Raw genomic sequence first — 72,089 nt, 5'->3', positions numbered from 1 at the left:
TTTCATTGTTTAATCTGAGAAGGATAATTAGTGGCTTGGAGCCTTTGAGGTTCCAAAGGAGAACACTGAAGTGTTGAATTGGATTCTTCAACGATGCCCTCAAATTCTAGAAGTTATCAAACAACAGATGAATGGGGAGGAGCTTGAAGTGGATGGTGTGGGCTCCTTTCGTGTGGATTGGCATCTAGGTGGTGATTTGAAGACCATAAAAATGCATGTGTAATTGTGACAATAGTGCACAATGCCTCCATCCGTGTCTATTTTGCATGAAGAGGTCAAGTCTCGATCAAGTCTCAAGCCAAAGAGCGAGGATGAGCTCCGATGGGGGCGGATGGAATCTTGTCCTCCAATTTAGATGCAACACCCAATAGGGACACAAAGGATCCAAATTGGGCACCAATTATTCCTTTCCCAATGAAAAGTATACACTTTTGTACATTGCATGCCATGATGAGGATTTTTGATAGGTTACTTAAGCTTCACATTGATTATGCATTCACTATACAGCCAACCTCACGCTTAGCCCAAGCAATAAAGCAAGTGGAGTAGCTCCTCAACTCTTTGGGAGTGCATGGCGAGAATGTAAAGATTGTGAAAGATCTTAAGAAGTCTGGGGCACATCATATTGTTGCTCAACAAGTGTCAATGAGTGGCGAGGTGATTCTTGCATCCTATGAATGATTGAGGGAGGGGCCTGCAATGGGAGCATTGGAAAGATCTTCGCAAGTGCACCACAGATCTCGACAAGGATCCAACTCTAAAAACAAGCAAAAGAAGGTGTGGGCTTACTTTGACAAGGTTGTGACAACTATGTTAAAGAGCACAACAACTCAAGAAGAACAAAGTGTGTTCAAAATAGATGTGACAGAATTCATCAAGCTTGTTAGTGAGATTTGGGGAGATGCCTCCATTACATATTACATGGTAAGATATTCTCATTTGAATTATCGCCGTTCATTAATTACCATTGCAATTGCTTATTGAAATTCCATAAGCATTCGTCTTCATAATTTCTTACTTGGACATTTTTTGATAGCACATTGTATATACACATGGACCGTATTTTCTACAAAAATACGGGTCTTTGGATATGTCAGCACCCAAGGCATGGAAAAATCACATTACGCAACCAAAGGAGTGCACTTCAAGAATACTCAACATGGTGGAGGGAAGACACATAGCAATTATCGTGTGGAGATGTTTAATTGGTTCTATAGCAACAATCTTGCAAGAAATGTTACTAGGGAAAAGGCTCGAATGTCACTAATTGCTAAAGCTGCATGACTCAAAAGGAAGGAGGAAAACATAGAGAAGTGGAATGGAAGTTCAAGAGTAGGCCATGTCGCATGGCATGCCACAATGGCAAGACATGGCAAATGTTGGGTTAAACGTGTCTAATTTGGTGGTTTTGTAATTTTTGGCCAGTTTCAGACTATCTGAACACATTATAAATGACTTTATATAAAGGTGTAATAGTCTCATTCATTCTCATTTCTATATTTTGACTTCACTTTGAGCTAAGATTTGTCTACGACTATTATATTGGGAGACAAAACCTTGGTCACTTTGTCATAGACCCATAAATTCTGTAGCATATGAGTTCCATTGACGGTTACATGGGTATCATTTTGAGGAGTGCCAAAGAACTAAAGCAAATGAACCAATCGCAATATCTCAATATAACCGATTTTCATTAAGTCAATGGAAAGTTTTCCAACCAAATTTGCCCGAATGATGAAATAGGATGATTCATGGCTCTAGTATTTGTCCCTATTCCATCCCCTCTCAATGCAAGTGTTACTAGTGAGAAAGGGTTAGCTTGTCTATGATGTGCATCATGGCATCGCAGAACTCAAAGTTCAGGGAGTGACAAGTAGCCATGAACATGTACTAGAACACCGAGAATCAAGAATAGGAATCCATCCCATCCTACATCCAACCATAGCTAGATTAGTCTAACAAAAAATCCTAGAAATAAAAAAACACAACATACAATTTCCTAAACCTAAACCAGGCTCTGATACCACGCGTAAGGTCCCCACCCTAATTAGGGGCCAAGGGATCCTTTTGATAGGTGGCTAAGTCCCATGTCTCCGATTGTTGATACCTTGATCTCTCAAAAAATGAGGATACAAGATAACGGAGGGACCTAACTCTATCTCACAGGGGAAATATAGTCATTCTAATAGGAATCTATTCCTCCAATCGAACAGCAAATCAATATGCATGATCAAGGATGGAACAAGTCCACACTTTGTTCATAGAAGACAACACCTTTTCCCTCTTTTCTTTACGAGGCACGGACACTGGCTCGTTCCCCTACTAAAATGGAACTTGTTTGGGCCCTATTCGTACTTTGGATGGTAATAAATAAATCTATTGGAAAGTTACTTGACTCATCAAGTCCACCCATCCATAGGATAACGTCATCGAGTCATCTGTCCACCCACTCATCCATTCATTTTTGTTATCTAATTAGCTCCTACTACATTGTAAAAAATATAAAAATAGGTTCTTTAATTAAAGAAGTTCCACAATGTTCCTTAAAATAGCCGTTCAAAACAACAATATTTACATCAAACATCTCTTGTAGACCTTAAAACTGGGTCAGTAGACCACATGGGCATACCTCACGGACCATACTCCCTCCTTGTTGGCTAGGTGGCGAGGGCCAAGCCGGCCTATCACCCCCTCAAGTCCTGCCACTTGTACCAAACCCTCCTGCTCCTCTCAGAGGGGAAATCTATGAGCTAAGCTAATTCATTGCACTAGCCTAGACCCGCAGGACTAGGCAACATCCATAATCACATGTCCACCCTCGTGGGGTAGAAATCTAATTCCAAGTGGCATAGGAGGGGATTACCTCAGTCGACCCTCGGGCTTGCAACTACCTCTGTCTCTGCTGTGCCAGACTATGCAAGAAAGAGCAGAGTTACCTAAGTAGGGGAGAAGATGTACTAGTAGGTTAGCAATGAAACCAGCAAACATATCAATTGAAACTAGGAAACCATTCTTTTCTTTTCAATAATTCATTGAGCAATAAGAAAACAACATCGGACACAATGATAATATTCTTAGCTACAATCCTTACCAACAAGAAAAAAGAACCATAAATTATTCTAGATTAAGATTACTCACTCATAATTTTGCTTACTAGTCTTACTTAAGGGCATACACAAGGATGAAAGTGAAGCCTTAATCCTTTTGACTACTTAACTTAAAGAGAGGTGTGTTGCTTCTACAATGCTAGTCATAATAGTTTTATAGGTTTAACCAATAGAAATGTAATCTTACTAAGCCTAATAATCTTAAACTTTATGCCCAAAAGGAAGAAATTGCTTTAAACGAATTAAAATATGGACAACTTATCTGTCATTTTAAAATATGGACAACTTATTTGTTGTTTGCATGAGGGCTTGTTATGGAAGGGGTGAAGGCGTTTGCATGGATGCATGCTTCCTCATTTCCACCTTGAATGTTGCACGGTTCTTCGATTTGGCAGTGCTTCAGTGCCATAGTAAGGGCCTTATAAGCAGAGAATAGAAAGAGAGGGGTGGATGTGAAATGCTAGAGATCACTAGGAGAGAGAGAGAGTAATCTAACAGATCACACGGATTTGGAAGTAGACATCATTTGGGCTTCCAAAATCTTGTCTAAAGTCCTAAAGAGACAAGTCTTAAGCTCACCTTTAAGTCTATTCACATGGGGGGGATTTCGGAGAGGGTATCCTTATCCAGAGGGCTCATAAGAGAGAGTGGGGCTTGAGTACATCTAGGCTTGGCTGGGAGAGGCTAAGGATGACTTCAAGTCTATTCACATGGGGGAAGAAGCGTGTAGGACATGCCCCTAGAGCTAGAGCCTAGCCTCTTCATGAGTGCCTACCTCTTCCCTCCCAGAAGGGGGAGGGAAGGGAGTTTGTATAGGTGCAGGGAGGGGGTGCATGCACATGGAGGGATTGCCAGTAGGGGGGGCAAGTGTGTCCAGGTGGGGACACCATCTAGCCTAGCTGCATGGATGGTAGGAGTGTCAAGGAGAGAGCACCACCTGTCTAGGAGGTGTCTGGAAGGTGTGTATGTAGGTGGGAGAGGTGGCAAGGGGAGGGGGTACATGCACCACCTGTCCAAGAAGGGTCTAGAAGGGGGATGGAGGTGGCAAGGGGGGGGAGGATGGTGGGCATTGCCCTTTCAATTCCAAGTGTTGGGCGAAATGTCCTATATTTAACCTTGATGATGTTCTCAATCATGCCATAATGATCAATTGGCATCCAATATGAAGATATTAACTATCTCATATCCACACTGATGATGTTCTTAATCATGCCACAATAATCAAGCTTTATCCCATCCACTTGCTCAAAACTTTCCATAATACCACACCACATCCTTGAGCCATTTAACATCCAATATGAAGATATCAAATGTCGATTGGACTGTAACACACCACATCCTTGAACCATTTGACATCCAATATGAAGATATCAAATTTCCTATATGCTACCTTGCAGATGATGTTCTCAGTCATGCCATAATAATAACATCTAATATGAAGATATCAAATGTGGATTGGACTATAACACACCACATCCTTGAACCATTTGACATCCAATAAGAAGATATCAAATTTCCTATATGCAACCATTGCAGATGATGTTCTCAATCATTCCATAATAATCAAGCTTTATCTTATCCTCGTCTACAACAAGCCATGAGCATGTAAAAGCAATGAAAGGTCACTAAAGGATGTACACACATGAAAGCATTGCCTAAAATATTCTTGTCCACCCTCACTTATGTGTTGTGTGCCCAAGCGAGAATCAATAACTAATCCTAATCATTGTATTTTCAGCGTAATTTCACTTAATAATGTCCTTAAGGGATGATTGGGCCAAGTAAAAGAGTTGACATCCACCCAATGTGTGATTAGACTAGCCTAGATATGGAAGTAGGCACCCAATTAGTTATTATAGGTGTGGATGCCCGAGCTTATAACTCCCTTCTTGTTACGAGGACCAAGGTACATGGAGAATTGATTAATCCACAAATTAATAAATCACAAAAATATATCAAAGATACCATAACATAATGCAATAGCATAACATTAAAGAACACAAGATTGGGTGCAATCTCTCCCCTCATGCCATGTAGCTCCACTTCCACGCCGATGATTATTTAGCGAATTGACCATATCAAAGCTCCTAAGGTTTGTACATATAAAAACTTTTGTCAAAATATAAATGTTAATGGGCCTTTACACATGAAATAACCTTGTGCACATTTGCACATATAATAATCTTGTGCACATTCGCACATTCTATTAAGTTTATTTCTACACACATTAAATAAGATCATTATGTAACAAAAAATATGATAAAATATATACATGGCAGTCCTCTTGTTTAAGGAAGAAACTATCCTTAGTTGTGTATAAGAAAATGCTACAACAACAAAACTCGTGCGACACCTAAATTGGTGATCCTTGCACTCATCATCAAATCACAAATAATAATACAAAATAATATGATATAGACAAGATCCCTTATGTGTGACACATGCATTGCTCTCATCACCTATTTATGTAAACATATCCCAATTAATTGCCCTTCTCTACAATTAATCCCAATATGAAACATTGAAAGGCACAAACACAACATATATTAACCACTTGTTTCACTATGATAAGAGTATCATTATGTACACATCATCTAGCATGGTGTGAGTTACCACTTGTTACACTCCAATGAGCATGGCACATCAGTTGCATAAACCATTTGTTATGCTTCGACTGTGTGCAGTTGTCAAGCATAGTCCACTTGTTTCACTTTGACCACAATACAATTGTCAAGCATGGAACTATTTGTTACACTTTAACAACTTACACCCGTCAAGCATGTTCTCAAGCTATGCTAATACCACTAGGTAATCAGTATTTAATCTAGAGTCCCCCACGATACCAATTCACTAGGATGGCACACTAGTTTTCGAGCCTCCCCCCGTACAACTAAAGGGTGGATATTATTTAACAACCCTCCTGCTTAGATAAGCAACTGACCTTAGATGCATGTTTTCTTATTGCGAGATGAAAGGAGATCAATTGTTGTATACTATATAAATTTGAGTATCTTCTCTAATTATAACAAAAGACATAGTATCAAAGGACTTCTATGTGTAATAAATGATAGTGTCCCATACCACTAGAAATTATCCCACACAGATCTAGAGATAAGTATGTATCGGAATCCTTCACATAGGATTAATCTTGTCCCATAATACCACAAGATGGAAGGGCCAGTTACTTCAAGAACTTTTACTTTTGATGCATAAAAACTCTCTTTAAAATTTACCAAGAAGTGTTAAGGAATCAATTGAAATAAATATGTTGCCTCAAGAGTCAGAGTCATCGTGGTAATCTTGTTCTTTATCATCATCGATCATATTGAGTCCTAGTAAAATAAACTTTGACTTTCGTGGTGCGATATGTCCAATCTCATTACACATGTAACACTTCTTTGAATCATGTTTATTAGCTTTTTGTGACTTATCTATCTTAGTGTCAATGCCTATGTTAAGAGATGTATCAATTGTTTTGGTAGAGGGTTTAGGCTTTTAAAATGTTGATGTCGAGGTTTGGTGTGACATTGGTTTCTTAGAAAAAACATTTTTCTTTTCACAATTTAAGGCCAATGAAATAGCTAAGCTAAGAGAATACGGTCGAAACATATTTACCTCTGATCAAATTGTAGGTTTCAAACATGTTATGAACTTTCCTCTTTGATCCTTGGTGCGAACCTTCTTGATTACTTGTAGTTGTAACAAGGTTTGCCAAAACTTGTCCACATAGGCTTATATATTCTCTCCATTAAGCTGTCTGAATGTAGATCATCGTTGTCAAGCCTTAGCTTTGTATTGTGAGGGTAGGAAATGTGGCTAATCTTCTTTTCTTTTATAGACTCTTGAGCTCTAGGAGTAGTTTGTACAGTTCTCTGAATTTGATCACTATTAGAATCTAAAGATGTAGCACTGACATGTCTATGCCTCTTTTTGCAGAAGAACCTGCCTTCTAAATCCATCCTCAACTTCTTCTCTCTCAATAAAAATCTGATTTTGAAGTGACTGAAGCTGTTCTTGAATGGTTGGAGGTAGAGGATGGGTTTCCATTGTAGAAGAATGGAGCAAAATAACATGAAAGTATAAAAATACAATAGAAAAGTAACAAACTTATCTGAGTCCTGTATATTTGAAAGAAAGCCTTGTTGAAGCACTCAAAGTCGATAGCATTCGACCAACAATAAGAATAATAATCCAATAACACTTGATGTGGATAATAAATCCAAATAATAACTCATTGAAGAAGTCTTCAAAAGAGTGAAGAATGTCGAAGAAGATAACCAAGATAATAATTTCTTGATGCCGAAATAAGGCCAATAATAACTTGTTTTTGAAAAGAGATGTTATATTTTGTAGAAGAACCTCTATTAAAGTTTTTACCCACTTGCTGAGAAATAATACCGAAAATATTTATTGCAAGAGGCTTCCAAATAATATAAAGAAATCTGTGTAATTTTTTGCAATTCCATAAAAGCCTATAATATAATCTTTCTTTATAAAGCTTTGAGATTTAAAAAGAAAATGGCACTTTTCCTATCGTATGACAGCAAGTCGTCGGGTTGCGTGAGAAGAAGAGAGGCAATGATCGGTGCCGCCAATTGAAGAAGAAGAAAAATTCACTGCCGCGTGTAGAAGCATGTAGAAGAGAAGGATAATTTTAAAGCTCTCTCTTTTTTTTATTTGTAAAGATTTATTATTAATATGTAAAGCTTATAAAGCTTTTGAAATAAAACTACATTTTTCTCTCCTTTGTAATAAGCAGTCGGTCACGCACTTTCTCTCTCCTTTGTAAGCAGTCGCTCGGCCGCGCACTATGCAAATTGAAGAGAAGTGAAGAGAAAAATGAAAATCCACCTGTACCTGCACTAATCTCGCCGCCATCAAAGCAATTGAATAGTTTTTTTTAAATTACCTTCTTAATAAAAGAAATTACAAACTTAGTATAGCTTGAATTTGGAAACGTGGATAACGAAAGGAAAATTTAATGTAAAGACATTACGGTAAAGCAAGTTCTCTTAGAGATCATCATTGCAACATGGAGATACAGAAATGCCTTGTTAAAATTTGGCATGACAAAATTTTGTACATGTGGAGAGCAGTTAAGACAAAGAATTTACACATTGTCAATATTAATTTACACATTGCATCAAAGGTAAATGGGCTGACGTAGAATATTATCGTTGGGTAGGGGAAGTTTGCTCTTGTTGTGATATCATCCACCTAACGATGCGAGACACAAGGTAACAAAGGAAAGGCAGACAATGACGGAGGGTTGGTAGAAGAGCAATCGTGCTAAGGCGATAGCAACTAGGTGTGAGGCCAGTTGAGCAAGTTACATGATTGGCGAGGTCGCCTCACATGCTCCCACGATGGGAATTGAGTAATTCCTAACCCCACATCTCCTCAGAGACGCTTGCTTCAACCTCGATAGTTAATCATGAGTGCTAATGTCAATATCAACGCAGCATCAAAAGAGTGATGGATTCTTCGTTGGCCGTGTAGTCTTCAAAAGAATCGAATCAACATCATAGCTATGGCACGGCCTATAAAGGAATCAACATCATAGCCATGGCACGGCCTATAAAGGAATCGACATCATAGCGACTATAAAAGGAATCAAAGAAGAATACGTGAAAAACGGAAAGAGGTAAAGAGCATGGATCTGTGTTAGCAACTTAGCATCGAGTCCCGTCCAGCTTTTGTCTCGAAGGCATCTTCTAGACAGTCGAGACGGAGACGTTTCATGTGGGGGAGATCAGGCCGCGTGCGTGCTTGGGAATCTGTGGCACTCGATCACCCACACCATCAAGGTGGTGGCGGACGCCTGTCATCCCCACCACCACGCTGTGGTGCACCACACCTTCCAATTCCAGAGGATCGGAGAGCACCAGCTCCACCAGGCTTACAAAGAGTCCGCCATCCGCACCACCCGCTCCGTGGAAGCCAACCTCACCGCCGACCCCACCTTCGGTTGCGTCGCCAACTAAAACAATCCTAGCAACCATGGCAAAGCAATTAAGGTCACGCGTACTCAATAGTGTGAACCTTATACCTGAATAAACAATTTCTCGATCACGTTGTAATCATGTGTTTCCATTTCTCGTAGCAAGATGGGACCCTTTGCCATCTCCTAGAGAGAGAGAGAACATGTAGATCTCCAAGTCTATCTCTATGTTTCCCAATGTCAAATAGGTTTGGTTGATGACGCTAAGATAATATCTTGAGAAGATACACTTGCAAGCCTTATTTATGAAGTTCTTGGGATGCCCACTAAAGTGAATCCTAACGTACTAGGGACAATATCCTTTATTATTTCATGTGATAAGTCCACAATTATGAACAGTATATCTCTAAGTCTATCTCTATGTCTCCTTATATAAAATAGGTTTAGTTGATGAGGCGAAGATAATGACAACATATACTTACAAGCCTTATTTATGAAGTTCATGGGACGCCCACTAAAGTAATATATATAAGAAAATAGTAGTAGTGTTCGAGTTGTGCGAACGTGTGACATGGCGAGCGAACGTTTTCATCACCCTTAGTGGTGTAGTGGGGAGTTAACTCAGCATGTGTGAGGATGAATGTCCTCGTACATCGAGAGGGCTTGTGACTACTTGTGCGTGCATGCATGCCTAGGATGGATTCCTAGATGCATGGGGTTGAAGAGCATAGTAATGGCTAGGGGTAGAGATAGGTAGGTAGTTGGAAGAAGAGATTGTGCATGATAGAGTGGTATTAAATGTGTTTTATCTAGGGAAAGGTTTTTTCCATATACTGTTCATCATTAAGGTAGTCAATTGTCTTGAGAGAGACTTGGATATTGATGAGTGTTGGGTGGCACTTTTGAAATAGAGAAGGGAGAAGGTCCCTTGCTTGGAGGGCTGACTGTTGAGTTTTTTATAGCATTCTAGCCTTCCCTAAAGGAGATTCTATGGGAAGCTTACAACAAGGCTTTCAAGACTGGAGACTTGGATAAAGACCTAAAGGAAGAATTAGTGAAACTGATACCTAAGCATGTTGCTTACAACAGGTTTCGTCATTGGAGACCAATCACTTTGTTAACAAAGATATACAAAAGCTTAGCTAAGGTCATTGTGCTATCAAATTAACCCAGTGTTACAAAAGGTGATATCTAAGAGACAATATGGGTTCATTAAGGGGAGGTCAATCTATGATAATATTTTTTCTACTATGATAGGAAAAGATATTGCTCAGAAGACTCAACAAAAATGTGTTATGCTTTAGCTAATACATTGGTCTTTTGTGGCTAAAGTGATATAGAAGTTAGGGTTTAGACCCAGAGTGGCATCATGCATCTATACTCTCACTGGGGGGAAGCTTCTCTAAGGTTCTACTGAATGGTAGAATTGTTGGAGGATTTACCATTAATAGATCTGTTAGGCAGAGTTGTCCTTTGGCCCCTCTTTTGTTTGCTATTGCTTCACACCCATTAATTGTTTCCTTGGAAGATTGTTAAAACCCTAAGATCTCTCTAGATAATCAACATGCATAAACATGCATAACTCAAGCATAAACTCTACCACCCAACCACCCCCGAGCCCAAGGGTTGCACACATGAATTATAATGAAGTACCACATACCTTAACCTTGGCGTCCCATACCACCAAGAGGTATGACTCCAATCCAATAGCACTCAGCTCTATTGTGAAATGGCAAGAATGTAGATACAATCCTCTACACAAGAGAACATCCCTTGAGTGTGTCCCATGCCCCTATTATATAGGAGGGCCCTCAAGTGACCCTTGACTCTCCATTTCCCATGTGTGACCCTTGGATGCCTGACCCTAACCTTAACCCTTAAAGTTAGTCCTAACCCATGCTCCACTAGAGCTTGTTCCCATGCTCACAAGCCTAATGTGGGTTAGCCTCCTAGTATATGCACATATAATGTGCACATAACATACTTCCCCTCTCTCAAAACATTGCACTCTTGCAATGAAAAGAAGGAAATCTGCGCTGAACATTCTCAACCGACTCCCAAGTCGAATCCTCTATTTCCCTATCTTTTCACATAATTTTAACCTCACGGATTAGTCGACTACGAAGTTTCCTTTCCCTGAATTCAAGTACCTTTTCACGTTCGTGTGGAACATAAGATAAATCTTTGACTTCAACGAGTTCTTGAGGAGTAACTGTGTTATCCTCACCTCCCAGCTTCTCTTTCAATCTACTGACATGAAAGACTGGATGAACTCTAACATGTGGAGGTAGTTTTAGTTCATACGCAACCATGCCAATTCGACGTATAACTCGAAATGGACCACAATATCTAGGAGATAATTTTGAGCATTTTTTCGTTGATAAAGTCTGAGAGTCTTTAGGAACTTTTAAATAAACCAACGCTCTTGGTTCAAAAGACCAAGATGAGCATCCTCTATCAGCATAAAACCATGCTCTATCCTGAGCACTCCTGATAGAATCCTGAGCTTCGATCAGCATTTTTTGCATATCACGCAAGAAATCCCTCGATGCATCAAGCTCAATGTCCTTAAGACCGACATCAATAGGTGCCCTGGGTTGATACCCATACATAAGCATGAACGGACTAAAACCTGTAGCCGTATGTTTAGAACTGTTATAGGCAAATTCCATTAGTGGAAGATATTTTTCGCAATTTGATGGTTTTCCAGAGACATATGCACGAAGCATATTCTCTACAACCTGATTCACGCGCTCTGTTTGCCCATCCAACTTTGCGGATGATCAGAGAAACTCATACTTAAAGTTGTTTCCATTTCTTGAAAACTTCATGCCAAAAATTAACCTTGAATTTAGAGTCCCGATCGCTCACAATATCAAAAGGTAGAGCATATAGTCTAAACAGTTGCTCGATAAATTGGTAAGCCAATTTCGAAGCTTTAACTGTTGTTTTTGTGGGTAAAAACCTAGCCATCTTTGTCAATCTATCCACGACTACCCAAATGGCATCGTGACCCTTGCTGGTATGTGGAAGTCCCATAATGAAATCCATGGAAATACTTTCCCACTTTCTAGACAGAATATCCAAAGGATGTAATAACCCAACAGATTTAAGGCGTTCAGCCTTGTTTATCTGACATTGATGACATTGGACCACATAACTCTGAATAAAATCTTTCATTTTTGGCCAATAAAATGTCATTCTTACTAAAGCCAAGGTATGCTGTATACCAGGATGTCCTGCTACTACCGATGGTGCGTCATGGCACTCAAATAGGATCCTTAACTTAATTTCTGGCACATCCGGCATCATGCAAACCTTATCATTTCAGAATAAAAGACCGTGCCAAAGAAAAAATTGGTTGGATTTTCCTTTCACTGGGTTTTGATCTACTTCAGAGTTGAACCCTGATTTTGCCAAATTCCAGTATTTTCCAAAGAAAATATCTGTGCATTTTTCCCTGAGTGAATCGTACAAGTTAGAAGTAATCTCAGTGAAGCAAAGTTCATTTACTTCACCAATTCGACTCAACGCATCAGGAATACAATTTAAGCTACCTTTCTTGTATTTAATCATAAAATCGAAATCCTGCATCAACTCAGCCCATCTGGCTTTTCTACCTTTTAAGTCCGGTTGATCACAAATATACTGTAAAGATTGATGATCTGTCAAGACCATAAACTGAGACCCGTAAAGATACCGTCTCCATGCCTTTAAAGCATAAATGATTGCATACAACTCTTTCTCCTCCTGAACTAGGTACCTAGTCTGTGCATCATTGAGTTTCTTACTCTCGAAGGCCACAGGCTTCCCATCCTGGAATAAAGCTGCGTCTTCCGCAAAATCACTAGCATCAGTCTCAACAATGTAAGGTCTACTAGGATTTGTTAAAGCTAACACAGGAGCAACTCAAACTTTATTTTTTAAAATTTTGAAAGCCTCCTGTAGCTTATCATTCCAACCAATCGGAGAATCGGACTTTTTATTTTTACATTTAAGAAGATTGGTAAAAGGTACAGTCAACTTTGAATAATCCTTAACAGATTTTCGAAGAAATACCACAAAACCTAAGAAAGATCTTAGCTATTTGATTGTACACGAAACTGGCCATTCCAAAACCTTTTGGATTCGATCCAAATCTATACTCAAGCCATCCCGAGAGATCTTATGACCTAAGTATAACAATTCCTTTTAAAGAAATCACACTTAGATAATTTACAATACAGTTTTTTCTTCCTGAGTCTTCCTAGAACCTCTTTAAGAAGACTCTCATGCTCATCCAAAGTTTTGCTGTATATTAAAATATCATCTAAGAAAACTACCACACATTTTCCTAACAGATCTTGAAATATATCATTCATCATCTGTTGGAAAGTTACTGGTGCATTAGTGAGACCAAAGGGTAACACTAAAAATTCATAATGGTCGTATCTTGTCCTAAAAGCAGTTTTAGGAACATCTTCCTTTGCTATATGGATCTAATGATAATCGGTTCGCAAGTCAAGCTTTGTAAAATACTTAGCTCCATGCAACCTATCAACAATAAGATCATCTGATCATCTGATCTAGGTAATGGGTATCTATTTTTAATTGTAACCTTGTTAAGACATGTATAATCAATACACATCCTCCAGGTACCTTGATCCTTTTTCTTAACCAGGATAAGTGGTGCACCCCAAGGAGACTTACTTGGCCTAATTTGACCCATCCTCAAATATTCAGCTAGTTGTTTGGCTACCTCATCCTCCTCAGATTGGCTAAGCCGATACGGAGGAATACTAACAGGTTGTTCTGCCCCTGGCACTAGCTCTATTTTATGGTCCACCTCTCATTTAGGAAGTAATCCATGAGGCAATTCATAAGGAAATACATCCTGAAATTTGCTTTTAATGGAACTTAACACTTTACTTTCCCAAACATCTAAAAAAATAGTGTTTGCATCAAAATGAATACATGAAGACACTGGATCCATAACTAGAAAAGTTCATATAAAAATATCTTCCATTAATTTCAGCTCATTGTTGATAAAAGTTTCCTTGGGTACAACAATGTTTCCTTTAAGAATTACAAGATTTTCATTGTGATGGAAAGACATCAAATGTTTAACCCAATCAATTGAAAAATTCTTATTTTTGCTATGAAACCATTCCATTCCCAAAATTATATCCACATGACCCAAGCTCATGACATGGAAATCAAGCCTATCTGAGTACAATTGGATGTCTAATGGTAGTTTTGGCAGCTTCTTGTCTCGAAATTGGACTTGTCCTCCAGCCATCTTGACCTTGTACATGTGATGGTTTCCAGCTTCATCTTCTGTACCACAATATTGTCAATAAAACTGTGAGTACTACCAGGATCAAACAAAATATGAACCTGATGTCCTTTCACTAATCCATAAACAGGAAATAATTCGTTTGGACCATAAACGTCTTTACTGTACAATCTAAACATTGGGTTCCTTCAAGATGCGAAATATTAACTTCAGAGAATTTACCTTGAAGTTCTGTAATGTGTACAGATTTCTTTGGAATATACTTTTTCGGTGCTGCCTTTTCACCAGGCACCGAAGTTGTTGTAACTCCATTCAAAGGACAAAATTTCTTTGTATGCCCTTTCTCTTTGCACTTAAAGCATGTGAGTTTTTCCATACTCACAAACTTTGGTTTTTTGCTAGCATTGTCACCATTTTTTGGTTTTGGTATGAAAACCAATTTCCTTTTCTGTCCACTATTTGAATAAGTGAACGTGGGTTTCTTTTCACTTGACGCTGGTTTTGATGAATTGGCGCCAACCATTGTCTTATGAAAAAGCTAAGCAGCCTAAATAGCATCCTCAGTCGTTTCAACTTTGCACTTCTTCACCTTGTATTGATAATCACGAGATAAACCATTGATGAAAATGTCACACAAAGTATGATCATCAGACTTGGCTTTAGCAGCCAACTGTCTAAACTTTTGCACATAGTTATCAAAAGACTGATTAGCCATTCTATTTTTAACTAGCTTGGCAATAACTTCAAATTCATTCTCTGGTTGGAAAAAATCCTTCTTGAATGCAACTTCAAATCCTAGCCAAGCAGTGGGAATAATAGAATCTTCTTTTAGATCCTTCCACCAAGTCAAAGCTTTCCCCTTTAATAATCTCTGTGCCATTTTCAATTTCTGCGCATCAGTGAAAGGGTGAAAAGCAAAGTGTATTCCACCTGTTAAGCCAGGCATCCACACATTCTTGTGTCTTTTCCTTCTTCTCCCCGCCATACACCTTTGGTGCAAAAGACGGAGCAGCTGCTTTAGTAAGTGTAGATAAGGTGGCTAGAAGAGCTTTCTGCAGAGTTAAAATCTACACCTTAAGTGATTCCATCTCATCATGGCACTTTGTTATCATAGCCTCGAGATGTTGTGTCACCTCTAAAAAATCGCTCTTTGCTACCGCCTCCTCTTCTTCTTCATGGAACTTAAGATCTTCCCTTCTATAGTTGGGATGATCACTCATGTCATCGACATTGTCAATGACCGAAAAGTCAATATGAGCCATGGTGAATGAGTTCTCTATGAATCTGGATTAAACTTTTCTTCACCCTTCTCTTGACCCCTCTCTTGACCAAAAGTTCTAGCAAATTAATTCACTAGAAAACAACTGCACATAAGAAAAATGCTTCAATTAGCATTTGGTGGCTAGATATTGGCTAAAAAATCATGAAAACATCGTTTAGAATTAATTCAAACAAATAAAGTAATAATACAAGGCATGCTCGCATTAATAATATGCAAATAACTCGCATTTGTTTAGTGTGAGTACATAAAAAGTATACTATAACACCAAATATCCCTCGAAAATAAGAATTCTCGAGAAAAAAGAATTACCATGATTTTTTTTTAAATTTTTCCTAATTTTCTAGGGCCTCAAAATATGGTAATTTTGAAATCCACCAAAACCCATCTTATGGCACTCCAAACCTATAATTTTCCACAAAATATTTAGCAAAACATTTTACCAAAATACCATTGATATTTTAAAAATACCAATTTCTCAGATTTTTAAAAATAATTTCTAGAATATTCCTTATTTCTCATGAGAATCCCATCATCCATGAAATTTCCAATTTCGTCTGACAATTCTCAAATCTAATGAAAATTTAAAAATTTTAATGGATTTCTTAAATTTTTGGACCAAAAAATAGATTTTTTTTAAAGAATTTGAATGGTCACGGGTGCCCGAATGGACACACCACATGCCAAGCACCAATCCCAAATATTCCAAAAAATTTAAAATAACCTTTGTCTATTTTTCCACTAATTTTTCAAGAATTTTTTGAAAATTTTAATTTACTCCGAACGCATTTAGAATACGAATGGACCAAAAATTTTCGTAATCCCAACAGTCTTCTCGGAATATGGAAAGCCAATAGTTTTGAAAAAATGAAAAGACAAAAAAAATCAGAATATGAAAGGTCAAAAGTTTCCGGAATCCGAAAGGTCAAAAGATCCCTGAAATTCGGAAGGTCAATAGATTTCTCGGGAATGCGAAAAGCCAAAAGGTTCAAGGAAAAAAAATCCATAGGGAAAAATAAAATTTTCAAAGAAGTAAATTTTTTTTCTGGATTTCTTCTCCCTTTTCCAAGCTTTTTTTTCTTATCTTGAAAAAAAACGAAATCTCTTTTAAATATATATATTTTTTAAAGCTTTAAAAAAACATTTAAGCTTTGTTATAAAGCTTATAAAAAAATTAAGGAGGGGGCGAATTTTGCCTGACGGGCTACAGCGTAGCCCCCCCCCCCCCCCCCCTCCCCCCATGCGATTATACCACCAAAGAGGAGGAGGTCCCTCCTCTCTCATTTCTTCTCCCCTTCTACTCTCCACTCCTCAGCAAGCTTACCCCTCATAATTCCTCCTCTCTTCTCTATTATTCATAATTAGAGAATTAATCTTTGATTAAAAACTTAATCATAATTAAATTTTAATTATGATTAAATTTTAAGCAAATAGTGCCATCCAAGAGATATTCACACAGGAGAAGAGTGAAATAGGAAGAATATCTAGAATTTAAGGGAAGAAATAAAATTCACGCACATGGGAGAGAACCCAATGCATTAATTGATTGCCCCATTCTGCATTTCAACAGAATTTTGACAGAAATTTGATTGCATATCCGCGGCGGGAAACCCGTAAAAATGTATAAAAAATACATTTTTAACTATAAAAATGCTCTAAAATTTTCTAAATAATTAGGAAAAAATCCCTAAGAACTGTAAAAATTTAGGAAACTCATTCCACCAAAAATATCCGCAATAAAATATGCGGTATTTTGGTAAAACTTTCCATTAATGCTTATTTTAAACCACAAAAAACTGCATTAAACTCACGGAATTCCCGCGCAATGTCAATTCGTCCATTGTAAAGAAGAAACGCACGTTCCAACCGCCATATTGATGATCCACGTGCGAAATCACCAAAACAAACCAACAAAATAATATTTTTTATTTAGTAAATATTAAAATTTACTTCAAAAAATGCTAAAATTTAGAATAAGAAAGAAAAAACAACAACAATTAACTAGAGATTGCTCTGATACCACTGTTAAAACCCTAAGATCTCTCTAGATAATCAACATGCATAAATCAGGCATAAACTCTACCAGACCCAACCACCCCTGAGCCCAAGGGTTGCACACATGAATTATAATGAAATACCACATACCTTAACCTTGGTGTCGCAATACCACCAAGAGGTATGACTCCAATCCAACAGCACTCAGCTCTATTGTGAGATGGCAAGAATGTATATACAATCCTCTACACAAGAGAACATCCCTTGAGTGTGCCCCATGCCCCTATTATATAGGAGGGCCCTCAAGTGACTCTTGACTCTCCATTTCCCATGTGTGACCCTTGGATGCCTGACCCTAACCTTAACCCTTAAGGTTAATCCTAACCCATGCTTCACTAGAGCTTCCTCCCATGCTCACAAGCCTAATGTGGGTTAGCCTCCTAGTATATGCACATATAATGTGCACATAGCAAAGATGCCTGCTCAAGAGGCATTATTACTAGTTTAAGATTGAGGTACAATGAGCAGCTAATAATCCAATGTTTTGTTGATGATTCTTTGTTGTTTTTGAAAGCTAACAATGAGAATATGAGACAGGCTTTCAGCATAATGCAAGAGTTTGCAGAGGCTTCTGGTTCCAGATGTGATTTACAAAAATCTAGGATCATTAGCTTGACTGAAGATAATGATTTTGACTTGCAAAGATGGAGATGTGAGGTTGTTAAAAGAGGACATATTGTAAGGCACCTGGGAGTTCCACTTGGGGTTGATGTCACAAATAAATAGCTAGTTGATTGGGCCTTGGATAGATTCTAAATAAGATGAAGAAATGGGAAGGAGTCAGAATTTCTTCCCATGACAAAGTGGTGATTTACAATACATTGTTGAATGCCTATATAATGTTTTTATGCTTAGTGTTCGAATTTGGCAAAAGTAAATGGAAGAGGATCTAAAGTCCTATAAGGTACTTTCTATGGAGGAATGGAATAGGTAATGGGAAAGATTTAGCCTGGTTGGCTTGGGATAAATTAGCCATGCCAAGGAGTGAAGGGGGGATTGGCATTATACACTTACCTACTCAGACTCTAGCAAGGGTGGCTCAACTTCTTCCAAAATGTCTGGCTCAAGTTGAAGCATGGACTGTCATGGTAAGAGAACTGGTAGAGGCTTCCTTGGTTTTATATAAAGGTAGTTGACTGGATCTGATCTGGAAAGATAAATTGTTCTCTTATGCCCCTTTAAAGGTGACAACTTCATCCTTGTGTAAGAATATGTGAAGCAACTGGAAAAAGGCTTTGAGATTAATGAATTGGGATGGGAACTATAGGGTCTCAGGAAATTCGCTCCTTAGTCTGAGCCTATGGTGGTCTCATAGGTTTTACCCACCAGTGGGGCTTTTGGATACTCATTCTACAGCAAAGAGGTTGAATAACAGGGGTTTGAAAAAGCTAGCTGATTGTTGGGATGTGACTGAGGTGGGTTGGAAAGAATTAGATCAATTACATCAAGAGTATGGCTTATCTACAAGGGAAAGGGACTTAATGGGGCAGGTATTGACTCTAATTCAAGAGGGTTGGTTTGCAAAGATAAGGAGAGGAGACTAGAATGTGGAATATTGCAATAGAATCTAGAAGGTAAGTTGGAGCCCAGGTTGCTGGAAAAAGAGGTGGAAAGAGTTGTGGGAGGGTCAGATTCCTATTAAATTCCAGGTGTTTTTATGGAGAGTTTGCATGTGGTCTCTACTTGTTGGAGCAAAGCTGACACAAAAGATCATAACTAGTGGCTATTGTCCTAGATGCAAATCTGCTTTAGAGTATGGTAAACATGTTTTCTGGAGTTGCCCAGCCATCAAAGGTGCATGGGGGAAATTAATGAAATGGATACAACATGGGTTGAGATTTCAGACACACAGTGGGGGGATTTGTTACACTGGGTAAATGGTATGTTGATGAGGGAATAGAAGTTGTATTCAACATTATTAGGGCTTGTTGCCTATGGGAAATCTAGACTTCTAGGAGTTTTGTGGTGTTTCAGAAAATACTGGATGTTGAACTAGATGTGACAAGACTAATGCATAAATGTGTATATATGTGTAGATATGCAATTTGTGTAAACAACATAGAAATTGATGGTCTGGAATTGTTGTTATACAAAGAATTTACAATGGCATCAATTGACTACTGCTTTGGCTGGGAACCCCTCTGGCATACTAGGGAAACCTAACTTGGAGGTATTATGATTGCAGGTGTCATTGGATGTGAAGACCAAACGGTCCCAAGAGTAGAAGATGGTACTTGGCTCGCACCAAGCAAACTCCTAGGAGAGTTTGGCCCCCCAAGGTGGGACATGGAGTACCCCCCGCCCAACCACCACAGCAGCAACATCGCAAGCGTAGGTGGAAGCCTAGCACTGTGGCTCTCCGTGAGATTTAGAAAATACCAAAAGATGGTGAACGTGCTCATACTGAAGCTCTCCTTCCAACGTGTGGTGCGAGAGATCATGCAAGATCTGCAATGCCATCTCGTGATAGGAGGTTTTGGTCTCACGTAGCATCAAGCCCAATACCTACGCAGTGGATAACCCAAGCATTGGAGGAAATCCAGGAGGCTGTAGAGGCATACATAGTGGACATTTTTGGTGACATGATGTTTGCAGCTGTCCATGCGAAGAGGGTCACCATCACTGAAAAGGACATGCAGTTTGGTGCAACACATGCGACGCTGGAGAGATCCTCCGGGCCAGGATCTTTAGTTTTATTTTTATATATCTCGTATGATTGTAATTCTCAAAAGCTATGTAAAGCTCGATGTATATTTTTTTTTAAAATATCTCTTATCTTGTGTTGCAAATAAGTCTCTTTTAATTTAAGTTTATATAATTTGTTGATTTATATGCATCTTCGAATGGATACAATTTTTATTTGAGTTACGTGTGTAATTTTAATTCATTTGCTTGAGTCAACTAATAAAATACATTACAAGACACGTATCAAACAAAAAACTCTGTAACCCAAATTTCCATTCATAGCATAAAAAATTACATGGTCCATCAAAGTTACATAATCATCATAGCTATATCCTAGGCTTCTTACTACTAGGTTCTCGAGACTTTGAAGCCACCTTGATCACTAGAATCAAAACATGGAACCCTTCAAGCTCTGCCTTGATGACGATGGGATCCTATACCCCTGTAAACAATGCCACGGGCCACCATAGAAAAAAAAAGCCCTGACCTTTAAGTCGAGAATAAGTAAAGTAACTTTGAGCGTCGAAGTAGAATAACTTTTTCCAAACTTGATTTAGTCGGACTAACTTTGAATGCAGCACCCTTTGTAAGTGCTTTAATCTTCAAAAAGTTCTTTGCATACCCTAGAGAGCAAGTCTTGTGGAAGACTATCACATCATTGGCAAGTTTGCCAATGTACTCCTTGAGTGCAGAGTCCTGAACCTTCCTTGGCCCCCCAGATCTTCCACTCTGCCTTGATGAAAATTCATCAAGATACATAATTTTTTGTAAAATAAAATTGATGTCACCATATCGACCATGCAATGCATGGGAGAGGATGAGTTTTTTAAGAATAGCACAAAATTTGATATTTAGGGCCTCTAGGGCATGGAGATCCCACATGTATGATCCCATGCCCATCAGAGGCTAGGAAGTGCACTGTCAAAAGGCTAGCATGGGAAGTCCTGATTTTTGCAGATTCAGGGCTTCCCATGCGAGCCTTTGGACAGTACACTTCCTAGCCTCTGATGGGCATGGGATCATACACGTGGGGTCTACATGCCCTAGAGGCCCTAAATATCAAATCTGGGGAACAACTAGTAAAAGGAGATACCTTTTCTGCTTTGTCCAGCTCCTTCTGCAAGGGTGCCTCCAGATCTACTGGAATGGGTCTGCCATTGTCTAGCTAGACCACAGGCGTCGCATGCTGTGGTCGAGGTCCAAAGCATTCATTCTGCAAGCGCTCAAACTCTTCATCTATGATCTCATATTGAGGAGCTGTATCCTCAATCTACTTTTGGATGGAAATGATAGCAGAGATATCATCTACACTACTTTCATCATATCGCCCTATCTCATCAACCTGTGGTAGGGCTTCTTGGTAATCAAACTCAAGGAAATCATCACTGGCATCTCGCACAAGTATACTATATAGTTCCTCCTCCCTCAAGTCCAAGAGCTCCAACACATCTTGCATGAGGAGGTACTCCACCCCTTCGAAGCTAGTGGTGGGTCGTGACTTTGGGTTTCAACAGGCTGGATGGATGCAAGTGCCATGCAAGAGCTCTCTACGGCCTCAACGACAAGGTCTAAAGTGGTCTCCTCTCGCTCTGTGTCTATGTATTCCACTAGAGGGAGATCCTAGATATCATCCTCTAGCTCTTGAACATCAGATTTCAAGATGTAAATAGCAACAACAATACCCCGCTCAATGAGATCGAGTGGGATGTGCTCTTCATAGGAGGTTGGGACAACGGTAGTGCGAAAATCTTGTCCGACATGAGCTAGAGCTCTATTCATTACCTTCTTGTGGTTGGATCGACTCTTCATGTGTTGAAGAGGAAATCCAAAGGAATCCAACTCAAGGTGGAATTTGGGATAGAATAGGTGAAGTCATCCATTGCATTGCAAAATGCACCTAGCAAGGTGGAGTTTGGGTCTAAGGTGGAGATGACAGCCTCGAGGTCTAAAATCTTACAAAACGTAGGGTAGATCTGGTCCCCAAGGTGAGCATAGCGAGTGCTGCTAATCCACGCTGTGAAAGCAAGGGAGGCAGCCACATGATGGGTAGTGGGGAGAGCTAGCACACAAAGAGAGAGCTAGAGAATAGACAGTATAAAATAGAGAGCTAGAGAATAGATAGTATAAATGAGTTTGATCTATAACTTACACTCATATTTATACTTACACTTAAATTTATAATAAATTTATACTTGTGTTTATTTTATACTTACAAATATCTATAAACTTACAAATATTTATTTTATACTTACAAATATCTATAAACTTATATTTATTTTTATACCTTATGTTTATACTCTAGTAAATAAAGGACACTTAATTAAAATATAATAAATAATAAATCATACTTATATTTCTTATTAAATTAAATTATTATTATTATTATATTATATTATTTACATAGTTACTTATAATATTATTTACACTTAAAGTTATATTTATTTTTAAACTTATATCTATAGACTTAAAAATTAATGACACTTCATTAAAATATAACAAATCATAAAAATATATTTATATTTCTAGCATAATTAATTATATTATTATTTATACTTAAATATATACTTATATTTATATTTACGTTTATACTTACTTATACTTATCATTATTTTCTTACATATTAAAGGGTTTGAAACACAGTATACTTAAAAAACCACAACACTTTATGAAAATAAAGAAAATTAAATTTACAGCACTTTTAGAGAAACAAATTCTTACATTCACTTGGAAGAATAAGATTTACATTGACTCCACAATCTCAATGTAAGATTCCTCCCCAGCCTCTCAGGATGTCCAGTATCTTCCCCTGTAATCAAATCCGTCTTCAGAAATATAAAAGATCTTGTTTCTACCAGAGAGAAAATCTTCTAGAGAGTGGTAATTCAGTTTTTAAATATTTTTGGATGAAAAAATATCTCTTCTTATTAAAAAAAGTTCCCCCGAAACAGAAGTTCAAAAAGATTTTCAGAAAAGTATAATCTGTTCAAGAGGCCTTATCCTAGGGGTCAAGATTTTTTTGAAATTTTAAATTAAGGTTCCTATGGACCAATAAGATTCATCCAAATGTAGGGAGGAGATAAATGGAAGAATACAAGAAAAATCCCCCAAAAATGAGTAAATACTCACATAAGATGAAGAGTTGACTAAGGACAAGGTTAATAGTTAAAAAAGAGAGATATTTAGAAGAAATGATGCATTTTTGACACCTCAGTATGGGGGAATTCCCCTCATGAAGGAGGTGCCTATTTCACATGTGTGAGAGAGTTTTAAACTCCCAAATAATGAGATATTTTTATCTCTTCTCTCTCCTATTTCAACTAGATCTAAAAAGTGGACTAAACTGACCCAAAAATGGTCAAAAATTGACCAAACTGATCTGGAAAATTCTAGAATCAGTTTGCTTGGTTAGAGGCTCACTTTTTCCTATAAATAGAAGCCTCCCCCTTTGTTGAAGCTTAATAGTGTTTTTTGCCCTGTTACCCTGCTTCTCCCAAGTGCCAAAAACTCTGAATTTACTCATAATTCATTAGTTTTTGACCTTCCCTCTTCTAAAGATTGGTGGCCACTCTTGTTTCAAACAAGAGTAGATCCCTCAAACCATCAAGCCAAAGGAAAGCTCTCAAATTCTCCTTGTAAGTTGGAGATTTTTGTCTTCTCTAAAATGATTATGATGTTATGCCTCATTGAAAAAAAGATATCCCCCTCTCTTCTTTAGTAAATCCAACCATTCTTTATCCTAGATGAATGATTAATGGATAAAATCAAGTTTTTCATAATGTTTCTCTTTGATAAGTAGAAAATGTTTACATTAGAATGATTTAAATACTCTTGGTAAACTTCTAATTAATTTTAGAGAATTAAAAATTAAAAAATAATCAGCCATACAAAGGAGGTTATGGCAAAATTTTCTAAAATTGTGAAAAATAAGCTTTACTTTTTTTATTCAAAAAGAGTAATTTCCATCGTATATGTATTCTTAAAGTGTTAATTTTAATCCTAGGTATAAGAAAATGCATACTAAACATATTTTTTTAAAAAAAGTGTTGCTTTCTTTAGAATTAAATCCTATGCATAGAAAGAAACATATTGAAATTGTTATTTTGATTATAAAAGTGTTTTTTTCATCATAAATGATTTGTATACATAAACACATGTATAAAAGATTTTTTTTTATATTAAAAGTGTGATTTTCATCATAAATGATTTTTATGCATAAATGGATGCATAAAAGAAATTCTTTTATATTGAAAGAGTGATTTTCATCATAAATGATTTGTATGCATAAACATATGCATAAAAGATATTTTTTTATATTAAAAGTGTGATTTTTATCATAAATGATTTTTATGCATAAATGGATGCATAAAAGAAATTCTTTATATTAAAATAGTGATTTTTATCAAAAATAATTTATATGCATAAATTATATTTTTTTAATTAAAAGTGTGATTTTTATCATTAATGATTTTTATGCATAAATGGATGCATAAAATAAATTCTTTATATTAAAAGAGTGATTTTCATCATAAATGATTTGTATGCATAAACATATACATAAAAGATATATTTTTTATATTAAAAGTGTGATTTTTATCATAAATGATTTTTATGCATAAATGGATACATAAAAGAAATTCTTTTATATTAAAAGAGTGATTTTCATCATAAATGATTTGTATGTATAAACACATACATAAAAGATATTTTTTTATATTAAAAGTGTGATTTTTATCATAAATGATTTTTATGCATAAATGGATGCATAAAAGAAATTCTTTTATATTAAAAGAGTGATTTTCATCATAAATGATTTGTATGCATAAATATATGCATAAAAGATATTTTTTTATATTAAAAGTGTGATTTTTATTATAAATGATTTTTATGCATAAATGGATGCATAAAAGAAATTCTTTATATTAAAAGAGTGATTTTCATCATAAATGATTTGTATACATAAACATATGCATAAAAGATATTTTTTTATATTAAAAGTGTGATTTTCATCATAAATGATTTTTATGCATAAATGGATGCATAAAAGAAATTCTTTATATTAAAAGAGTGATTTTCATCATAAATGATTTGTATGCATAAACATATGCATAAAAGATATTTTTTATATTAAAAGTGTGATTTTTATCATAAATGATATTTATGCGCATAAATGGATGCATAAAAGAAATTCTTTTATATTAAAAGAGTGATTTTCATCATAAATAATTTGTATGCATAAACATATGCATAAAAGATATTTTTTAATATTAAAAGTGTGATTTTTATCATAAATAATTTTTATGCATAAATGGATGCATAAAAGAAATTCTTTATATTAAAAGAGTGATTTTCATCATAAATGATTTGTATGCATAAACATATGCATAAAAGATATTTTTTTATATTAAAAGTGTGATTTTCATCATAAATGATCTTTATGCATAAATGGATGCATAGAAGAAATTCTTTTATATTAAAAGAGTGATTTTCATCATAAATGATTTGTATGCATAAACATATGCATAAAAGATTTTTTTTTATTAAAAGTGTGATTTTCATTATAAATGGATTTTATGCATAAATTAGATGCATAAGAGAAATTCTTTTATTCTAAAAGTGTAGTTCCTACTAAATTGGATTTATGCATGGAAAGATGCATAAAGAAATTATTTTAATCCAAAAGTGTTATTCTCATCAATTTTGATTTTATGTATTAGAGGGTGCTGACCATACGGTGCTCTGGGTCGCTGAAGATACCCACACGTGTGTCATGGAAGATATTGGAGAACAAGGAGTAAGAGTTATTTTCTGAATTCGGGCATGGATCTGGGTTGATTGACCTTGTTGGTCCTCCAAAACGGATGAGTCCATGGCTCTTTTATATGGATCTATTGGTTGATCTTGTTGATCTTCAAACGGAGATTCCATTTTGATTTTTATAAGTGAATATATTGTCGGGTACTATGAGCTAGGAACTATCGAAAAGGCCCCTGGGTAGATAGGTGGTGAGCGTTCTGGTTTTGCCAATGATGCCATAGGTACACCGATAAAGGAATAATTGAAAATTAGGATTCAACCGGATATTTTGGAGGATTATAATCAATGATACTGTAGTTTCATTAAAAGATTGTTTTAAAGACATCTGAATCTTTGAAAAAGGCAATTTCATGTTGGGTGTGTAAGTGGTGTGACTAGTTTTAAGTTTGCATAAATACTATAGTTTTATTAAAAGATTGTTTTCACAGCTGAATCTGTGAAAAAGGCAATTTCATATTGGGTGTGTAAGTGGTGTGACTAGTTTTAAGTTTGCATGAATATCCGACTAGGGGGCCTGGGAACTCTTTTTCGTAGTACCCAGGACAAAACCTAACCAAATTCCTAATTGGATCCCATCACTACAGTGGTTGGGTGGTTGGCTAACCCATGGGACTAGACGGGGTTAGGCTGGACTGATGGATCCCTAAATTGAGACTCAATACTGTTATGGTATGATAGATGAAGTAAATCCTAGATAGTAATTGTTCTATGGAAAAGAATCAATGGCTGTGCCTCTCAATGAGGAAAAAAGAGTTGGTCTCTATGATCCAAGTGCAAGTTTCTTCCTTGATCTGATCAAGTGAATTACAGGTTCAGTCGGATCAGTTTGGTCAGTAATAATGACCTTCACTACATTAGAGTAGAAAAATATCCGTGGAGGAATCGCACGACGTGCTTTACGGGCGAGGAAAGTTTTTCCAGGTTCGGTTTTGGAAGAACCGAGAGATTAGTCTCTTGTCCGGATATCCGTGGGCGAGGCCCCGAGTGAGGGACCCTGCCCCATGCAAGAAGTGCTACTCTCGCTGCTAGCACCCCTGAATTCATTGTGCGGAGGGGGCAAGGATCTTTTAGCTGGTATCAGAGCGAATTGGCGAAAGTGGATCAACCGAGAAACCAGAAATGTCAAAAATTTATGAAGTAGCAGTAAAAGGTTGTAATTGTGTGATGAAATTCATACAAATTGATATTCAGAATGCAGATTCATAAATAGGTAATTGGGTCTTCAAATAGAAGTACCGCAATTGTATGGAATCCCTGACTTACTTGAGGCCTAGACATGATAGTATTTACCTTATAATTCCAAGGACCGTGACTACCCGTATATACCGAGGGTATAACTGCAGCTCTATATATCGGTCTAATGGATGGAAATTTCGGTCTAATAATGTTCAGATAGAAATTTTGATCTAATGGAACATTATTGTGTTAAGGATATGAATGATATGATCTGAATGAATTGTTATCTAATGATGAGTTCTATATAAAGGATCTTTATCCCAGGATATGTTAAGGATATGAATGATATGTTAAGGATATGAATGATATGATCTGAATGAATTGTTATCTAATGATGAGTTCTATATAAGGGATCTTTATCCCAAGATTCTGTTGGGTTGACCAGACTATAAGAAGGAACCCCAGAATCAGTTGGATCTTAAGGGAAAGAGTTGTCCTCTAGTTTGCGAGATGAGGACATCTTGCGTTTTTTAAATGGGGTAGGATGTAAGATTCCTCCCTCCAGCTTTTGAGGTGTACAGGTGTAAGAACCTCCAGCTTTTGAGGTGTACAGGTGTAAGAACCTCCAGCTTTTGAGGTTTACATGTGTAAGAACCTCCCCTTCTGATTTTTTAAATATTCCCCTCTCTGAAATAAAAGAAAAATCTTGTTTTACCCTGTTTTGGCTTGGAGAGAGAAAGTGTCTAGAGGGAGGTAATCCAAAATTGAGATATTTTTGGATATAAAAATCCTCCTAGTGTCTAAAATGGTTTTCCCTGAAACAAAAGTTCAAAAAGAACTTTCCAATGTGCAATTGGAATTAATTGAAAATAGGTATATAGGACCTTAGCCTAAGGGTCTAGATTCTCAGAAATTTTTGGATTATGGTCCAATTAAGGTCCCTATGGGCCAATAGGATCAATCCAAGTGTGGGGAGGAGATAAATCCAATTTATAAAAGAAAAATACCCAAAAATGAGTAAATGTCCACATAAGATGAAGAGTTGACTGAGTAAAAGGTTTATTAGTAAAAAACTATGAATATTACTAAAAAATGAGATATTTTGGGTATAATGATACATTTTTGACACCTTGGTAAGGAGAAGGGGGCTCTTCAAGGAGACGCCTATTTCACATGTGTGGAGGAGTTTTAAACTAAAAAATAATAAGATATTTTTATCTCTCCTCTCTCTAGGATCAAACCAAATCAAAAAGGGAGCCAAACTGGTCCAAATTCAGCCAAACTGAACCTGGAAAATTCTAGAAACTAGTTGGACTTGGTTAGAGGCCTCCCTCACCTATAAATAGACCCTTAGCCCTTTGTAAAAAAATATGTGAACTATACCATGCGAGTATTATACTGAAATAATGATATTTTCTATTATCCTCTAAAAATCCTCTACAATTTGGAGAGAATAGAGAGTTTCTCTCTCTCTTCAACCTTCTTTGGAGTCTTCATCAACATACTAAACCAATTGATTGATTGGGGGCCTCTCCTTAGACTAAAGAATCAAGAAAAATAAGAGGTAAAGTGTGATTTATGGTCTTTTTCTTAATATCTAAATGTTTCTCACTTCTCCACCCCTCTCAAGCTTGAGAAGTATTCAATTGAATGGCTCTTTAATGCAATTGAAGCTCTCTAATGGATTTTAGTGATTAAACACATAAAGTTTTCATTTATGCTTAAATTAAAATATTTTTTTTAAGCATATCTCTCTCTCTCCCTAAGAATGGTCATTCCTATGACCTATTCTATATTCAATTAATGCTTCTCATGGAGAAATTCTCTATTCACAAATCAAACTCTAGGCTTGTGAAGCTAGAGGTTTAAGAAAATGGTTTTCATACTTATATGCTTGAAAAATATGGTAATATTATAGGATAAATCCATAAATTGGATTTAATGCTAAAAGATAGTTATACTATCATAATTATTTTACTATGTTGTGATGTGATGTAATGGATGTGAATAAATGGATGGGATGTGATGTGAATAGATGTGATAAGATGTGATGTGAATCAGATAGATGTGAATGAATGGATGAGATGTAATGTTATGTGAATCGGGATGTGAATGATGAGATGCGAATGAGATGAGAGGATATGTGAAAGGGTAATATGGGAAGTACATGGGTGTGAATGTGGATGTGAGTGTGTATGTGAAAGAATGGATGTGGATGTGGATGTGTATGTGTATGTGAAAGACTGGATGTGGATGTGTATGTGAAAGAATGGATGTGCATGTGTATGTGAAAGAATGGATGTGGATGTGTATGTAAAAGAATGGATGTGGATATGTATGCGAAAGAAGGGATGTGCATGTGTATGTGAAAGAGTGGATGTGGATGTGTATGTGAAAGAATGGATGTGGATGTGTATGTGGATGTGGATGTGGATGTGGATGTGGATGTGGATGTGGATGTGAAAGAATGGATGTGGATGTGGATGTGAAAGAATGGATGTGCATGTGTATGTGAAAGAATGGATGTGGATGTGTATGTGAAAGAATGCATGTGGATGTATATGTGAAAGAAGGGATGTGCATGTGTATGTGAAAGAATGGATGTGGATGAATGAGATGAGATGTGTATAAATGAGATATGATGTGGATGTGATGTAACGTGGAAGGGATGAATGAAATATGATGTGGATAGATGTGATGTGATGTGGATAGAATGTATGTAATGGGATGGTAATGAGAATGAATGTGATGGACATGAATGAATGTGATGTGATGGATGTAAATGCATGTGATGTAAATGAATATGATGGACATGAATGGATGTGATGTGATGTAATGCATGTGAATGGATGGATGGGATGTGATGTGAATAGATGTGATGAGATGTGATGTGAATAGATGTGATGAGATGTGATGTGAATTAGATAGATGTGAATGAATGGATGAAATGTAATGTGATGTGAATCGAGATGTGAATGAATGAGATGTGATGACATGTGAATCAGATAGATGTGAATGAATGGATGAGATGTAATGTGATGTGAAACATGATGTGAATGAATGAGATGTGATGTCATTGAATTGGGATGTAAATGAATGATATGGGATGTGAATGGATGATATGTGATGCAAATGAATGTAATGTAATGTGAATGAATGGATGATATGTGATGTGAATGAATGTAATGTGATGATATATGATGTGGATGAATGTAATGTGATGTGAAACAAGATAGATGTGAATGAATGAGATGTAATGTGAATGGATGAGGTGTGATGAGATGTGAATAAGGGTAGATGCGAGTGGATGAGATGTGATGAGGATAAATGAGGAGAGATGTGATGAGATGGAAAATGATGTTGTGAGGTCCCCCGCCCGCACCACCGCCGGGGCTCCTGCCGAACGGCGAAAGCGGCATCGGCGGGGTCCACACACTCAGGGCCTCGCCCCGCGGATGTTCGGGACGAGAGGCTAGCCCGAGTGGCCCCGGGCCCGCAAGACTCCCCTCTCCTGGAAGGAATCACTCGGAAGGCACGGGCGATTCCGCCAATTGGGAAAAATCTTCAAACGGGGAAATTACTCTAACGAGTCAAGTCTTAACTAGATAAACTGATCTGACCAAACCTGAAGTCACATGGTCAGATCAAGAAGAGACTTGCACTTGGTCCATGGAATCACTGCTTTTTTTCTCATTTACGAGGCACAGCCGATGATCCCCTCCCACAGAACAAGGTCTTCTCCGGATTTAAAACTAAATAACGTAACTAATCGTATCTAGTTGTTTCTCAGGAATCCTCCGATCCAGCCTAACCCCATCCGGCCCATGGGTTAGCCAACCACCCGACCACTGAATTGGTGGGATTCCTTTATAAAGATTTGGTTGGGTTTTTGCCTGGGTACCAAGGAAAAGAGTCCGGGTCCCCTAGCCGGCTATTCATGCAGAAATCAAGGTAGGCATACCACATACACACCCAATATGAAATTGCCATTTATAACAGATTCGACTGGCTTTAAAAACAATCCTTCAATAAAAATCATAATATTTCTGATCATCATTTTCCAAAATTTTGAGTCCATTGTATTACAAAAATGTATTCTTTGAACTCTCCATTGAAGACCAGCTGGCCAACCAACGAGATCCAGTATCAAAATTTGGTTCTCAAAAATCTTTCCAATATGAAATTGCCATTTATAACAGATTCGACTTGCTTTAAAAACAATCCTTCAATAGAAATCATAATATTTCTGATCATCATTTTCCAAAATTTTGAGTCCATTGTATTACAAAAATGTATTCTTTGAACTCTCCATTGAAGACCAGCTGGCCAACCAACGAGATCCAGTATCAAAATTTGGTTCTCAAAAATCTTTCCTTTTTGTCCATCCAAAATCTTCCTCGACGTACGCATGGGTGTCTTAGTAGCAACCGCGAGCCCGTGCATCGCCTGGTCAGAACCCTCTAGGATCCTCCTTAGGTGTCCTAGCACTTCACTCAGGGACCGCTTCGTCGGTCCTCGCCCATCGTACCGGAAGCGTACCATTTTAATCGTACCAAGGCTGGTCAAGACCTCGGTAGGCTTTGCTGCGAGAGCAACGTCCCTTGACAACTCCCCGCCAGCTGTTCCAACGAACCTCCTCTTAGAAAAACATACGCCAAATGCTTCCTCCAGCATTCTGGCATAAAACAGTCCTTTGAATGAAAAAACAGAGGTTCCAATGCAAGTAAAATTCCAGTTGAGATCGGTTCCGACAACCCTTTTTCCATAATTCCCAGTTTCATAAATGAGGATCCTTGATCTCTCATGAGGGTAATCTACCCATCATTTTGTCCATTTGTCCAACTAGATTCTTGGTGAGTTTGGTCAGGGAAAAACTAGATTAGTTTCAGTAGTCTATTCTTTGGATTTAGTAAACTGGAATTAGTCAGGAAGTTTTTGTCTGATTCAGATCGAGAGAAGGACAATTAGGTTTACTGTCCGTCCCTCACGTAGTCTAACCAAATTCATTCGGCTTAGTTCTACAAGGATTCTCTTCAACTAAACGTCTAGATTTTGGGTAAATATCAATTTAGTGATTTTACCAGTTAAAATATCCAAAGATATTCTTTATGCCACATAATTTCTCAACCTTAATTCATTAGGTAGAATTATGATGGAAATTCATCTTTTGATACTAAAATTTAATTCAAATCCATCTTTTCTTAAATATCATAAAAATTCTTCTTTTAACTAAAATATCAATACCTATTTTTTTTTTATAAAGTTGAAATCCTTCTTTTTCTCATTTCGATGAGTGCAATCCAGTTATCATGGGAATTCCTCTTTTACCATAAATTAAATCTACTTAAAATTCTTCTTAAAAATTATATAAAAATATCCATTAATTCCATTAAGCTAAAAATTTCACTTTTCTCATTTAAACATTTGAATTCCAATATGGTGGGAATTCCTCTTTCATCATTTAATCTCATCTATACAAAAAGATAAATTTAACTAAATTTTCACTTAAAATTTAAATAAAAATCTTCATTAATTTCTTTACACTAGGAATTACACTTTCCTCATTTAAATATTTGGATTTCAATATAGTGGGAATTCCTCTTTCATCATTTAAAATTTATCTATGCAAAAAGATAAATTTAACTAAAATCCTTCTTTAATTTTTAAATAAAATATGCATTATTTTAGCATCACAATTTTTCTCTTACTTCATTGGAGTACATGGATTTCCATTGTCATGGGGATTACTCTTTTAACACAAAAATGGATTACTAGAAATTTCTCTTTTTCCTATTTAACTATTTATGTATAAACATAAAAATCAAATTTTCCATGATTATAATGAGAATTATTCAATTAATATAGGATGATTACTCCTAGAATATGGTAGGAAGTCCTCTTTTCATATTATGAATGAAAATGATTTATGTGTTAATTTTACAAAAAATTAGCTCCGCTGCTATTACTGGTAATTCTCAATAAATTTGAAAGAATAAAGTTTAGTATTATTCATGTGATTAGAATAACCACTAATTGGATAATTATCCAATTATGGATTGATTCTTAATTTTACCATAAATTTAATAGCATAAAAGTATTAAAAAGCCATTATTTTGGCCTCCAATTAGACAAGCATAGAAATTACTTTTAGATTAGAGAAATGCATGAGAAGCTTCATTCGAATTGAGAATAGGTCATAGCAATGACCATTCTTTGGGGGGAGAGAGAAATGCTTAAAAACCATTATAAATTAAGCATAAATAGAAATTTATGTATTTCTTCATTACAATACATTAAAGAACTTCAATAGTATTCAAAAGCCATTCAAATTAATGCTTCTCAAGCTCCAAAGGGATTGAGAAGAGAAACATTTGGAGATTTAAGAAAAAGAAGACAATAATCCACACTTTACCTCCCAAATTACTTGATTCTTTGATCACAGTAGAGGCCCCCCAACCAATCAATTGGTTTGGTATGTTGTTGGAGTCTCCAAGGAAGATTGAAGAAAGAGAGAAGCTCCAATCTCGTCAATTTTAGAGGGTTTTTAGAGGATAATAGAAAATAAGCTTAACTTAGAGTAATACTGGCATAGTTTAGTTCACAGATGAGAATACAAAGGAATGAGGGTCTATTTATAGGTGAGGGAGGACACTAACTGAGTTCTAGAATTTTCCAGCTTGAGTTTGGCTGAATTTGGACAAGTTTTGGACCAGTTTGGCTCCCTTTTTTATTTGGTTTGATTTAGGAGAGAGGAGAGATAAAAATATCCTATTATTTTTTAGTTTAAAACTCATCCACACATGTGAAATAGGCGCCTCCTTGAAGGGGCCCCCTTTTCCTTACCCATGTGTCAAAAATGAATGATTACTCCAAAATATCTCATTTTTTTATTAATACTTCATAATTTTTAACTAATAAACCTAGTACTTAGTCAACTCTTCATCTTATGTGGGCATTTACTCATTTTTGGGTATTTTCTTTTATTCTTTGGATTTATCTTGTCCCAACACTTGGATTAATCTTATTGGTCAATATAGGAACCTTAATTGGACCATAATCAAAAAAAATTTACAATCTTGACCCTTAGGCTAAGGTCTTCTAAATCAATTTATATTAATTCCAATTGCACCTTGAAAAATGTATTTTGATTTTCTATTTCAGGGAAACATTTTTTTGATATCTGAAGAATTTATTTATCCAAAAGTATCCCAATATTGATTTACCACTCTCTAGAAATTTTTCTCACTAGGCCAAACAAGGAAAAATAATATTTTCTTGTATTCAGAAACATAGAATGATTACAAGGGATTGAAGTAGAGGCTTAATCAATATTCAGCCCTGAGGAGGAATCTTACATCCTCTCCTACTTGAAAAACGTGAGATATCCTCATCTTGCAAAGTGGGGGTAATCCTTCACCAACTCTTCTTCTTTCTCAGGTACATATTTCTTAAGAAAACTGACATGGAATACATCATGTACCTTGAGATGGGGAGGCAGAAGAAGTTTGTAGGCTAGATCGCCCACTTTTTTTATGACAGCATACGGCCCAAAGTATATCTGGGAGAGAGCTTCTTGTACTTCCCTAAGGATAAGGAACTTCTTTTTGGTCGTACTCGAATGAAGACCATATCTAATTCTTCAAACTCTCTCTCGGATCTCTTTTTATCTGCATACTGCTTTTGCTTGCCTTGGGCTGCTTTATAGGATTGATTGCATCTGCTGGTCCATGTCATCAAGCATTTGTCTGGACATTTCGACTCTGATCAATGGGTCAAACCAAGTCAATGGTGTAAGGCAATCTTGTCCATACAAAGCTTTGAAAGGACTCATCCCAATGCTCTGATGATAAGAAGCATTGTAAGAAAAATTCGACCAAATGCAGATGACGTAACCACTTCTTGGGTTCCCTGCTACAACATGACCGAAGGATATCTTCAATTACTTGATTCACCCTTTCCGTATGGCCTCAGTTTCAGGGTGATAGGCTGTGCTGAGATCCAAGAAAGTTCCTATTACTTCAAAGAACACAGTCCAAAATTTCGATGTGAATTTGGGATCTCGTCCACTTACTATCCTCCTGGGTAAACCATGCAATCTGAAGATCTCCTTAAGGAAAACTCTGGCAACATCCACTGCAGAGTATGTTTCTTTCACTGGAATTAGATGGGCAACTTAGGTAGGCCTGCTGTCAACCACCACAAAAATGGAGTTGTAACCTGATTGCACTGAAGGTAATCCAATGACAAAGTCCATACTGATGCATTCCTACTTCATCTGTGGAATGTCTAGAGGCTACAATTTCCCTGGCATCTTGACTCTCTCTGCCTTGACTCTTTGGCACATCAAGCATTTCCGCACATGATCAAGTACATCCTTTTTGAGTCCGGGCCAGAAGAAGCTTTTCTTCACAAACATATAGGTTTGTATAAACCCTAGATGTCCAGCTATCAGGCTATCATGGGCTTCTCTTAGAATTCTTCCCTTTTATCCCACATCATTGGGGATACATAGCTGATTATTATAATACATGCATCCTTCATCCAATTTGTACCCAAGAACTTGACTCATTTCCTGAGGAGTCTTGCTTTCCTGCAACAGAAGGGTAGCAATAGGGGCAAAGAATTTGTCCTACATGATTTTCTCCTTTGCTTCATTGATCAATGGATTTGACACCACTGTAATTGCAAGCAAGGAGGTTTTTCTGCTGAGCGCATCTACAACCACATTTTCTTTCCCTGGCTGATACTTTATCTCAAAATCAAATTCCTACAGGGTCTGCATCCATCTCCTTTGATGCATGTTAAGATCCCTTTGGGTGAAGATCCACTTCAAACTTTGATGATCTGTCATCAAGGTGAACCTTTGTCCCAAAAGATAATGTCTCCACAACTTCAGAGCATACACTACTGAGAGTAACTCCAAGTCATGGACGGCATAATTCCTCTCATGTGTTCTGAGTTTTCTAGATTCATAGGCCACTACATGACCTTCCTGCATTAGAGCACCGCCTAAGGCAAATCCATTGGCATCAGTAACTACCTCAAAGGGTTTGGTAAAATCTGGCAATTTAAGAACAGGGTTGGTTACTAAGGCTGTCTTTAGCTTGTCAAAGGCACTCTGACACATTGCAGTCCACTGAAAAAGTGTACTTTTCTTGAGAAGGTTAGTCAAAGGGGACGCTATCTGAGCATACCTAGGTATAAAGATCCTATACCATCCGGTTAACCCTAGGAATCCTCTGACTTCTTTTATTGACTTGGGTTCTGGCCATTCAACTACTGCTTGGATCTTTGCGGGGTCAGAATAAATCCCATCCTTTGACACTATGAATCCCAAGTATTCAACCTCATCAACAGAGAAGGAACACTTGCTCTTCTTTGCAAAGAGTTGGTGTTTCCTTAGGATTTCCAGGACTTTGCGCACATGATCTTCATAGTCTACAGCATTCTTTGAGTATACTAAGATATTGTCAAAGAAGACAAGAACAAAATCATCCAATTATTCTCTAAGAATACCTGCATAAGACGATTGAATGTCGCCAGGGCAATAGTCAATCCAAACACCATGACTGTGAACTCATAATGCCAGTATTGAATGTTGTCTTTGGGATGTCTTGCTCCTTGATTTTGATCTGGTAGTAACCGGATTTGAGATCTATCTTTGTGAACATTTGGGTCCCACTTAACCGATCCAGAAGTTCATCAATCCTAGGAATAGGATACTTATTCTTAATTGTTAATTGTAGTCAATACAGAGTCTTAACGTTCCATCTTTCTTCTTTTGAAAGAGAATGGGCGCACCCCAAGGTGAGACACTGGGTCTAACGAATCCCTGCTCTAATAGATGTCTTAACTGTTCCTTAAGTTCTATGGCTTCAGGTACTGGCATTTTGTATGCACACTGGGCTATTGGCTAAGCTCCAAGGTTAATTCGATCTCATGATCTACTTCACGAGATGGAGGCATCTCAGTCAGCTCTTCAGGAAACACATCTGCATACTCACTTAACCACTCTGGTTCTTTAGCCTTGCATTTTATGTCTACTGGATTCATTTTAACGACATACACAACTTGCTTCTTTTTGAGCCCTTTAAATAATTTGGAAGCCTTGAGTAAATGTAGCATTGGGGATCCGAAAATTCCAATTCCTTGAACTTTACTCCCGTGAAGGTCAAGAAAAGAGATGGTTCCTTTGTGACAATGAATGTCAGCCTGATTCTTTTGGAGCCAATCCATTCCAAGAATTCCATCATATATTCCCAAGGGTAGGACTCTGAACTGGCACTCTGTTACGTTCCCATCTAGGCTAGATTGAATAAGGTCAGTCTCAAGGTGAGTGAAAAGAATCTTCCCACTGGCTAATTCCACTTGCATAGGTTTCCCTGATTTTTTTATTTAGGACTAATTTACGTAGACATCCTAGGGAAATAAAAGAATGAGTACTGCCTGAATCAATCAAAAGCTTGAATTTCTTACCCTGGTACTCTGCTAGAGTTTGGAGGACTGAGAATTGACGGTTATTCCCTTGATGCTCAATTGCTGCATAGATCTGTCCTTTCTCTTCCTCCACTTCCTCAGCTATGGTGAGATTGCTCTGGCTGCTACAGTCTGAGGGAGGTGGAACTCTCTCTCTTTGGTTATTCCAATTTTGGGAGGGAGTTTGGAAACTGCTTTGCATGGAGGCTGCAGAGGCTGAGCTAGCACTCTTCTTGGGTTACCCTGATTCTGGCGTGGGGGACCCTAGTTGACTGAAATGAAGGAGTCGATATCTGAACCCTAGGACCCTAGCTTCCTTGGCCCACCGAAGGAGATGGGCAATCCTTAAGCTGGTGCCCAAATCCCTGACATCCGAAGCATTTGTTCTCACTTTGAAGCTCTTCCCTTTGCATTCTGGAGAGAGCCGGAGTTCCTGAGAATGTACTTCGGCGGGGAAAGGTCTTCCTTCATTTCTGAAGCTTCCTGTCTCCACATTCTGGTTAGGACCTTGGTGTCTCTTTGGAGGTGGAAAGTTGGAAGAACTTCCCGATATCTGAAATCTTTTAAAGGATGAGGGAGCTGGCTTTGGCAGGACTTTTACGATGAAGGCTTTGGCAAAGTCTTTTGCCATTCTGACAGCTTCACCCATGGACACTGGCTTGGCATTTTTGACCAGTGTGTCCAAGGGTTCGTTCATTCCCCAAATGAATCTGGCCATGAGTTGCTCTTCATCTAGAGGTGGTGAATATTTGGGTAGAAGAGCGAAGGCCTGATGATATTCCTCGATGGTTTTGCTCCCCTGCTTCAGCTCTAAGAATTCGTTCATTTTGGTTTCCAAAAATCCAGGGGGACAAAATCTCTTCCTTAAATAGGTTTTAAGGTTGTTCCAGGACTGAGTATTTCTGTCCAAACGGTTGGTGTCACAATGGTTCCTCCATGCCACCCTGGCTGTTTCCACTATCTTCAGCCTGGCAACAAAAGCCATTTTGCTTCGCTCATTGTAGCCGGTGACGTCAAAATATTCTTCCATGGCTTCCACCCGTTTCTCCACAGCCTTGCCCAAGTTCTCCCCTTCTCCTTTGAAGGGTCCTGGTGGCTGATTTCTATGAAGAGCCTTGTCAACGTCAGGGTCAAGCTGATCATCTTTAGAGAGAGGGTCTGGCTGACGACCACGGTTTTCTCATCTCATGATTCTGCCAAAAATGATATATTATTAAATTTCTATTTTTGATATCGTCCACAAGATCCTAAGACTTAAGAGGTTCAGAAAATAATTTCTTAAACAAGACAAATGATCTTATTGAAGATCTATGACATATGTCCGATAACAGATTTTTTCTTTATTAGTTCGTCCATAAACAATCACTTATACAGGAGGGAATTTTTCTCCAGAAAACATTTCTTTATTTATATAAAAGTTTCAATATGTACATAGAGCAGATCGGTTCCAGAAATCAAAATCTCCTCGGGAGATGCATAAGATAGCGGTACTGGGCCAAAAACGTTCACTTACTACCAAGGGAGCTATTATCTTCTCCTTTTAGGAATAAAGCGACTAAGGAGTTTGTAGATTTGGCATGAGAGTCTGAAATTCCGAGGTGTTGAATGATATAAAATGACACCATGTACCACTTTCAACTTTATCAGAATCATGGCCAATGAGAGGTTTTGCCTCAGCGTTGCACGCCGATCGTAAGAGGCGTGGACATACTGCCCTACAAACCACTTATGTTGTCGTCTCTCCGCTGGGTCAAGAAAATATAAATCCTCGAAATGGCATGTGAGTCTAACCCGGCTTGTTCGAGTTGCAGTGGAAGAGATGAGATGCTCAAAGGCGAACGCAGTCATGTCTTGTTACTGGGTGAGGTCGGGAATAAGTACAAAACTTCCATCTATAAAAACAATTTCTTTGATTAAAAAATCTTCATTAAAGAAGCTTATGGAATGAAAATAGGTTATGAAAAAATGCCTTTTCTGAGTTTTTGTTATCAATTTCTGATAAGAATTCGTTTATCCTTATTAGCTTTCAACAAAGCTCTGATACCCAGCTGTGAGGTCCCCCGCCCGCACACCGGGGCTCCTGCCGGCAGTGGCGGAAGCGACGTCGGCCTCCCGCGCGAGGTGGGGTCCACACACTACTCGGGGCCTCACCCGCGGATGTCTGGGAGGAGAGGCTACGGTCCCTCCAAGACTGGGCCCGGAAGATAGCCCTCGCCCGGAAGGCACGGGCGATTCCGCCAATTGGGAAAAATCTTCTAACGGGGAAATTACTCTAATGAGTCAAGTCTTAACTAGATAAACTGATCTGACCAAACCTGAAGTCACATGGTCAGATCAAGAAGAGACTTGCACTTGGTCCATGGAATCATCGCTTTTTTCCTCATTTACGAGGCATAGCCGATGATCCCCTCCCACAGAACAAGGTCTTCTCAGGATTTAAAACTAAATAACGTAACTAAGCGTATCTAGTTGTTTCTCAGGAATCCTCCGATCCAGTCTACCCCATCCGGCCCATGGTTAGCTAACCACCCGACCACTGAATTGGTGGGATTCCTTTATAAAGATTTGGTTGGGTTTTTTCTCGGGTATCGAGGAAAAGAGTTCCCAGGCCCCCTAGCCGGCGATTCATGCAAAAAATCAAGGTAGGCATACCACGTACACACCCAACATGAAATTGCCATTTATAACATATTCGATTGGCTTTAAAAACAATCCTTCAATAGAAATCATAATGTTTTTTATCATCATTTTTCAAAATTTTGAGTCCATTGTATTACAAAAATGTATCCTTTGAACTCTCCGTTGAAGACCAGCTGGCCAACCAACGAGATCCAGTATCAAAATTTGGTTCTCAAAAATCTTTCCTTTTTATCCATATGAAATCTTCCTCGACGTATGCATGGGTGTCCTAGCAACCGCGAGCCCGTGCATCGCCTGGTCAGAACCCTCTAAGATCCTCCTTAGGTGTCCTAGCACTTGACTCAGGGACCGCTTCGTCGATCCTCACCCATCGTACCGGAAGCGCACCATTTTACCCGTACCGAGGTTGGTCAAGACCTCGGCAGGCTTTGCCACCCGAGAGAGCAACGTCCCTTGATGACTCCCTGCCAGTTGTTCCAACGAACCTCCTCTTAGAAAAACATAAGCCAAATGCTTCCTCCAACATTCTGGCATAAAACAGACCTTTGAATGAAAAAACAGAGGTTCCAATGTAAGTAAAATTCCAGTTTGAGATCGGTTCCGACAACCCTTTTTCCATAATTCCTAGTTTCATAATGAGGATCCTTGATCTCTCATGAGGGTAATCTACCCATCATTTTGTCCATTTGTCCAACTAGATTCTTGGTGAGTTTGATCAAGGAAAAACTAGATTAGTTTGAGTAGTCTATTCTTTGGATTTAGTAACTGGAATTGGTCACTCACGAAGTTTTTGTCTCGAGAGAAGAACAATTAGGTTTACTGTCCGTCCCTCACGTAGTCTAACCAAATTCATTCGGCTTAGTTCTACAAGGATTCTCTTCAACTAAAAGTCTAGATTTTGGGTAAATATCAATTTAGTGATTTTACCAGTTAAAATATCCAAAGATATTCTTTATGCCACATAATTTCTCAGCCTTAATTCATTAGGTAGAATTATGATGGAAATTCATCTTTTGACACTAAAATTTAATTCAAATCCATCTTTTCTTAAATATCATAAAAATTCTTCTTTTAACTAAAATATCAATACCTATTTTTTTTAATAAACTTGAATCCTTCTTTTTCTCATTTCAATGAGTGCAATCCAATTATCATCGGAATTCCTCTTTTACCATAAATAAAATCTACTTAAAATTCTTCTTAAATATCCATTAATTCCATTAAGCTAAAAATTCCACTTTTCTCATTTAAACATTTGAATTCCAATATGGTGGGAATTCCTCTTTCATCATTTAATCTTATCTATACAAAAAGGTAAATTTAACTAAATTTTCTCTTAAAAATTTAAATAAAAATCTTCATTAATTCCTTTACACTAGGAATTACACTTTCCTCATTTAAATATTTGGATTCCAATATAGTGGGAATTCCTCTTTCATCATTTAAAGTTTATTTATGTAAAAAGATAAATTTAACTAAAATCCTTCTTTAATTTTTAAATAAAATATGCATTATTTTAGCATCATAATTTTTCTCTTACTTCATTGGAGTACATGGATTTCCATTATCATGGGGATTACTCTTTTAACAAAAAAATATATTACTAGAAATTTCTCTTTTTTCTATTTAACTATTTATGTATAAACATAAAAATTAACTTTTCCATGATTAATGAGAATCATTCAATTAATCTAGCATGATTAATCCTAGAATATGATAGGAAGTCCTCTTTTCATATTATGAATGAAAATGATTTATGTGTTAATTTTACATAAATATTATGAATAAAGTTTAGTATTATTCATATGATTAGAATAACCACTAATTGGATCATTATCCAATTATGGATTGATTCTTTATTTTACCATAAATTTAATAGCATAAAAGTATTAAAAAGCCATTATTTTGGCCTCCAATTAGACAAGCATAGAAATTACTTTTAGATTAGAGAAATGCTTCATGAGAAGCTTCATTCGAATTGAGAATAGGTCATAGGAATGACCATTCTTTGGGGGAGAGAGAGAAATGCTTAAAAACCATTATAAATTAAGCATAAATAAAAATTTATGTATTTCTTCATTACAATACATTAAAGAACTTCAATAGTATTCAAAAGCCATTCAAATTAATGCTTCTCAAGCTTCAGAGGGATTGAGAAGAGAAACATTTGGAGATTTAAGAAAAAGAAGACAATAATCCACACTTTACCTCCCAAATTACTTGATTCTTTGATCACAGTAGAGGCCCCCAACCAATCAATTGGTTTGGTATGTTGTTGGAGTCTCCAAGGAATATTTAAGAGAGAGAGAAGCTCTAATCTCTTCAATTTGTAGAGGGTTTTTAGAGGATAATAGAAAATAAGCTTAACTTAGAGTAATACCGGCATAGTTTAGTTCACAGATGAGAGAGAGAAGCTCTAATCTCTTCAATTTGTAGAGGGTTTTTAGAGGATAATAGAAAATAAGCTTAACTTAATACCGGCATAGTTTTGTTGGAGTCTCCAAGGAATATTGAAGAGAGAGAGAAGCTTTAATCTCTTCAATTTGTAGAGGGTTTTTAGAGGATAATAGAAAATAAGCTTAACTTAGAGTAATACCGGCATAGTTTAGTTCACAGATGAGAATACAAAGGAATGAGGGTCTATTTATAGGTGAGGGAGGCCACCAACAACTGAGTCCAACTAAGTTCTATTTATAGGTGAGGGAGGCCACCAACAACTGAGTCCAACTAAGTTCTAGAATTTCCCAGCTTCAGTTTGGCTGAATTTGGACAAGTTTTGGACCAGTTTGGCTCCCTTTTTGATTTGGTTTGATTTAAGAGAGAGGAGAGATAAAAATATCCGATTATTTTTTAGTTTAAAACTCATCCACACATGTGAAATAGGTGCCTCCTTGAAGGGCCCCCTTTTCCTTACCCATATGTCAAAAATGATTGATTACTCCAAAATATCTCATTTTTTTATTATTAATACTTCATAATTTTTAACTAATAAACCTAGTACTTAGTCAACTCTTCATCTTATGTGGGCATTTACTCATTTTTGGGTATTTTCTTTTATTCTTTGGATTTATATTGTCCCAACACTTCAATTAATCTTATTGGTCCATAGGAACCTTAATTAGACCATAATAAAAAAAATTCAAAAATCTTGACCCTTAGGCTAAGGTCTTCTAAATCAATTTTTATTAATTCCAATTGCACCTTGGAAAATGTATTTTGATTTTTTATTTCAGGGAAATATTTTTTCTATATATGAAGAATTTATTTATCGAAAAATATCCCAATATTGATTTACCACTCTCTAGAAATTTTTATCGCACTAGGCCAAACAAGGAAAATTAATATTTTCTTGTATTCAAAAACATAGAATGATTACAAGGGATTGAAGTAGAGGCTTAATCAATATTCAGCCTAGGGAGGAATCTTACAGATGTGATTGGATAAGAATGGGAGGAATCTTACAGATGTGATTGGATAAGAATGGGAATATATATGAATTGGATGTGGATTAAGTAATGTGGAATGATGTGGAACAATGTGGAAAGACGAGAGTTCGTTATAGAAACTGTATTTATGACCTGTTTTTTAAATGACTGTTTTATGTCAATAATGCTGGGAAGCATTTTGACCATCTTGTGAATGAGGTTGTGGAGACCTAACTGTTAAAGTTGCAACAGCTGAGACGGAGAGTCAACGGAGGACATCTCGCGTAGCAAGGTTGGCCAAGGTCTTGACCAGCCTCGGTTCGATTTAAATGGTGAGCGTCCAGTACGGTGGATGAGGGATGAAGGAAGCGGCCTATGAGCGAAGCGCTAGGTGACCTGCGAAGGATCCTAGAGGGTGCTGACCATACGGTGCTCGGGCTCTGGGTCACTGATGATACCCACACGTGCATCGTGGAAGATATTGGAACAAGGAGTAAGAGTTGTTTTCTGAATTCGAGCATGGATCTGGCTGATTGACCTTGCTGGTCCTCAACGGATGAGTCCATGGCTCTTTTATATGGATCTGTTGGTTGATCTTGCTGATCTTCAATGGAGATTCCATTTTGATTTTTATAAGAAGTGAATATATTGCCAGGTACTATGAGCTAGGAACTATCGATCGAGAAAAGTCCACTGAGTGGATAGGTGGTGAGCGTTCTGGTTTGCCAATGATGCCATAGATACACCAATGAAGGAATAATTGGAAATTAGGATTCAACCAAATATTTGGAGGATTATGATCAGTGATACTATAGTTTCATTAAAAGATTATGATCAGTGATACTATAGTTTCATTAAAAGATTATTTTAAAGACAGCTGAATCTGTGAAAAAGGCAATTTCATATTGGGTGTGTAAGTGGTGTGACTAGTTTTAAGTTTGCATGAATATCCGGCTAGGGGACCTGGGAACTCTTTTCCCTGGTACCCGGGACAAAACCTAACAAAATTCCTAATTGGATCCCATCACTACAGTCGTTGGGCAGTTGACTAACCCATGGGACTGGATGGGGCTGGACTGATGGATCCCTAAATTGAGACTTAATACTGTTATGGTACGATAGATGAAATAAATACCGGATAGTAATTGTTCTATGGAAAAGAATCAACGGCTGTGCCTCTCAATGAGGAAAAAAGTGTTGGTCTCTACTATGATCCAAGTGCAAGTTTCTTCCTTGATCTGATCAAGTGAATTACAGGTTCGGTTGGATCAGTTTGGTCAGTAATGACCTTGACTACATTAGAGTAGAAAAATATCCGTAGAGGAATCGCACATGCTTTACGGACAAGGGAAGTTTTTCCGGAACCGAGGGATTAGTCTCTTGTCCGGATCTCCATGGTGGGCGAGGCCCCGAGTGAGGGACCCTGCCCCACACAAGAAGTGCTACTCCCACTGCTAGCACCCCCGAATTCGTTGCGCGGAGGAGGAGACAGGGATCTTTCAGCTGGTATCAGAGCAGCGAATTGGCTAAAGTGGATCAACCAAGAAACCAGAAATGTCAAAAATTTATGAAGTAGCAATAAAAGGTTGTAATTGTGTGATGAAATTTATACAAATTGATATTCAAAATGAAGATTCATAAATAGGTAATTGGGTCTTTAAATGGAAGTACCGCAATTGTATGGAGTCCCTGACTTGCTTGAGGCCTAGGCATGATGGTATTTACCTTATAATTCCAAGGAGGACCGTGACTACCCATATATACCGAGGGTATAACTGCAGCTCTATATATCGGTCTAATGGATGGAAATTTCGGTCTAATAATGTTCAGATGGAAATTTCGGTCTAATGGACCATTATTGTGTTAAGGATATGAAGGGTATGATCTGAATGATATGAATGATATGATTTGAATGAATTGTTGTATCTGATAATGAGTTCTATATAAGGGGTCTTTATCCCAGGATTTTGTTGGATTGACCAGACTATAAGGAACCCCAGAATCAATTGGATCTTAAGGGAAAGAGTTATCCTCTAGTTTGCGATTCCTCCCTCCAGCTTTTGAGGTGTACAGGTGTAAGAACCTCCCCTTCTGATCTTATAATTATTCCCCTCTCTGAAACAAAAGAAACATCCTATTTTGCCTTGTTTTGGCCTGGAGAGAGAAAATGTCTAGAGGGAGGTAATCTAAATTTGAGATATTTTTGGATATAAAAATCCTCCTAGTGTCCAAAATGGTTTCCCTTGAAACCGAAATTCAAAAAGAACTTTCCAATGTGCAATTGGAATTAATTGAAAATAGGTATAAAAGACCTTAGCCTAAGGGTCTAGATTCTCAGAAATTTTTGGATTATGGTCCAATTAAGGTTCCTATGGAGGGCCAATAGGATCAATCCAAGTGTGGGGAGGAGATAAATCCAATTTATAAAAGAAAAATACCCAAAAATGAGTAAATGCCCACATAAGATGAAGAGTTGACTGAGTACAAGGTTTATTAGTAAAAAACTATGAGTATTACTAAAACAAATGAGATATTCTGGGTATAATGATACATTTTTGACACCTTGGTAAGGAGAAGGGGGCTCTTCAAGGAGGCGCCTATTTCACATGTGTGGAGGAGTTTTAAACTCAAAAATAATAAGATATTTTTATCTCTCCTCTCTCTAGGATCAAACCAAATCAAAAAGGGAGCCAAACTGGTCCAAATCTTGTCCAAATTCAGCCAAACTAAACTTGGAAAATTCTAGAAACTAGTTGGACTTGCTTAGAGGCCTCCCTCACCTAGAAATAGATCCTTAGCCCTTTGTAAAAAATATGTGAACTATACTATGCGAGTATTATACTGAAATAATGATATTTTCTATTATCCTCTAAAAATCCTCTACAATTTGGAGAGAATGGAGAGTTTCTCTCTCTCTTCAACCTTCTTTGGAGTCTTCATCAACATAATAAACTAATTGATTGGTTGGGGGCCTTTCCTTAGACTAAAGAATCAAGCAAAATAGGAGGTAAAGTGTGATTTATAGTCTTTTTCTTAATCTCTAAATGTTTCTCACTTCTCCACCCCTCTCAAGCTTGAGAAGTATTCAATTGAATGGATCTTTAATGCAATTGAAGCTCTCTAATGGATTTTAGTGAATTAAACACATAAAGTTTTCATTTATGCTTAAATTAAAATGTTTTTTTAAAGCATATATCTCTCTCTCCCCCAAAGAATGGTCATTCCTATAATATATTCTATATTCAATTAATGCTTCTCATGGAGAAATTCTCTATTCACAAATCAAACTCTAGGTTTGTGAAGCTAGAGGTTTAAGAAAATGGTTTTTATACTTATATGCTTGAAAAATATGGTAATATTATGGGATAAATCCATAAATTGGATTTAATGCTAAAAGATAGTTATACTATCATAATTATTTTACTGTCTTTTTTTCTCATAAAATTTAAAAATTACGAGTAATAGCAGCACAGCGAAGCTATGGTAAAATTTTTAAGAAATTGATGCCTAATTCATTCTTATGCATAACGTGAAAAGAGGACTTCCTATCATAATCTAGGATTGAATATCCTAGGTTAAAAGAATGGTTTTTGTCACATTCAATGGAAAACTAATTTTTAAGTTTATGTGTAATTAAATAATTAAGAAATGAGGAAATTAAGGTAATTATATTTAATGGTAAAAGAGGAATTCCTATGACATTTGGAATTCAATCATTTAGATGGAAAAAGAGAAATTCCTAGCATATTGGAATTAATGGATATTCTATTTAAATTCAAAGATAAATTTTAGATAAATTTATTTTATCTATGAGAAATATTTAAATAATAAAAGAGAAATTTCTATGACATTTGAAATTCAATCATTTAGATGGAAAAAGAGAAATTCCTAGCATATTGAATTAATGGGTATTTTATTTGAATTTATTTTATGAGAAATATTTGATGATAAAAGAGGAATTCCCATGACATTGGAATGCATTTAATTAAATGCAAAAAAGAGGAAATCCCATGGTATTTGAGATCCAAGAAATTAAATGGGAAGAAGAGGAATTTATTAATCAAAAGTGAAAATATGGGTAGAATTGATTTTTGTAAATCCCATGAATTCTTTTATTCGAAAGAGAAATATTGAATATAATTCAATTGAGGAATTGAGAAGGAATGTGGAAATAGTCGTCGAGAAAAAGAACCTTTCTTTAAGCAATTGGCAGAAATTTAGAAAAAGTCTCATTATCTCGGTATCAAAGTAGTAAAAACTACTATATGGGAATAGGATGTGGAACCGATGTGATAAGATGTAAATGGGATGTGATAGGATGTAAATGGGATGTGATAGGATGTGAATGGATGTGATAGGATGTAAATGGGATGCGATAGGATGTGAATGGATGTGATAAGATGTAAATGGGATGTGATATGATGTGAATGGATGTGATAAGATATAAATGAGATGTGATAAGATGTAAATAGGATGTGATAGGATGTAAATGGATGTGATAAGATGTAAATGGGATGCGATAGGATGTGATAAGATGTAAATAGGATGTGATAAGATGTGATGTAATGAAAATGGATGTGCATGTGAATGATGAGATGAGAATGAGATGAGAGGATATGTGAAAGGGTGAGATGGGAAGTACATGGGTGTGGATGTGGATGTGGATGTGGATGTGGATGTGGATGTGGATGTGAAAGAATGGATGTGGATATGTATGTAAAAGAATGGATGTGGATATGTATGCGAAAGAAGGGATATGGATGTGTATGTGAAAGAATGGATGTGGATGTGTGTGTGAAAGAATGGATGTGGATGTGTATGTGAAAGAATGGATGTGGATGAATGAGATGAGATGTGTATGAATGAGATATGATGTGGATGTGATGTAACGTGAAAGGGATGAATGAATATGATGTGGATAGATGTGATGTGATGTAATGTGGATAGAATGTATGTGATGGGATGGTAATGAGAATGAATGTGATGGACATGAATGAATGTGATGTGATGGATGTAAATGAATGTGATGGACGTGAATGGATGTGGTGTGATGTAATAGATGTGAATGGATGGATGGATGGGATGTGATGTGATGTGAATAGATGTGATGAGATGTGATGTGAATAGATGTGATGAGATGTGATGTGAATCAGATAGATGTGAATGAATGGATGAGATGTAATGTGATGTGATGTGAATCGGGATGTGAATGAATGAGATGTGATGACATGTGAATCAAATAGATGTGAATGAATGGATGAGATGTAATGTATTGTGAAACGGGATGTGAATGAATGAAATGTGATGTCATGTGAATTGAGATGTAAATGAATGATATGGGATGTGAATGGATGATATGTGATGTGAATGAATGTGATGTGATGTGAAATAGGATAGATGTGAATGAATCAGATGTGATGTGAATGGATGAGGTGTGATGAGATGTGAATATGGGTAGATGCGAGTGGATGAGATGTGATGAGGATAAATGAGGAAAGATGTGATGAGATGAAAAATGATCTAATTGGATGAGAATGGGAATACATATGAATTGGATATGGATTAAGTAATGTGGAATGATGTGGAACAATGTCGAAAGACGAGAGTTCGTTATAGAAACTGTATTTATGACCTGCTTTTTAAATGACTGTTTTATGTCAATAATGCTGGGGAAGCATTTTTACCGTCTTGTGAATGAGGTCGTGGGAGACCTAACTGTTAAAGTTGCAACAGCTGACGGAGAGTCAACGGAGGATGTCTCGCGTAGCAAGGTCGGCCGAGGTCTTGACCAGCCTCGGTTTGATTTAAATGGTGAGCTTCTGGTACGGTGGATGAGGGACCAAGGAAGGATCCTAGAGGGTGCTGACCATACGGTGCTCGGGCTCTGGGTCACTAAAGATACCCACACGTGTGTCGTGGAAGATATTGGAACAAGGAGTAAGAGTTGTTTTCTATACTCGGGCATGGATCTGGTTGTTTGACCTTGCTGGTCCTCAACGGATGAGTCCATGGCTCTTTTATATGGATCTGTTGGTTGATCTTGCTGATCTTCAACGGAGATTCCATTTTTATTTTTATAAGTGAATATATTGCCGGGTACTACGAGCTAGGAACTATCGAAAAGGCCCCTAAGTGGACAAGTGGTGAGCGTTCTGGTTGCCAATGATACCATAGGTACACCAATGAAGGAATAATTGGAAATTAGGATTCAATCAGATATTTTGGAGGATTATAATCAGTGATACTATAATTTCATTAAAAGATTATTTTAAAGACAACTGAATCTGTGAAAAAGGCAATTTCATATTGGGTGTGTAAGTGGTGTGACTAGTTTTAAGTTTGCATGAATATCCGGCTAGGGGGCCTAAATCTGTGAAAAAGGCAATTTCATATTGGGTGTGTAAGTGGTGTGACTAGTTTTAAGTTTGCATGAATATCCAGCTAGGGGGCCTGGGAACTTTTTTCCCTGGTACACGGGAAAAAACCTAACCAAATTTCTAATTGGATCACATCACTACAGTGGTTGGGCGGTTGGCTAACCCATGGGACTTAGGCTGGACTGATGGATCCCTAAATTGAGACTCAATACTGTTATGGTATGATAGATGAAGTAAATCCCGGATAGTAATTGTTCTATGGAAAAGAATCAATGACTGTGCCTCTCAATGAGGAAAAAAGTGTTGGTCTCTATGATCTAAGTGCAAGTTTCTTCCTTGATCTGATCAAGTGACTTACAGGTTTGGTCGGATCAGTTTGGTCAATAATGACCTTACTACGTTAGAGTAGAAAAATATCTGTGGAGGAATCCCATGTGCTTTCCAGGCGAGGGAAGTTTTTTCAGGTTCGGTTTTGGAAGAACCAAGGGATTAGTCTCTTGTCCAGATATACGTGGGCGAGGCCCCGAGTGAGGGACCCTGCCCCGCGCAAGAAGTGCTACTCCCACTACTAGCACCCCCGAATTCCGTTGCGCGGAGGGGGCAGGGATCTTTTGGCTGGTATCAGAGCAAATTAGCTCAAGTGGATCAACCGAGAAACCAAAAATATCAAAAATTTATGAAGTAGCAGTAAAAGGTTGTAATTGTGTGATGAAATTCATACAAATTGATATTCAGAATGAAGATTCATAAATAGGTGATTGGGTCTTCAAATGGAAGTACCGCAATTGTATGGAATCCCTCACTTGCTTGAGGCCTAGACATGATGGTATTTACCTTATAATTCCAAGTACCGTGACTACCCATATATACCGAGGGTATAACTGCAGCTCTATATATCGGTCTAATGGATGGAAATTTCGGTCTAATAATGTTCAGATGGAAATTTCAGTCTAATGGACCATTATTGTGTAAAGGATATGAATGATATGATCTGAGTGAATTGTTATCTGATGATGAGTTCTATATAAGGAATCTTTATCCCATGATTCTGTTGGGTTGACCAGACTATAAAGAACCCCAAAATTAGTTGGATCTTAAGAGAAAGAGTTGTACATCTCGCGCTTTTTAAGTGGGGTAGGATGTAAGATTCCTCCCTCGAGCTTTTGAGGTGTACAGGTGTAAGAACCTCCCCTTCTGATCTTATAATTGTTCCCCTCTCTGAAATAAAAGAAAGATCTTGTTTTACCCTATTTTGGCTTGGAGAGAGAAAATGTCTAGAGGGAGGTAATCCAAAATTGAGATATTTTTGGATATAAAAATCCTCCTAGTGTCTAAAATGGTTTCCCCTGAAACAGAAATTCAAAAAGAACTTTCCAATGTGCAATTGGAATTAATTAAAAATAGGTATAAAGGACCTTAGCCTAAGGGTCTAGATTCTCAGAAAAAATAGGTATAAAGGACCTTAGCCTAAGGGGCTAGATTCTCAGAAATTTTTGGATTATGGTCCAATTAAGGTTCCTATGGGCTGATAGGATCAATCCAAGTGTGGGGAGGAGATAAATCCAATTTATAAAAGAAAAATACCCAAAAATGAGTAAATGCCCACATAAGATGAAGAGTTGACTAAGTACAAGGTTTATTAATAAAAAACTATGAATATTACTAAAAAAGTGAGATATTTTGGGTATAATGATACACTTTTGACACCTTGGTAAGGAGAAGGGGGCTCTTCAAGGAGGTGCCTATTTCACATGTGTGGAGGAGTTTTAAACTCAAAAATAATAAGATATTTTTATCTCTCCTCTCTCCAGGATCAAACCAAATAAAAAAGGGAGCCAAACTGGTCCAAATTTAGCCAAACTGGTCCAAATTCAACCAAACTGAACCTAGAAAATTATAGAAACTAGTTGGACTTGCTTAGAGGCCTCCCTCACCTATAAATAGATCCTTAGCCCTTTGTAAAAAAATATGTGAACTATACCATGCGAGTATTATACTGAAATAATGATATTTTTTATTATCCTCTAAAAATCCTCTACAATTTGGAGAGAATGGAGAGTTAGAAGAATCATCAATCAATGAAAGGTCAAAGTGTTGGGTAAAAGAACTAGAGAGGGCCATCAAGGAAAGAAAGTCAGCTAGAGTGTTCTCATGAAGTGACGAGGCAAAAAGGTAAGGGTATAAGAGGAAAAATGGCTGAAGAGGTCACGAGCTAATAGGCTATAATAGTGCATCAAAGGGTGAAGTGTGCGAGCCTGGCCATTGTGCTAATGAACAACAAGCTGTGAATCTCCATAAACGTTAATATGTGATGCCTCCAACAAGATAAGAGCCGTCAACCCAATCACAATGCCACATGAGCCTTTTTTCGTTGCACCTCTGCAAGCACCATCAAAGTATAGAGACCAAGTAGAAGATAAGGAGTCACTAGCATCTACAACAACAAATGGAAAAACCCGTGAAGAGCAAGAGGAACAAGAAAGAAACTCATATCCAATAAGGTTTAATTTTGTCAAAGTTTGTTTTGGTGGCAAACCATGTCCCATCCATCTCAACTAATTGTACTTTATTCTTAGGGAAGACCTCAACAATGCGGTAAGGACCAGACCAAACATGGCTTAACTTCCTTGTGAATAGCTCATGACGTGCATCATACAAAAGAACTAGCTGGCCTTGCTCAAAGGAGTAATTCTTAGCTTTCTTTGCACGTTTGTTTTGCCTTTTTTTAGCAACTTCTTGATGTAAATAAGCTCACATTCTCCACTCATCCAAATTCTCTAGGGTACCCAACCTCTCTTGAAGACTCTCCTCAAATGGTAAGGTATGTGCATGAAGAAATCTCAAACTAGCAAGCTCATGCTCAATATGGATAACACACTCCTGGTGGCCATAAACAAGAGAAAAGGGAGTAAAACCAGTAGCTTCTTTGAATGTAGTATTATAATCCCAAACAGCCGTCGCCGACAATTTCTCATCCCAATCCCTCTTATTAATATCAACTGTCTTACTCAAAATAGTCACTAAAGTTTTCTTGGTACTCTCAACTTGCCCATTGGTAGACGGCTTAAGGAGTAGTCTTATTATGCCGAATATTAAAATAAGAAGTGAGTGCCTCTACCACATCATTAAGAAAGTGAGTCCCCCTATCAGAAAAACAAGCTCCCCAGGTGCTCCAAAGTGACAAATGATACACTCAGTCAAAAATGTAGCAGTAGTACGTGCATCATCCTTCCTCACTGCTGAGCTTTCTGACCACTTCGTAAAGTAATCAGTGGCTACAATAATGTAGGACTTCCCATGCTTAGAGATAGGTGCTATAGGCCCAACATAGTCTATGCCCCATTTTTCAAAGGGTAAGGAAGCCAATATGGGATTATTAGGTCGTAAACGATTCTCCAAACGTGTAGCACACTAGCAAATATCACACTTTCTACACCACTCAAAGGAATCTTTAAACATAGTAGGCCACCAATAGCCTGCTCTCAAAATTTTAATTGCAATGAGCTTACCCACAAAATGTCCCCCACAAGTTGAATCATGACACTCCCGCAAGATATGGGGTATCTCCTCCTTGTGTACACAACGACAATACACACCCTCAAAACCCTTTTTATAAAGTTCCCCCTCAATAATAGAAAAATTTTGAGCATGGGTCACTAAACGTTTCTTCTCAACCTTATTCATTTCAAGAGGAAAAGTTAGAGTGGACAAGTAATGGGCAATGGTATCATACCACTCTTGAGAAAGCTCAATCTTAAAAAGGTCCACTGTAGGCTCATCAGGCTCACCCAAATCCCTAGGAGATAAATCAGAAAGGCAATCAACTAGCTTTTGCAAAGCAGGAGGTTTAGATTTCAACTCATAATCATAGGCTTGTAACTCAACTATCCAGCGCATAAGATGTTCAGGAGGCTCAAGCTTATTCAATAACAACCTTAGCGAATCTTTGGAAACATATATGATAGTATGCTGAATAGAAAGATAAGTGCGAGAGTTTTTAGCACTTTTTGCAATGCAGAAACATGCCTTTTCAGCCCAAGTATAGCGAGTTTCAGCATCTTTTAATTTTCGGATATAATATGCAACAGGGTGAAATTTCTTTTCATATGCTTGTGCAATGCAAGAAGAAAGAACATAATGGGAGCATGAAGAAAACAAATGGAATGGTTTAGATGCATCAGGGGGTTTAAGAATAGGGGCAGTAGTGAACGTCAATTTAAGAGAAGAAAAAGAGTCATGTTGAGGATCATCCCAATGAAACTTTTGCTCTACCCATAAAAAAGAGTTCAAAGGTAGGATAAGATGTGCGATATCTTTAAGAAAACGACTATAATATTTTGCAGCTCTCCAAGAAAGCCGCGCACTTGGCAAACAGTAGTGGGGGGTGGACATGCAAGAAGAGCTTCAACCTTTTGAGGATCCATAGCAATGCCATGTTGCCCAATAAGATGACCTAACAGAATGCAATATGCAACACCAAATACACACTTTTTTGCATTTAAGGAGATTGATTTTTCCCTACATTTGCGAAACACATAGGCTAGGGAAGGAACAAGTTTGACTTTTGAATTACCCACCCCTAAATCATCAATGAAAATTTTGAGAAAATCAATCAAATGATCCCGAAAACATTCATGCTTGTATTTTTTATAAGTTGATGGTGCATTGCATAAACCAAATGGCATGACATGATATGCATATGTTCCAAAGATAGTCATAAAGGTTGTTTTAAGCTTATCCTCTGCAGCATAGCCATCTGATTATAGCCTGAGAAACAATCCATAAAGGCATAAATCTCCTTCCCTGCTAAAGAATCTAAAATTTGGTCAATGAAAGGCAGAGGGTAATAGTCCTTGTATTAATAGTAGCCTTATTAAGTTGCTTGTAGTCCACACATATGCGTAATTGCTTATTTTTCTTAGGAACTACAACGATTGGGGACACCCACTCAGTGTTATCAACAGGAAATATCAAACCAGCCTCTAAAAGTTTCTTAATTTCAATGTAAACCCCCTCACGATAGTGCTCAGGCGACAAACGACGTTGGCATTGGCGCACTGGAACAGCACCTGGTTTCAAAGGGATGCGATGCCCAACTAACTCACGAGGAAAACCCTTTTAAGTTCAGTATAATCCCAAGCAAAAATTTCAGCATACTCCTTGCATAAAGTCACAATTTGATCCCTCAAAGTAGGCTCTAGAGATGCTCCCACACACAAGAACCACTTTATCCTCTCCTTTTATAGGCACACTCATAGTATCCTCCGCACGGGCCAAAGGTGGAGTCTCCTCTTCATCATCTATGGTAATCTCAATGGAGTCAGGGTAGGTAAGGTACATTGTAGGGGAATAGGAGGAAATCAAACTCGCCTCATCATCTCCATCACTCTCTACATCACTAGTCACCTTGACTCTCAATAGAAGAAGGATAAGTAGGTATAATTATACAAGAGGAACCCCGCCCTAGGAGAAGATGCCCTGGATATCAATCACATAGCCAACTTGCCAAATCCAAGGTCGCCCAAGCAACAATTGATACTGACCAGAACCTGGACTAAGTTGCAACACATAGCAGTCAATCTCCACCGTCATCCCAGCCACAGTGGTAGGCAAATGCTGGACATAGCCCTCTGCTCTCACCGAACGATGGTCTCTGATATGAAGGCTAGAGACAGGGACTCCATTAAAAGAGAGGCCAAGCTTTGTGGACATAGTGTAGCTAAGAACATTTACCCTAGATCCCCCATCAACAATAGCATGGGGCAAAACCAGATCATGGATAAGGCACTCCACCCGTGGGCACTCCCTCTCGGCCAACAAGTAATCCACTTTATGCATAGTATGTAAAGTAGGAGCAGGAGCACGAGAAGAGCTCAACTCATGACAATACTTTCGTATAATAAGGAAAAGCCATAGGCAAGTGAGAAGGTATTGAGGAAGGGACATGGTAAGCTCCACCTGATTTGAGGCATCTAACAAATTATATGAAGGAATAGGGGGGAACAACTTACTTGAAGAGGCACGAACTTTGGATGAACGAGGTGTGGCACACGAGGATGAGCAACATGATCTGCAAGATGGGTGGGTGGGTGGGAAACTGGAGAGGCTTCAAGCTGTGGAGAGGGTTCTTCAACTACTTTCTCCTTCCCCTTTCATGTAATAGCTCCAACAGATGGCGGCATAACATCAATCATATGAATGGAAGGATCACCCTTGGAAGTAGATGCTTGGTTAGAATTTTGAGCCCCACTAGGTGATGCACCCCTTTGCAAAAGAGTAAAACTAGGAGGAGGTTTCTCATTCTCAATCCTATGGTTGATAGGGCCAAGGGTGGGAAAAAGGCCCCTCCTACTTGTTTGTGCTCTAAATTTCTTGATGCATTAGTCTTCATCAGTGTGCCCCCTCATTAAATAACTAGGGTAAGTGCATTGAACATTAGGACAATCTCTCGTGAGGTGAGGTCCCCTACAAGCTTCACACACCACTTTGGTTGGTTGATAGTCAGGGCGAGGTGCGGAAAGCAAATTTTGTTGTATTTTTAAAAAATTTACATCCAAAGTGATGATAGCTTTAATGTTTTCATTTAGTTGGTTCATGTAATTTGTGAACATTTCCTTTAAATCACTCAAACTCGAGGCCGTGCTCTCATAATCACATGCTCTCCATGGCTCATCCCAAGCACTTGTGAAGATGACAAAGTAGGTTGAGATGGGGTATAGTAAATGGAGGTAGGTGGTGCGAAAACTGGAGCAAGTGGAGTGGGAGAATTCACCCTAGAGGGCATAGAGGCTACATTAAGGGAATTAATTTGTGGTGAGGGCATGGATTGGGCTGACAAAGTCAGAGGCACGGGGGTTTGCAATGGTTGTAATTGAGGTACATAAGATGGAGTGGGCAAAGGGCAAGGTTTGTTGATTTTGACCATAAGGAAATGATGGAGGCACAAAGGCTTGGGGCCCAAGAATAGGTTGTTGAGTGAAATAAAGAGGTGCCCAAGAAAGATTAAAAGTAGGAGAGCCCATGGTTCCCCAAGGGTCAAAAGCGAAGCGTAATAAATTTTCAGCATTCATGGCTATAGTAATGGCCCCCTCAAGGTTGACAGGCTGCTGCGATCTTACAAGGACTCCAATATCATCCGTTGGTCCACGGCAAAAGTTGACTCCAATATCATCCGTTGGTCCACGGCAAAAGTTGTAGAATAGTGTTCAACAAAACGTCGAAATCGAGCCCCACAATGCTCAACATTCTCGTTGGCTTGTTGCTTAAAATTGTGTAATTGATTGAATTAGGAGGTTTACGAAATTGAGCAAGAAACTTCTATTCAAAATCGGCAAAATTCAAGACGGATTGAGGTGGCAACCTATTGTACCAACTAGAAGGTTCACCCTTAAATGTGGTAGAAAGATATGTCATCAAATGACCATCCTCATTTATGTGAGAGGCTAAACATGCCACTCGAAAGCTATTGATGTGAGTATCTGGAACTCAGGTAAAGGGATAAATGGTGCTTCAGGGCGGGCAAGATTTGGAGGAAGTACAAGAGGTGTGCGTGCACCAGGTTGTTGGGCCATGGGAGGATTAGGTGGAAGCACAAGTAGTAGTAAAGGTGCAACAAGCGGAGTTTTTGGATTATGCACAATCTGTAATGGAAAAGCAGTAGATGTAGGACTAGCGGACCTTTCCCGTCTCTCACTCTTTTTGTTTTTCTTTTCCTCTTCTCTCCTAAGATATCTACGGGTTCTGTCATTTTCTTAGTTGGTTAAGGTGTGGTACAAATGGAGAAATCTTGGGAACCAATTTCAAAGTAGATTTGGGTTGCCACTTTTTAGCCCGTCGTATTTGTTCGTTCTTCTAAGGTGGAGGTGGTCGCCCTATGGAGGTAAAAGAATCAAGAGTTTCATGAACATTAGACGATGAAGTGGAGGGGGTTTCCTTAGATTTTTTGGATGTTTAAGCTTTCTCCTCGTTGACTCTCTCGACAAGAGTTAGAGGTGGGCAGGGGGTTATGAGTAGAATGTTCTCGACCATGGCTTCACCCATAAAGGCATGCCCTATTGACCAGTCAATAGGGCGTGTTCGGCCATGGCTTCACCCCCATAGAGACATGCCCTATTGACCAATCAATCTTATATCCACAGGAGCCTTTATCCATGTGTGACTAAGTTCTACTGGTTGTTCAGGTGATGTTTTGGTAGGCATAAGCAAGAAGTCTCCCACCAGGTACTTGTTGCTCACAATATGTCTCTATTTGTAGTAGCCCAAAACCCTTGGTATTCCTACCATGGATACCTTTCACCTTTAAAGAGGTATGTATGAGTTGAGGTTTTCCCGACTGGTTCCATGCATTGTGAAGGAAACTAGCTTGTGATGACTAGCCCCTATATCAAGCAACACATTGTAGAGAAATTTACCATAAGGGCTAGGCAATTGGATGGATGTTCGTAGAGGTGCTGTGTGCTTCTCTATGTCTCCTTTAACTTCTCCCACAAAGGCTTGTGCAGATCCAAGAATAGCTTCTTGTCATTGATGTGGCTATCATCTCTTTAGCTTTTTGTCAAGCTTGGGCTTTCTTTAATTCCACTTTTTCCTTAGCTGACTTCTTATTATGTGTGACCTGCAAGGTTTCCTCGGTAAGAGGACCATAATACTTTTTGTGAATTTATTACCATTAAAGAATCCAACGGTTTCAACCCCGTTAAGGGTTTCAACATGCATGGTACCTTGAGGTGTTATTTTGCAGACTCAAAATGGTCCTTTTCTAGTATACTTGAGTTTCTTTTTTTCATTGGCGGATTTTGTAGAACGTCTCTTTCTTTGATTTCCTTATCCTTAAGATTATTATCAAACCACTTTTTTCTTTGATCCTTTTCTATTAACATGTTCTCCTCTAGTTTTTCAAGAATGAATAGCCAATCATAGCCAACATGTTACCCTCAAGTCTCTCAATCACTCACTACCCTTAAGCTAGGTATCATGAATCCCCTGGGCATTACCACCTCAACCATGTATAGCACCTGAAATGGTGTGCAATGAATTGCAACTTTGTAAGAGGTTCAAAAAGCCCATAATTCCCAATCATTATGTCAATCTTTAATTGTTTTAGTTAATATGGAGATGGAGACTTTGTGAGTGCTCTCAGCTTGAACATTTTCTTATGGTCGTGTAGTATGGAGTGGACGTGCACTGTGAGATCATGAACGTTGTCGTGAGACAATGGATTACATCATTTATAAAATGTTTCCCTTGGTCACTCACCAGCTCAAAAGGACAACCAAAGTGGGTAATTATATTCTCATCGGTAAACAAACATAGCTATGCCACAGCATCCGTCGCTTTTCTTAAAGCTCTTGCTTTGGCCCATTTTGTGACATAATCTATAGATATTAAAATGTACCTTGCTTGGGATCTACATGTGTCTAGACTGATGGGTCCTAAAAAATCAATGCCCCATTTTATAAAGGGCTCTAAAACTTTAATAACGTGTAAGGGCATCATGTCCTTCTTTTATGGTTTAGCACATCATTGGCACTTGTCACATCCTCTGACATAGTGCAAAATCTTTAAAGAGTGTGGGCCACTAATATCCTAATTGGAGTATTTTTCTTGCACTAATTTCTGTTGAAAAGTGCCCACTAGCTACCCCTTGGTGTGATTGTTTAATGATGTAAAAGTATTCATCCTCCCTAAGGCATTGTTTAGCAATCAATTGGTAAGGTTCTACCTCTTTAAGAAACTTCCCTGCTAGATATTTCCTTAGCTTCTTTTCCTAGCTAGAAAGTTAACAATTTTCTCACTCCACTTTGCTATGACTTCAACTTTAAACAGTGTAGCGTCAGGTAGATATCATCTACTCCAATTGGTGCTTCACCGTACATAAGATAGATTATCAAACCATGACATGTTTCTTTTGTCATGTCTTACCACCACTATAAAATCAAACTCAAGAAGAATCAACAACCACCTAGTGAGTCTTCCTGTGGAGCAAGGTTTTTTGATAAGGTATAGCAAGGCTTGATGCTGATCAACGTAGAAAAAAACTTTCTAGAAGGTAATGTCTGAATTTCTTCACAACATTTACCATTCCTAAACCTTCACACTCTGTGGGGGTATAATTTATCTTAGCCTCACATAAGTGTCGATTGGAAAACTTATAGGTTAGTCCAATTTATGTTCACCTAGCTGGGTTAGGACACATCCAATTGCAAAGTTAGAAGCATCAATATGCACATGATAAATAACATCCCAGTTTAGCACTCGTAATATGGGAGCACTAGACAAAGCTCACTTTAATATATCATAGGCTTGTTGGTATTCTTTTGTCCACTGAAATATGATGAGAAGCTTGTACAAGGGACATGAAATCTCAACATAGGAAAGGATGAATCGCATATAGTAGCCTACATGCCCCATAAACCTTTGGAATCCCTTGTAGTTTTTTGGTGGGTGTAATTCCAAGATAATTTTGATTTTAATCTCATTTGTGGAAATGTCATTTTTTGGACACTATATGTCCTAATATGACTCCATGTTTTAACCCAAAATTGGCATTTGAATGGGTTTAGAGATAGGCGATAAAGTGTGCACTATTCAAATACCTTTCATAAGCAAGATAAATGCTCCTTCCTCCATGACAAATGAATGCACAAATGATCTAAGAAAGCTTCAAGAAACATCCTTAGAAAATCTTTAACGGTAGTGTTCATAAGTTGTGGCTGGTGCATTTGTTAAGCCAAATGGCATAACTCTATAAGCGTAAACTCTATGTTATGTAACAAAACGTTTTTGCTTAATCCTTCAAAGCAATGGAAATTTGGTTATATCCTGAATACCCATCTAAGAAGTTGTATTTTTCCTTTCCAACCAATCAGAATACGGCAAGGCGTAATGATCTCGTCCTGTTACTGCATTGGCCTTTTTGAGATCGACACATACTCGTAATTTCCCATTCTTTTTTGGCACAACCACAATGGGTGAAACCCAGTCCAAATGTTCAATCTCATAGACAAAACCACATTCAACAAGATTGTCTATCTTCTCTTTAACAATTTTAGCATACTTTGGATTCATTGGATAAGGTCATTGATGGACAAGTTTAGCATTTAGTACCATGGGGATTATGTGATGCACAATCTCAGTAGGTACTCCCTTTATATCATGGTAAGTCCATGCAAAGAAATCCTTATGTTCCCTAAGGAGATCAATGAGTTTAGCTTCCTAATTCGGAGTGAGATCTTTTGCTATAAAGGCTAGCTTAGGGTCTTCCCTGGGGAAGGTTGAGGTCTATAGGGGCCCTTTAAGATGCCATGTGATTAAAAGGTTATTAAGGAAAAGGGTCAATCATGTGATGCCATGTATACAAAAATGTTGGGTGATTAAAGGTGGTCAAAAAATTCTCTAGAAGATGCCTTTTTGTACTTTTCATTCCCAAAAAGTGGGGGGGAAGTTTTTGAAATTTCAGACATCCATAACTTCTACATATGAGCTCAAAATTTGTCGGAGATTAGAGATCCAGAATCTACTCGCTGAGCTCTTTCCATAGATATGTCACATGATATGGTTTTGCCCACTCAATTTTAAATTCAATTTTGGCGGGAAACTTTGAAATTCAAACTTCTAGCCATTTGAAGAATAAGAAGGTATCTAAAGTCAAAGAAACTTAACATTTTAACAAAAAGTCATTAAAATCATAATATGGCAGCTTAAAGGGCCCCTATAGACCTCAACCTTCCCCTAATGCTTAGCCAAGTCTAACTCTTTTACTTCAATTGGACCATCATAGACTCATCCTACCTTATTTATTGGTTTTTGTGTGGCATTATCAACACTAACTTGTAGTCTCCAATTATAAAAGATTTATAATGCTCTAGATCAAGGTGCAAGTTAGGTATTGGCTCCTGATTTTCTTTAGCTGCCTTAGCTGCACCTTCCACCTCCTTCTCTTTTTGGGCCAACTCTTTGTCTTCCACCTAGCAAAATGATTCGTCTTTGGTTCATTGTTGACATCGATTTTGGCTATCAACTCAATGGAAGGAGAGTTACAATACATAATTTTTTGTAATTCCTCTCCCCAATTGTCAATAAACTTGTAATGTGCATCGAATGCACCAACATATTATAGCCATTGGGCAGTAGTTGCCCTCTCTTGAAGCCTTCTATGATGGTTGGCCATATAGTATTTATGTCTTTGCCATTTTTGGAGATTATCCTTGGGTGTTTTGAAGAACTTTATCCCTTTCTTAAGATTAGGACTCAGTATCAGATTTAGAGCTACTCCCGCAGTTTCTATTTCACTTCCCATCGTTTCTCTTAATGTTGTCCGCACTGTTTTGCTCATAGTAGTAACTAACGAGTTAGTGTTGCTTCCGATCTCTGTTTCAAACTCCTCACCATCATTGGTGCTTATGTCAAAGTCATTCCATGTAGACTCAAGTTCACTATAATAACCAATCCCCTCAACATCAAAAGAGAGCATGAATCATTCATAATGGTATAACCTTGGGGAGCTCCATCAGGTGTAACCCATGTAGATTCTCTGGTTCCCCAGCTATTGATTTTAGCCATCATATGTATCCAATTTAGATCATCTTTAGGCTCAATAACTTATTTTTCAACATCCTTGTCCTTCCCTACATCAATCTCTGCTTTGCAAGTATAGCACTATTGTACGAAGCTGAATGAGTGATGGTGTTTGAACGATTTTCAAAAATTCCTCCACTACGATGGGGCCAGTCACAAGATCAACCCTAATGGATGGAATGATCAAATTGGAGGTAGACATTGTTCTTAGACAAATCATGTACCATCTTTGCCTCTCTCATGAAGGGACATCCTAAGATCATTTCATACGATTCAGGTTGTTTGGAAAAGTCCATACTAACACAGAAGGTATGTTTAACCCGATGTTTAAGAAACTTGATCTTTAGGTTTGGTGGGCAATCTCATCAGCCATCTTCATAATGATATCCAAGATATCTAGATATGGCTTGGCCATCTTCTCCTAGCATTTCTCGGTGATTATGCTCGTTCCCGCACCACCACCTAGGACTCCCATTACTGTGTTGCCCTTCAATGACTAGTAGCAATGCATTAGACTCATCACCTTCAAAGTATTGTACCAATTTTTTGAGTGGAATTTGAACATAGATATGACATTTTCTTCTTCTATTAGATATGAGATTTTCTTCTTCTATTGGGACTGTTTATTTGGGCACAACAACTCGAGATGTCTCCATTGTATAGTGGGGGTATGCCTTATGCATGTCAACAAATGGTGGAAATCCTACATTACGTTCTCCATTAGGAGAACTATCATTGCTTCAAACAAATCAAGATCTCCACTCAATCAGGCGGTTATTGTTATACTTGTTTATGAGGCCACAAAATCCAATAGTTTGGGGATGTTAGTGACAAACTCATGACCTCCTTTCCATAAAAAGGTGCCTTTGAGACTATAAAATCCATCTCCAAGATGGGCTCAGGGTTTCCATATGGTAATTGCCCCTTGAACTAGTCAGGGATCAAACTACGAGTGGTGGAGGGCCTCAGTCTCTTCCATGATGACACTAGCACATCTAGTGGTTTGTGAATCTCAGTAGTAGTCGTTAAGGTACTAGGGTGTACATTATCTCATACTCTCACTTTCTTGGGGTTTTTTTAGCTTCTCTTATGTTTTCATAACTAAATCACTAAATTCTTGGACTTTCTCAATCTCTTTTTGAGAGTCAAGATAAGAGCCAAGTTTTGTCATCATGTATGATTTAGTTTTAATAATTACAAATTCCCATGGGGTCTCCTTTCCCATGTTCTTGGTTTTGGGTGGTATTTCCCTACCAAGTTTAGAATTGGCCCTTGTGTCCAAGAAGTCCAAGTCCTCATCTAGATCCCTAATGAAGACTAGCTCTTGAGGCATTCCCAGATTTGTCTTTTTGGTCTCCTTCATTTTCTTATTCTTAATCGACTTGTCTGGTTCTACCAATTCCAGTGGTTGGGCGGTGGCTAAAACCCATGGGCGGCCAGATGGAGTTAGGCTAGAATCAGTAGAGTTTTAATTATAAAATTGATGAATAGGAATACACTTAGAACTCGAATAGTAAATAATAATGTGAAGATTTCTCTAATGAATAGATCAACGGTTGCCTGATTCAATTAGGAAAAAAGCGTTGATCCCTTCAAGTTAAGTCTGTAATAGTTTCCCTTCTATCTGGTTTATTCAGATGAAGGTTAGTTCAGTATCTTGACCTCGTTAGAAAAATTCGTCAAGAAATTCAAAATGGTGGAATCGTCCCCGTTTTTCGGGCATGGAAAATTTTCCCGGTTTCGGTTTTTGAAATGACCACCAGCTTAGTCTCGTGCCCGGACATTCCTGCCCCACGCAAGAGGGAGCTGCTTCCGCTGTGCCAGCAATCGGGAATCCGGTGCATGGAGGGGGTAGTGGGATCTCACAGTTGGTATCAGAGCGCTGTTGTAAATTTACGTAACAGCATCAAAAATTGCTTAAAATTTTAAAGTAAATCTGGGAAATAATATTTTCGCTTATTAAATTTATGTTGAATGAACTTCAAAAATTGAAAACTCATAAATTGAATTAAAAATTTATAGATGGATACCCGGAATCTATCTGGCATTCCTAATCCTCTTGAGCGACGTCGGTATATGTGGTTCTGTGGGAGGACGATGTATTAATGTCAGTACCAGTCAGCGTCGTCAGAGGCTCAGGCAAAATATTTCCTTAGCCATGATTCTGATAAGGCTAGGGATTTGTTCAACATGTACAACTCTTTGATCATTCACCCAGGAACTTTAGAATTTCATGCCGAGTTTTTAGGCTTCTTAGCCGCTTTATCCCTAGAAGTAGAATTACAGCACCTCTTTCTGTAATGAATCGTGTGTACCATGGCATGTCTCCTTCGCAGTTTTGCTTCTTTATGCATATACGATTGAGGCAGTGATTTTGGGAGCCATGATGCTCTATGTATATATCGAAAACTTTTGATAATAAACGATGTTTTGTAAAAAATTCCAAATTGTTTTCATGATTGTGAATATGGTTAATAAAATTATCAGAGTAAACCTTGTTTCATGAAGTATGATGAAATAATTATCTGTTTGAAGAATAAATCATAAAAATTAAATAATCATAAATCTGTTGTCAAAGTTAAGTTGACGAAAATCTCGTTTTGTCAGTCATGAGGTGCACGGCCTGTGTAAGGCAACCGGATCCTCTAACTGATGATGAAGAGTTAGATCCGGATGTTCAAAAAGCCCTGCACAGATCCCAACCTGGTCCCTTCAAGGGTGAAGGAGAGCAGTTAGGTGAACTAGTGAAAAAGTGGATTGAGGCAATGGAGGAATACTTTGATGTAACTGGCTACAATGAGAGAAGCAAGATGGCTCTCGCCAAGTTAAAGATTGTGGAAACGGCCAGGGTCGCTTGGAGGAATCACTCCGAGACTAATCGTCTCGACCAGAATACCCAGACCTGGACTGATCTTAAAGCTTACCTCAGAAAGAGGTTTTGTCCTCCGGGCTTCCTTGAAACTAAAATGAATGAGTTCTTGGAACTAAAGCAGGATAGCTGAACAATTGAAGAGTACCATCAAGCTTTTGCCCTTCTCCTCAAATATTCCCCGCAATTGGATGAAGAGCAGCTGATGGCCAGATTCATTCGAGGAATGAACGAGCCATTGGACACCTTTAAAAAGAATGCCAAACCTGTCTCAATGGCCGAAGCAGTAAGAATGGCAAAAGACTTTGCCAAAGCCTTTGTTTTGTTAAGGTCCCGCGCCAAAGCCTGCACCCTCTAACTTTAAAAGATTCCAAACCCCGGGAAGTACTTCAAATTTTCCTCCCCCAAAGAGGCAGCAAGGCCCAATTCAGAATCAAGATACTGGGAGATTCAGAAGTGAAGAAAGTTCCTTCCCACAAAACACTTTCTCAGGAGCCCCACCTCTTTCAAGAATTCAGAGGGATGAGCTCAGAAGTGAGAACTCATGTTTTGGATGCCAGGGTTTTGGTCACCAGCTAAAAGACTACCCGACTCCTACCATGTCAAGGGGACAAGGAAGTCAAGGACCGAGAGTGCAGAGACCAGCCCCTTCCTATCAGTCATCTCATCAAAATCAGGGCAATCCCAGGAGAACTCTAGCTCAGACATCTGCCTCTGTCTAGAGTAGCCTCAGAACTCCTTCCCAGAACTGGGGCAACCAAAGAGAAAGAGTTCCATCTCAGACTGTAGCAACCAAAGCAGTCACAATATCAGAAGTAGTGGAAGAAGAAAGAGGACAGATTTATGCAGCAATTGAAAACCAAGGGCCAAACTGTCAATTCTTCGTCATTCATACTCCAGCTGGGTATCAGGGTAAGCCTTTTAAGCTTTTAAATGATTCAGGCAGTACTCATTCTTTCATTTCCCCTGGATGCTTGCGTAAGCTAGTCTTAGATCAAAAATCAGAGAAACCTATGCAAGTTGAATTGGCAAGTGGGAAGATTCTTTTCACTCACCTTGAGATAGATCGTATTCAGTTCAATCTAGATGGGAATTTAACTGACTGTCTCAGTTCAGATTTATACCTTTGGGAGTTTTTAACGGGATGCTTGGAATGGATTGGCTCCATAAAAATCAAGCTAACATTCACTGTTATAATGGAACCATTTCCTTCCGTGACCTCCACGGAAATAAAGTTCAAGGAACTGAAATTTCAGGATCCCCAAGTCTGCAGTTAGTAAAGGCTTCTAAGTTACTAAAAGGACTTAGAAAGAAGCAACTCATTTATGTTGTCAAAATGAATCCAGTAGACTCAAAGTTAAAAGCTAAAGAACCTAAATGGTTAAGTGATTATGATGATTTATTCCCAACAGAATTAACAGAGATGCCTCCAATTCAGGAAGTAGATCATGTGATAGAATTGACCCCCGGAGCTCAGCAATAGTCCTGCGCCGCACGTACAAAATGCTAGTTCTTGAAGCCATTGAACTCAAGGAACAGAGCTTAGACAACTGTTAGAACAAGGGTTTGTAAGACCCAGTGTTTCACCTTGGGATGCGCCAATTCTCTTTCAGAAAAAGAAAGATGGAACGCTAAGACTTTGTGTGGACTACAGAGGTCTCAATCAGCTGACAGTTAAGAATAAGTATCATATCCCCAGAATTGATGAGCTTCTGGACAGGCTAAGTGGAGCCCAGATCTTCACAAAGATAGATATCAAATCAGGGTATTATCAGATTAGGATTAATGAGCAAGATATCCCGAAGATAGCATCAATACTTGGTATGGGCATTATGAATTCACTGTCATGCCGTTTGGATTGACAAATGCCCAAGCTACATTCAATTGATTAATGCAGGACATTCTCAGAGAATACTTGGATGATTTTGTTCTTGTTTTCTTTGATGATATTCTGATTTACTCTCAAAGAATGCAGCTGACCAAGCTCATGTCAGAAGAGTTCTTGAGATCCTAAGGAAGCACCAACTCTTTGCGAAAAAGAGAAAATGCACTTTCTCTACCGACCATGTTGAATACTTGGGCTTTCTGGTATCCAAAGATGGAATTTCTCCACAATCCGCTAAAGTCCAAGCAGTCATAGATTGGCCTGAACCAAAGACAGTGAAAGAAGTCGGAGGATTCTTGGGATTGACTGGTTGGTATAGAATTTTTATACCAAAGTATGCTCTCATAGCTTCCCCCCTGACTAATCTTCTCAAGAAGAATATCCCGTTTCAATGGTCTACCAGGTGCCAGAGTGCTTTTGATAAGCTGAAGATCGCCTTGGTAACCAATCCCGTTCTAAAGCTGCCAGATTTCTCTCTACCCTTTGAGGTAGTAATAACTGATGCCAGTGGTTTTGCCCTGGGAGGTGCACTCATGCAGGAAGGTCATGCAGTGGCCTATGAATCCCGAAAACTCAGAATGCATGAGAGGAATTATGTTGTCCACGACACCTAGAACTACTTTCAGTAGTATATGCCCTGAAGTTGTGGAGACATTACCTACTGGGTCAAAGATTCACTTTGATGACAAATCATCAGAGCTTAAAGTGGATCTTCACTCAGAAGGATCTCAACATGCGCCAGAGATAGTGGATGCAGACCCTGCAGGAATTTGATTTTGAAATCAAGTACCGCCCACGCAAAGAAAATGTGCTAGCAGATGCCCTCAGAGCAGAAAAGCCTCCTTGCTTGCAATTACTGTAGTGTCAAATCCTTTGATTATTGAAGCAAGTGAGAAGTGTTAAGATTCTAGAAATGGGATTGATCATGGTGAAGGACATAGATTAAGCATAAGAATTAAGGTGGATTAAACCACACTAAAAACTCCATGACTAGAGAGAGAGAGAGATTGCACACTCAACACTATTCCCTTGTATTGCATATCACAATGAACCATACAATGATATAGGCTCTCTAGCCTTATCCCACTTTACATGTCATCATCCATGTGGCAACTCCTTTTCCACTTCTTTTGGTCAACTCTCACACACCATGCAATATTACATGTGGCATTCCTATCTCACCACAATATCTTGCACCTCTAGGGTGCTTTCCCACATACACACATACACACAATATCTTGCACCTCTAGGGTGCTTTCCCACATACACACAACACCACGATTACATCTCTCAACACCCCCTCTTAATCGAGGTGTTCCCCACAACTCACCCATCATCCATCACCCATATCAATGTAGCATTGCACAAACGCAATCGCTACCTCTCTACACTCCCCCTCAATGATACATTGGAGTGTCAAACATATGTGCCCGTGTCTACCATCTTAGACACCTAGTCCATTTTGAGCCGACTCGCTTACAGCGGAACCACTGAGTCCGATTTGAACATGGAAGTTCGGGTAGGAACCAACCCATGCGCATGCACCTCACACGTGCATCGCTCATGCACATATAACAACCACCATTTCGAGCTTCTAGGTGAGCTCGGGCAGGGCGACCCTCGTACCATGGGTGATTACAAATTTTTTTTCGTTTTGAGCACGCATGCTCATGGATGATTATCCATCATCATATTTGGCTGAAAAATAAAATTACAAAGCCTTTTTGGCCAAAGCCGGCGGGCAGCGGACCCAAGTGTGTGTGAACTTCTTCTAATTTGGGGTAAGTGTGTGAATACATCCTTATAGCTAGCAAGGGGATAGACCTTATGTTTACAAAAAACAAACAACTGAATTCTGGAAATCGGTTAATTTGCATTATTTTTATTTTTAATTGAGTGCCAGATATACTGACGGACCCACTGACACCTCTGGTTGTCTTCTTCCTCACGGCTCTTCAGCACAGCATGGTCTCCTCTTGCTTCCATGGCGACCTCCATTTTCTTCTGATGGTAACTGTGATTGATGCCCGCATTAGCTGTTACATCAACAACAACCAGCAGGCTGTTACATCACCACTGCAATGCTCTATTGCAGGTTCAATGGCGACCATCTTCAACGTTCTGCTAAAGTTTACTTTGTCTTTGCTTTCTCTGTTTGCAAGCTCTCTGTCTCTCTGTGCTTCTTCCTCTCTTCAATTGTTCTAGTGCTACTGCGATTGCGTTTTTGCTGTTTTCTTGCATTCTCTCTACTCTGTCCACCTTGTGGATGGTGGTGTTGATGCAGGCGAGCGCCTCCAGCTAACGGCCAAAGGCCTCCTGCTCAGTTGCACATGGAAGTTGTCCCCTGCTACTTAACGATGCTTGCACTAGATGCTGCCAAAGCTTCCATAGTAGCAAGCTTCTGCGTCTTCAATTTCTTTGCTAGTTTGCTACCAAAAATTTGCTGCCTCTCTATTGTGCTGCTACTTCTTGTAGCTACTTGCTTCTACAATAAACCTTCTTCCATGGGTTTCTTGTAGCCACCACTTTGGCTACTATGAGCTTCATAATGAGCTTCAAACACGCATACTCTCCCATTGCTACTTTGCCTCTCCAAGACCTCCAAGTTGAGGTGTTCCATTACCATTGGCATGGCCTTCATGGCCTCCAAATCAGCATGCTTTTCCTTCAATGCATGCATCCATTCAAGGTTGCCTCTTCATAAGTTTCTCAAATGAAACCATAGGTGCATAACCAAAACATGAATGCTCCAATAGCATCCACAACCAGCTCATCTTTCATGAGCAAATTCCATGAGCAATGCCCTTCAAGCATGCTCCATTATGAGCTACAAATCAGCCCATCATCACAGCTTGCCATCACTTGACAAGCATGCACCTCCACCACTCTTTGCTTGCAAGCAAAGAACCTTGGGATTCTTCCATCCCATCAAGCAACCCTTATCAAAAAATGAGCATTCTCCTATGCTCAAACACAACACTTTGAGGCAAAACTTCACAAAACCAACCTTCTTAAGGCATAATCAGCAGCATATCTTCTCTTGGCAGCTTCTCCTTGATGATGATGAAGACTCCATAGCCTTCATAATGCTAAAATCTCCATTTTCAGCTTTCTTGATGATGAGCAAGCTCTCCATGTTGCAAAACTCCATTTACAACTCTCTTGGGCAGCTTCTTTGATGTTTGATGAAGACTCCATAGTCTTCATAATGCTGAAATCTTAATTTTCAGCTTCATAGGCAGCTTTGAACTCCTCTCTCAAATGCAAATAGAGAACAATAATAGAGTGTGCATAATTTTTTTTAAATGAACCATAATAACATGCTTAATTAAACAAACACACAAACAAGCTAATATACATAATAATCATCATGACCAAGAGCCCACCCAAGCTCTGATACCATGACCAAGAGCCCACCCAAGCTCTGATACCATGTTAAGATTCTAGAAATGGGATTGATCATGGTGAAGGACATAGATTAAGCATAAGAATTAAGGTGGATTAAACCACACTAAAAACTCCATGACTAGAGAGAGAGAGAGATTGCACACTCAACACTATTCCCTTGTATTGCATATCACAATGAACCATACAATGATATAGGCTCTCTAGCCTTATCCCACTTTACATGTCATCATCCATGTGGCAACTCCTTTTCCACTTCTTTTGGTCAACTCACACACCATGCAATATTACATGTGGCATTCCTATCTCACCACAATATCTTGCACCTCTAGGGTGCTTTCCCACATACACACATACACACATACACACAATATCTTGCACCTCTAGGGTGCTTTCCCACATACACACAACACCAAGATTACATCTCTCAACAAGAAGATCATGCAGGATAGATTCTTTGGCCCTATTGCTACCCTACTTATGCAGGGAAGCAAAACTCCACAGGAGTTGAACTGAGTTCAAGGGTACAACCTAGATGATGAAATTATGTTTTATAATCGCAGACGATGCATTCCCAATGATGAGGGAGCTAAGGGTCAAATTCTGAATAAAGCCCCAAATCCCTCTTCAGATATATAAAAGATCTTGTTTCTACCTATTTTGGTTTAGAGAGAGAAAATATTCTAGAGAGAGATTATTCAGATTTTAGATATTTTTGGATGAAAAAATATCTCTTCTTATTAAAATAAATTTTCCCAAAATAGAAGTTCAAAAAGATTTTCAGAAGGTGCATTAGAAATCAATTATAATCTGCTCAAAAGACCTTATCCTAGGGTCCAGATTTTCTAAAAATTTTAAATTAAGGTTTTGAGGGGCCAATCAGATTTATCCAAATGTATGGAGGAGATAAATAGAAGAAATAAAGAAAATCCTCCCAAAAATGAGTAAATACTCACATAAGATCAAGAGTGGACTAAGGACCAAAGGAAATACTAAAAAAATGAATTTTTGACACCTCAGAGTGGGGATTCCCCCTTCATGAGTGGGGATTCCCCCTCATGAAGGAGGCGCCTATTTCACATGTGTGGTGGAAATTTAAATTCC

Source organism: Cibotium barometz, chromosome 11 (assembly GCF_041138505.1).
Source record: "Cibotium barometz isolate CiBa-2024 chromosome 11, ASM4113850v1, whole genome shotgun sequence".
In the NCBI taxonomy this organism is placed as follows: Eukaryota; Viridiplantae; Streptophyta; class Polypodiopsida; order Cyatheales; family Cibotiaceae; genus Cibotium; species Cibotium barometz.
This window is presented reverse-complemented; position numbering follows the sequence as displayed.